Consider the following 72,089-nt stretch of genomic DNA (forward strand, 5'->3'; position numbering starts at 1 on the left):
ACAATTCCAGTGGCAAGATTACTTACCTCAAATAAAGCCCAAAAGTTAAGTCAAGCGAACAAACTCCTTTCTAGCTTTCCACAACTTTTGAATGAGATCCTAGAACGTGGACAAAAATCGATCTTAACCTTTAAGCACAAATTTTAAACATTAAACCATTCCCAAATTAACAGCACAACTTACCCAAAAGTGGTTTGACCAAGATCACCTCAAAGTTCTAACACCAAAATTTTGTTGGAATCAAACTCAAGTCTCGCGTCTAAATTCAAAACTTCTCCAAAACTTGAATCTAAAGCCCAAAGGGTAGTTTGTTCCAAATTGTCTTCAGTCTCTCAAATAAATGTCTCAATCTAGGCAATTCAATAATAATGGTTAGAACCTCAAACAAATTCCAGCAACAACATTTTAATTCAATCCTTCCAAGGCTTAATATACTTACCAAAATGTTGCTTCGTCCAAAATTAGTTTCAAACTCAAATCCGTTTGCGAACCCAATTTAATCCTGCGCAATGCCTGACAACACACTTCAACCTTAAAATTCCTTCAATGCTTGAATCTATGGCCCAAACATAATGGGTGTTAACAATTTTAGCCAAAACCAACTAAGTAACCAAAATCTTCAAGAAAATTCTAAAAGACTCATATCTTACCCAAAACTTCACCACAAGCAAAAATCCGACAAACGGTAGCGAAAGGAGGCAGTGACCAACGGAGATCGGCGGCTGGGCTGGCGGCGTGCGAACGGTTAGCAGCGGAACTAGATGGATCGAGCGGCGTGAGGGCGAAGCAAGCGGTGGCGACTCAGATGGCTCCTCCGACTAGTGAGATTGGTGCGGCACGTGGCGGTCAAAAGCTGGAGTGGCGGTGGCGCAGGCGACTGGCTTGGCTCGTGCGGTTTACGGCCTTAGACGGCTGGTAGAGGCAGTTTGAACTGACAGTCTTCGACGACTCGGACTGGCAGCGGCGAAACTCTCATGGCTAGAGGCGGCGAGCTGAAGGGCGCGTGAATGGTAGGAAAAAAATTGGGGGAAAGGGTTTCGGTGTGCGTGAGGAAGAAGACAAGTTCCCTTTTTATTTTATAAAATAATAATAATAATAATAATAATAATAATAACTAAAAAGGAAATAGTATAATTATATTTAAATCATTTCCTTATTCCATTTTATACTATTTAATTCCTTTCCTTTTCAAAAGAAAATTAATTCTTGCCATTAATTTTCAAATTGAATTTCAAAATTGAATAATTTTCACGGCAACACTTAAATTCCCACACTTATACTTGAAGTCCAAAATTCCAAAAAAAAACCCGCCAACTAATGAAAATTACTGAAATTTCAAATAATAAAGTTGCTGAAATTACATTATTACTAAAAAAATGTGTGGGGTGTTACATTATAAATATAATATGATAAGTTAGTTATTATATTTATTTATAATTAAAACAATTATGAGATAATTATCGGTAGTTTTTTCTTTAACCGTGCATGAAAGTGGGAGGTTATATTCAGTTTTCATAACTGAAGGATAAAATGAAAAATGTTTTTCATTTTGTAAATTATCACTTCATTAAGTACACTGCTAATCGTTTAGCTCACGAGAGACTACACGACAGCCTTAAAGTGTTTGTCTAAACGATCGTGTACACACACCATTCTCTAAACTACTGTGTAGCTTTTTACTAAACGATCGTGTGGCAAACGAGATTCACTAAACGATTGTGTAAACGATCAAACATTTTTTTCTAAACGATCGTGTACCTGCTGAGATTTACTAAACGATCAAGCACCACAGTCTATATGATAGACAATATACTCTTCCACTTGCTTGATCGTATAGTGTGATCGTAGTTTCCTCTAACCCTCTACCAAATTCATAACAGAACCCACATCTCCTAGATTTTCATTCCGAGAATACCAAGGTTACTGAGTGGTGGTGTCCGAGAGGTTACTTGTTCGTGGAGAAGTTTGTTCACGATTGACCTGACGATTGGGTGGACAATCGTAGACACAACGAGAGGTAGCTGGTCCAAGTTCTTAATGAGAGTGAGAAATCTGTGAAAGAAGAGTTCTTCAAAGGTAAGTCTCTCACTCCTTTTGTATTTAATTTCTAAAGCATGTTGTAATTTGTTATAAGATGCATAACTAGTTTGTATGTTTGTGAATGCTTGTAATTCTGTCACAATGAATTTGGATTGATCGTACTTCCGCTCATGGGTTCTCTTTAATAAGAGATCCTTCAAATAACCTATAAATTCATCATTTTAAGCACATGAGTGGTATAGAATTTGGGGATTTATGTACTAAAACTCTACTCTTTTCAAGAGTGTTTAGGATCCGAGACTAGCGTTGCTGTAACCACCCCTGGCCCAAGCAAAGATAATTTATTTTCAACGATCCAAGACTTGTACCACAAACGCAGTAAAGTGGTAAGATTGGGGCCAAATCCATAGAGAGAATGTTGAATCAACATAGGACAGTTTATGAATTCCACTTAAAAGGGGGTTTTATGATTTTTTGTTTTTGTTTTATAAAATAAATTTACAAACAAATAGAGAAAAATGAGAGTTAGCACAAAAAAGGGTTGAATCAAATTGAGGGGAAAATCTTGGGATTAGTTTGTATGCTTTTTATTTTCTATCATCAGGCACTAGTTAATTTTTTTAATTATATGAACCCCTCAACCTATTAGAGATTCTAATAGCACTAATTCAGTTTAAAACTTTTCCTTCTTAGTGACATACAAGTTAAAACTGAAAAGCATTAAGAAAGGGTTCAATTGTTGAGACATACTATAAGTTGGAAAGCCATATCTTATAGCATGATTTATTTGGGAAACATTATACTTGGGCATATATGAGCTTGGTCAGAAAAAGTCTAGACCCTAAACATGCGATCCTAATATGTACAACTTAATCAATCAATAATGCATATGCTAGAATGATTTTGCATACAAGAATTTCAACAAATTAATTTGTCAGAAAAATTCATCGAAACTCTATTAATAATAAAATGAATCCACCCAAAGGGTTCACAACAATTGAATAAATTAAACTAGTAACCTTCAAGAATCAAGACATACAAACTATCCCAAGAAAATTACCTAGCCTTTAAAAGGTATATTGGAATTACAATGATCGAAAGAGAATCGAGGCTGACTATGGCGACAATTGCTCAGCAATTTGACTTCAGTGGCTCCCAAAACTGAAATAATCTCTTAGATTTTACTCTACTCGGAGTTGTATTTCAGTATGAACGAGGTGTCTTAAAGGCTGACCCCGAGCATGTTATTTGTAGATTTCGTGCAGTGTCACAATATTGTGGCACAAATGGAGAGTGTCAAGGAGGCGTTGCAACGGTCCCTCGAATGCTTGGTTGCGCCGCACATGGCACCAAATTCTCATCAATCGTAGCAGCATCGCAATGCTCTGAAGGAGCATTGCAACGCTAACTGTTCTATCTTTAGGCATTAGAGTGAAGCGTCAGGATGCGTTGCAACAGTGGCGATGATCCAACTCTGAGCATCGTGATGCTTGGGCCAGCATTGCAACGCTGCCCTGTACCTGATGTTACTGCCTTACAGTGTCGAATGAGCGTTGGACTTAGGCTTATGAAGAGCGTTGCAACACTAGAACAGAGTAAAATTGTCATTTTGTATCTCAGCTCAATTTGGTGCATTTGAATCCCGGTTTTTCTTTCCTTTTTGCTTGATTCATCATCCTTGCAACATACTTGCTCCATTGGGTTAATTATCCTACAAAACTGAAGGAAATCGATAATGAGGATTTCCATGAACAATGGAAAGATCATTCCAAATTATAATCATGTATGAATATTACAATTATAGTCGTAGAACAAAACAAATGGTTATGCATTCATTACAGAAATTACAGAATGAAAATACAAAGAATCAAAGAGAAACTCTACGCACGTTGGTAGACTCATTGCCAATGCTTCTTGATCACGACTACTCGAACACAGCAACCTCGAACACTCGAACAACACAACCGCTGCACAACACGCACATTGCACCCTCGAACTCAGTGATCACCTCGGTCACGAACACCCCAACAGCACGAACAACCTTCATAGAACCTCGACGATATCAAGTTGAGTATGACACCACCAAGAAGGCTACCTTGGTATTCTCGGAGTGAGAATCCAGAGGGTGGGCTCTGTGTGGACTTAGTTGGAGGCAGAAGACGGAGGATTCAACAATCATATAAACGATTGAGCAAGTGGGAGATGGCTGAAACCTATCGTATAGGTTGATGCCCAATCGTTTAGCAAAAGCTAAGCAATCATCTAGCAAAAGCTAAGCGATCGTTTAGCTCATCGCTTAGCTGTGTGTCTGTCACCTACAAACACTACACAATTGTTTACCTTTGTCATGCTGTCACTTAGTAAATTGTATTTACTTGACAACTTCCGTGAGATTCTTTTTCCGAGAGAGAAAATCTCAAAATCAATTGTTCAAAATTTACTAAAATTAGGAAAACAATTTTTTCTTTTATCTCACGGTTACCATGAAACCACCAATAACCTCCCACTCAATTGGTTATTAAAGAAAAAGATTTAATTATCCAATAATTAATATTATTATAAATATAAATGATAACCAACTTATCATACTATATTTACATCATATAGTTTTAATATTTCATCTCATGAAACATATAAACCATAACTCTTTTTCTATTCCATGGTACTTAATGTAAATCTCATTTACATTAATCCTTCACTTGATGTATCTCATACACCATACCGATCATATCATATATAATCGACTTACCTCTTGTCAATTTGAACATTCCAAATCAACACCAAGAACTGATCCTCAACTGAATCCATTGAGCTACCAAGGGGACCTTATGGACCTGTAGTTCGAAGCTCCAACAGTACGTGAATAACTAACTAAACTCTTTAGTCACGGGACCCATCATTCGTTAACAGCCAGGCACTCCACTAAAGATCAACAACTGAACTCTCCTTACCACAGATATATTATGTGTCCATCTTAACCAATCAACAGTGCGACAACTCTTCACAGATCGCTCGTAAGTACAACTAGGCCAATAACCGTTATGCCCCTGTAGTTACATCTAACTCCTTAAGTTCCACTAATCCCTCTAATGAACATAGGTCATAATCCTACTATGACTGAGTCCTCTCTTCCAAAGAGAAGTTGTGACCACTATGTTCAAGCCCCAGAATCAGCCCTTAAGGGAGCAATCTTTCTACTTATCCCTGCTTCGGGAAAGGAGTGAATTTCATCTTATGGATTGAGTTCCCAACTCCCAGATCAGACAAGTCCCTAAAAAGGTAGGCATGTTGAGTTGGCAATCTAGCCACTCTCACCCATACTAATCAAAGAACCGCCCTTAAAGGCAGAAGTTCCCAAAACACTCAGGATTGAGGTGTGTCACCTATGGTCGTTTAGGTGAGATGTAAGTCTCTAGCATCAACGACGTTATATACAGAGTCTAGTCATCTCATAATCCGGTCTTATACAAACTCTTTATATAGAACACTGATAACTTGTAGAAATACAAGTTATTTATGCCACCTTATCTAGATATTGTGGCCAAAAGTTAGTAATTATGCACCAATTGTATGAAAATTAGCCTAGTACTGCAATAATTATAAAGGTTTACGATTACCCCACTAACATCAAAAAGATGGAAGACAAGTCGAACTTTACTCTGTTTTGCAGAAGATCAAGTCACCGCTTGCACTCAAGGCTCACGAGAGACTAATCAACGTATCTCTGTCACATTGCGGCCGTCAATCAACAATGAAGATACGATTATAGCAATGACGGCGTAATGCGATAGTCGATCCAAGAGCTGTGCTTTAACTACATGCGGTAATAAAAACAAACATCGCATGCGAACCTATGATCGAAAGATGCAGCTGAGCAATGCAAGAGCTGAGGATTGAGACACGTGTACAACTAATGGTTGTGCAGAATTGACGGTCTGATTTCATAACAGAAGGAATAATATCCCTCCATCTTCAAAATTACCATAACCATGAGTGGGGACTACAAGGCCAGAGTCAAAGATCTACACCTATATATTCCCCATTGATTTCAGAGAAAAGACATGCTACTTGATACGGGGCTAAGTGCTGCTAGATTGTAGGGAAAAGTTTGAGCTGAGTGCTTAAGAGAAGAAATCCAGGAAGAAGACGAGATAAGGCCGAGAGGTGAATCTCAGATCCCACCTGCCATACACCCGATCGGAAGCTCTGTGCAAAGATCCCTACTACTGGTAGAGCAAGCCTAAGAGGGAAGCTCTTCCTACCATCAAATCCATCCTATCCGGTAAGAAGATCTCCATCGAATCAGTGCCAAGACATTGGCACTTGTTTGTATCTGTTCTATCTCCCTTTCATTATATATTTCATGTTTTCTTTATCTATTCATTCACACACCATGTATCAAACGCTTAGTAGAAATATTAAATGTTTTAATAAATTCCATTTACCATTTTCTGTCTATTTTCGTTCACCCATCCAACACTTTCTTCATGATGTCTCTTAACCCCCTGATGAGCAATATGAATCACTAAGAACTTAATCTGTATTAAAGATATAAAATATGTTTAGGTAAAGCATGCTAGACAGCATCTTCACCTGTGAGAGCAGAAGTGAAGGTGTCATTTTGATCCATCAAGAAAAGGTCAGAAGAATGCATTAACTAAAGTGAGTAGTACTTCCAAACATGGAAGCAACCTTGCATTCATTATGTTAGTCTCTGTTTCACCACAAACATGTGGGAGCACGACCGATCATTGAGAGGTGTACACCAAGAGAAGAGCGGGACAGTATTTGTACTTTCAATCTAATTAAGAACTTGTGTTGTTTGTATTATTTGTCCTTCTCTTTCTATCCGATTCATAAGACTTATCGCTGCATCCCATGTCTTTGCATAACTTTCACAGCCAGCCTTAATCCCAACATCTTATACATGAAGCTTGTATCTTGTATCATCTAGCTTAGGTTTACTGTATTTTTATGTTTTTATCGCATCTTTACTGCTTTCCTTTATTTTATTGCAATTTATATACTTATACAAACTCATTTTTAAAGATTGAAAACTTGGTCGCATATATCATGAGCATACCACAATAACCTAAACCAGTCCCCGTGTTCGACCTCGGATCACACTGAGAAACTTGCGGTGGAATTACACTTGGTTCCATCGTAAGGAAACTCGTGACAATGCATGGCATACTACATGAACATCCATAATTAACGCATAACTAGAAGTAGTATCGCATCATTGTGAGCAATTTATATCATCAATCCAAACTCGTTACAAGTTTATGGCGCCGTTGTCGGGGACTTGGTTAACGGTTTATTGTTTGAATATTTTTATGTTATGTGCAGGACAGATCTCTTTGTACTGACTGTTCAACGTAGAGAGCAGTCTGATAGCTTATGAGTGCTAGAGTGATCTGGTAATTCTAAGTGGACCTAGAGATCAAGTGCATTCTTTGCACAGATTCATCAGGGCTGAATTAATTGGTGAAGAAATATGGTTGATGAGAATATGGCACTTGCTGGAAACCAGAGGGGAGATTTGCCAGTGCAAGATCCTGTTTTTCTTACTGCTGACCAGAACATCCCTATGAGGGAATATGCAGCGCCAGATTTCTATAATTTTTCACCAAGGATTTCAAGACTAGTAGTTGAGGGGAATGCAAGCTTTGAAATAAAACCTATCATGGTTCAAATGATTCAGAATGTGGGACAATTCGGAGGATTACAAGGAGAAGACCCACACGCACATTTGACTAATTTTGCAGACATGTGCAGCACATTCTCCATGCCTAGTGTAACTCAAGAAAGTCTTAAACTGTATCTATTCCCATACACATTGCGGGATGAAGTAAAGAGGTGGGCTCAAGCATTAGAGCCAGGCGAAATTCATGGATGGGAGCAGTTGGTTGATAGGTTCATGAACAGATTCTTCCCTCTATCTGTCAACGCAATGAGGCGGAGGGAGGTTTTGAATTTCGAGCAAAAGGTTTATGAAACCCTGAGCACCGCTTGGGTGCGATTTCGGCAGCTAGTAAAAAACTATCCGCATATTGGAATTCCTGATAGTATTTTGATGGAAACCTTTTACAATGGCCTGGACCCATCAATGCAAGCAGTTGTCGACTCCTCTGCAGAGGGAGGATTAATGAATAAGTCATATACGGAAGCAAAGAACATATTGGATCGCATATCGCAACATTCTGACGAATGGATTGATACTGGGCTTGAGGTAAGATGTCTGGAGCCAGAAAAAGTAGAAAGAGCTGATGTGCCAATAGACACAATGAGCGCATTGGTCGAGCAAATGACCACGATGACATCGCTTCTCTAGACAGTGGCTAATCAACAGAGAACTCTTTCCCAAGGAACAACGCAAGTTAATATGGTGACTCATACGACCCCTATGGATTACACTCCATGGGAAGAGGTACATCCAGTAGGCGTCTACCCATGGAATCAACAACCCGTATATGCTATGTATGATGAAGCATTGGGCAACAACCACAACCCTGGTTGGGGGAGTCACCCAATTTTTGGTTTGGATGAGAATCTCAATCAAGAGGGCCATGGTTTCTATCAATTTAGTTATCAAAAGGATCGAGGCAACCCTTCGGTCTTCACTAATTCAGACTGCAACCCAAGTAATTCTCAAGGTACACCACACTGTGACCAACTATTCGCATATGATACCTTTTACAGTACCTCGTCTTTGGAGACATCATTAAAGCATTATATTGAAAAGAGCAAGGCAATGAGACAATCGCAAGAAAGAATTAGAAGATCAGATAGATCAACTTATAAGAGATTAAAGAAGAAAAAGCCTGGTACACAACATGGAAGCTCATCAGGGGTGTTGGGGGCAAGAGGTAAAGAACAATGCCATGCAGTGACATTGTGGAGTGGCAGAACGACAGCCCCCATTATGCCGAAGGTACCAGATGCGGTAATAACACTAGCAGATTTAACTATTGATGATGACCAGATACTGAATAACGGAACCGACCCCAGTTCAGAAGTAAGATTATCTACAAAAGATGAAGCCTCTCAAGACTTGAATTCTCAATCAACGGAACCTCCAACCAATGACACACAGCAAGCACAGGACCTCATCAAGCAGCAAAGTGAACAAGAAACACGGCGGGAACTTTCCCGTCCAGGCTGAAAAAGAAAGATGATAGCAAGTAGTTTCAGAGGTTTCTGGACGTTCTTCGCCAGCTACACATTAATATTCCCTTGATAGAAGTATTAGAGTAGATGCCGAGTTATGTGAAATTCCTCAAGGATATTCTCGCAAACAAGAGAAGGATTGGGGAAAATGAAACAGTTGCACTAACATATAAGTGTAGTGCTTTGTTTCAAAACAATCTCCCTACTAAAATGAAGGATCTTGGGACTTTTACATTGCCCTGCACCATAGAAGGGAAGATGGTCGGAAACGCGCTGTGTGATTTAGGGGAAAGCATAAATTTGATGCCTTTGTCAATTTTTAAGAAGCTGGACATCGGCAAAGCAAGGCCAACCACGATCACATTACAGCTAGCCGATAGATCAATAAAGCTTCCATAGGGCAAGATAGAAGATGTTATCGTGTAAGTGGACAAGTTTATCTTCTCAGTAAACTTTGTTATACTGGATTATGAGGCCAATAGAGAAATTCCTATCATCCTGGGATGCCCATTTCTTGCCACAGGGCGGGCGTTAATCGATGTGCAGAAAGGAGAGTTAACCATCCGGGTCGATGATCAAGAAGTAAAATTCAACGTACTCAATGCGTTGAAGTACCAGGAGATATAGAGAACTACCAATATATCGAAGAGTAGCAGGGAGAATAGTGGCACGAACCCCTGAAGGAAATGGAGGAGAAGGACTTTGGAATCGACGCAATGTTGAAGGAGGATTGCGCTGAAATTCATGCAGAGTCTAATTTTGAACCGCTCAAGTTATCTGAACGGACATCGCAGCGCATTAAGCCATCTTTAGAAGAGCCACCTGTGTTAGAGTTAAAGCCTTTGTTGGTGCACCTAAAGTATGCTTACTTAGGGAGTAACGAAACGTTACCAATTATTATTTCTGCATCATTGAGTAAGGAGAAAGAAGATGATCTCATACGAATCCTAAGAAATAATGCAAAAGCCTTAGATGGACCTTGGCAGACATTCGAGGAATCAGTCCCTCGTATTGCATGCACAAGATTCGTCTGGAAGAAGGAAAGAATGGATCAGTAGAAAGGCAACGCCGTTTGAACCCTGCCATGAAGGAGGTTGTAAAGAAGGAAATAGTAAAATGGCTAGACGTCGGTGTCATCTACTCGATATCTGATAGCAGTTGAGTGAGCCTAGTACAATGTGTGCCGAAGAAAAAGGGGATGGCAGTCATCACTAATGACAAGAATGAATTGGTTTCCACAAGGACAACTACGAGGTGGAGAATCTGCATGGATTGTTGCAAGCTGAATTTGGCCACTAAAAATGACCACTTCCCACTCCCATTCATTGATCAGATGTTAGATAGACTTGCTGGGAATGAATTTTTTTATTTTCTTGATGGCTATTCAGGGTATAACCAAATAGCAATTGCACCGGAGGACCAAGACAAGACAACCTTCACGTGCCTAGTTGGTACGTTCGCATTCCGACGCATGCCATTTGGACTCTGTAATGCACCAGGCACTTTCCAACGATGCATGATGGCAATATATTCAGATTACTTGGAGGAGTCAGTCGAGGTATTCATGGATGATTTCTCAGTCTTCGGCAGTAATTATGACTCCTATTTGACTAACCTCGAAAAAGTCTTAAAGAGATGCGTGGCAACAAATCTTGTTCTGAACTGGGTGAAATGCCACTTTATGGTGGAGGAAGGAATAGTTTTAGGTCACAAAATCTCCAAGGCAGGATTGGAAGTCGATCAGGCAAAAATCGACGCAATTTCCAAATTACCCCCACCTGTGAATGTAAAGACACTTAAGAGCTTTTTGGGACACGCGGGATTTTACAGAAGATTTATTCGCAACTTATCCCAGATCGCAAGACCCTTAAGTGCACTTCTAGAAGCTGACCGCGAATAAATTTTGATGACGACTGCACCAAAGCATTTAACACCTTCAAAGAGGCACTAATTTCTGCACCAATTTTGATTGCGCCCGATTGGACGCAACCATTTGCATTAATGTGTGATGCTAGTGGATATGCTGTGGGCACAGTTTTGAGTCAACATCGGGAAAAGGTGTTGCATCCTATTTATTATGCGAGCAAAACACTGAACGACGCGCAGGAGAACTATACGACCACAGAAAAAGAAATGCTCGCAATGGTATTTGCGCTAGAAAAGTTCCGACAATACTTAATCGAAACAAAGGTGGTGGTATATACAGATCATTCTGCGATTAAATATCTAATGACGAAGAAGGATGCAAAACCGAGGTTGATACGGTGGGTGTTGCTCCTGCAAGAGTTTGACCTAGAAATCAAAGACCGGAAGGGCACTGAGAACCAAGTCGCAGATCATTTGTCAAGATTGGAAAATTGCGAGGTTCAAAGGACAAAAAAAGATATTGAGGAAAGATTCCCCAATGAGCTGCTAATGGCAGTAAACATTAATGTTCCCTGGTATGCGGACATAGTAAACTTCTTAGTTTGCGGTCAACTACCGGATGATTATACATACCAGCAGAAGAAGAAGCTAAGACATAACGCCACATTTTATTTCTGGGATGATCCATTCCTCTATCGACAAGGACCTGATCATATAATACGTCGATGTGTTCCTGAGCATGAAGCCAAGCACATTTTAGAGCTCTGTCATGAGTCCCCATATGGAGGACATTTTGGGGGGTAAAGGACGGCTGCAAAAGTCTTGCAGTGCGGCTACTTTTGGTCAACACTATTTAAAGATGCCCATGCTCATGTTGTGCAATGCGACAGGTGTCAAAGGATGGGGAATATGTCTAAAAGAAATGAAATGCCATTGACGTCAATCTTAGAAGTTGAATTATTTGATGTTTGGGGAATTGACTTCATAGGCCCGTTTCCACAATCCGAAGGTCATCAATATATTCTGGTTACGGTTGTTTATGTATCGAAATGGGTTGAGGCCATCGATGTGTCAAGAATGATGCAGCCACTGTGGCGAAGTTTCTGAAGAAAAACATTTTTGCTCGATATGGGACGCCACAGGCCTTAGTCAGCGATGAGGGCTCTCAATTTATCAACTGCATAATTGCTAATCTGTTGACTAAATTCAACGTCAGCTATCGAGTTGCAACTGCTTATCACCCACAGACTAATAGGCAGGCAGAGATTTCTAACAGAAAGATCAAAACTATCTTGGAGAAGGTAGTTAATACTGCCAAGAGGGATTGGTCACCCAAGCTTGATGAAGCACTATGGGCTTACAGAACTGCCTACAAAACACCAATTGGCATGTCCCCGTACGCCCTAGTCTTCGGAAAAGCTTGTCATCTACCACTTGAGTTGGAACATAAGGCGATATGGGCATGCAAGAAGCTGAAGTTTGATTTAGCCAGTGGGGGAAAGTCTGAAAGTTGCAATTGAATCAGTTGGTCGAATGGCGAAGGGATGCCTATGAAAATGCTAAGATATATAAGAAGAAAACGAAGAAATGGCACGATGACCACATCAATGACCGAACATTCACCGAAGGTCAACAGGTATTGTTATTTAATGCATGTTTGCGACTGTTCCCAGGAAAGTTGAAGTCTCGTTGGTCGGGGCCATTCTGAATCAAGACAATCTTTCCTCACGGCATAGTGGAATTAACAACTTTAGACGGAAGCAACGCATTCAAAGTGAATGGTTAGCGAATCAAACCCTACTATGGAGGCGACTTCGATCGACGCATGGACACCATTTACTTGGGCAAGCCAGATTAAACCACTTGCAAGGAAAGCGATTGTGATAACTTTAAGAACTTCTTTCAATCGACCTTCCTATCTATGTTTACTTGCTTTCTTTACCGCTTTCTTTTACCGTTTTCTTACTTCTGTAATTAATGTGTAGTAGAATTAGTCTTTTATGTTTTGGAAATTTAATTTCGCATATGTTTCCATACTTTAAATGTAGTAGCACCGATCGTATAATTTTGTGAATGATGGGATGAATCACCGTAAGGTTCGACTTGCGTTTTTTATGAATTATGAAGAGAGGAAAATAAACTGGTATGTATGAGAGGATGGGTGTAGTAAGTGAAACCAAGAGAAGCTATGCATCTAATACACCCAAATGCATTACGGTGAGGGGTGTGTTGCGCACGTATATGTCCTTTGCCCAGCCTTAGTTAAATGCACTATGTTGAGGTATCCTCCAGAAATGTGTTTGGGTAAGGGGTGTGCTACGAGGATGTATGTGTGTTGCCCATCCTCGGCAAAAATGTATCTGTGTTTATTGGAAGCATGGTGTGAATTTTAAATCATCTTTCCGAGTCAAATTTGTAAGTTAATCAAATTCTTTGACTCTTGTACAGGCAATAGAAATTTTTTTGTAATGCGTTCATTTGTAATATATTTGTATACTTTGTTAATAGTCAGTACAATCAGAGTATATAGTCACTTTACTTTTTGTCTGTGCCTCATTCTTTATCTTCCTTTGTTAATTTTTGTGACATTCTTAATCTTTTATTTTTACGATCTTCATTGCGTTGCTATGATGTATTATATGTTTACACTTAGAAACATTTCCCATACTTAGTAAATTCTGACTAATACTTAGTTAACTCTTAGTTAGCAGTACTTTATCTTTTATCTTTCAAAGTTCTGCTCAAACCTTCTTTTTGAAATTTTCTTTTAAGTGTTTGTCTGGTCTACCCAAACAATGCAATGAGAACCTTGCTCATCTTTAAATTTGGGGGTAGGGAAGGTCTGAGCAGATAATATCAAGAATATGCAGTATTTAAGAAAATGTGTCCATTTACCATTTATAAATAAAAAATAATAATAATAAATAAATAAATATACATATAATATGTTATGCAAAACTCCAATGTCAGCGCAAAGGGAAAACATCAAAATTGTCCCAACCTGATAAGAGTTTAGTTGTGAAAGGAGCTTGCTCGTAGTTGGATGTTCGTAAGACACCCGTAGAAGCAAGCCAAAACGAAGGTGAGTTTCCAAGAATAACGTAGTATAAACAAAAAGAGAAAAATAAAAAGAGTGCAAGGGACAACTCCTCTGATTATCATGAGTTAAAGTTGAAACTGGCACACAACCGTAGTTGGATGTTCGCATGACACCCATGGAGACAAGCCAAAACGAAGAGTGTAACCAAGATCAACTGTCTCTAAGTGAATAAATGACGCAAAGTTTTGTTCACCGCATATAGATACATCAAGTTGTTTTAATAAAGAAGAGATAAACATTCTATTTTGAAAACTAGAAAAGTGTCTTTGAGCAGAATTTTGTTACATAGAAGAATAAAGTAGGGCTTGCTAAGAATTAACAAGGATAGAAGGAAAGTGCAATGTCAAGTAATGTGCCTAAGTGTAACATTCGAAGCAACCAATCATCGCAGAAATATAGGATAGGAATGGAGCATGATTGCCTTAATAGAAGATATGCTTGAGGACAAGCAAATATCTAAATTTGGGGGTGTGATAACTTGTAGAAATACAAGTTATTTAGGTGATAACTCTTCACAGATCGCTCCTAAGTACAGATAGGCCAATAACCGTTATGCCCCTGTAGTTACATCTAACTTCTTAAGTTCCACTAATCCCTCTAATGAACATAAGTCATGGTCCTACTATGACTGAGTTCTCTCTTCCAAAAAGAAGCTGTGGCCAGTATGTTCAAGCCCCGGAATCAGCCCTTAAGGGAGCATCTCTCTACTTATCCCTGCTTCAGGAAAGGAGTGAATTCCATCTTATGGATTGAGTTCCCAGCTCCTAGATCAGACAAGTCCCTAAAAAGGTAGGCATGTTGAGTTGGCAATCTGGTCACAAAGGATCGCCCTTAAAGGCAAAAGTTCCCAAAACACTCAGGATTGAGGTCGTGTCACATATGGTCGTTTAGGTGAGATGTAAGTCTCTAGCATCAACGACGTTATATACAGAGTTTAGTCATCTCGTGGTCCGGTATTATACAAACTCTTTGTATAGGACACCCCCACTTGTACGTCTCCACATGAATGGTCAGGATCTACCATCTGTAGTAGTTTACAACACTTGCAAACCACTACAAAGTGGGTCGTGTCCATAGTGTCACCAGGATCAGGTATTCCATCTTAATCCTTATACAAACCTATTTAGGTTATCACTTAAGGCATGATTCACTTGTATATCACATATACATGTTTAAGTTCACATAAGATAACCAAGGAGCTTTGTTTATTGGATATGAGTAAATGCCAAAATGAAATAACATTTATTTAATTCATCAAACAATGTGTATCTTTACAAACAACGAGATTTCGGGAGAATTAGGACACCAATCCCAATAAAAACAAGACAAATAAAGTACAAGAATTATCCAAATATAGGAAAGTTAAGGCCATAAACTTAGTTCTTTTTTAGAGCTAACAAAGAGCTATCATGTAGATGTCAGAAACTGTTTTTACGGTAACGAAGAACAACATCTTCTGCTTCCAACATTTAAAGTTTGCTCATTTGAATCGAAATGGACGTTTGAGGTAGGTGGACATAATATTGTTTTGAGTTGAAAAGACCATGCAACAACATCATATAGAAAAACATCTTAAAATTGTTGGAATGACTACTTCCAATAGACAGAAGATAACTACGATCAAACAAGTCGAACGACGTCGGACGTCGAAAACTAACCCGCAAAAGAGAAAACTGTTACAGGCTGAGTTGCGAAGATCATTCTCTTTAAGACGTTTCGCGGCTCTACCCTTTGTGCAAGCAATTCAACAATGCCCATGCCGTCCTTAAGATAAAATATCCTAGATAATACTGTCTCAAATGGAACTGCACTGGAACCAGTTGGAAAACTTGCACCCTTCAAGATTAATTTGCTCGGTAAATGTAAATGCAAAATGCAGAGGGGAGAAGTGGTTTTTTTTATGTGTCATCCTTCAGAAGCACTAAAGGCTAATTTATAGGCCATAGAAGTGAGTGAAGAAGGGGAAACGAGTGAAGGATCTCACAACGCGACAATAGTACGAACGTGGCAGACGATTACGCCAATATCAATGACTAAACAAACAAATGAGAAAATTTGTTTAAATAAATAAAATAAAATAATAAAAATGTAAAAAAGAATATTATTTTTAATAAAAAATAATTTCACACGCCACGCCCGACCGGACAGATGGCGGTGGTGCGCGTGTGGGATGACCACCATATCCACATTTGTCTATCTCCTTACCTCTCCAAAATATGGGTACCCCTTGGGGTCCAAACCCACAATTAAATGTGAGGGTATTTGAAGGGACTTCCCCTTGTTGATTTAAACATTGTGGGATTCTCATCTTCTATTATCCTTCAATTTAAAAATGAATTTTCACCAACACAAATGAATTAAGTAAAAACTTGCCCATAAAAGAAAACTAACAATTCTAAGAGACAAATTTTAAAAACACAACAAGCATATAGATTTACAAAGTAACTTTGCTATATCTGTTGACTTTAACCAATTTAATAAAATAAAAAAGTGCTCAAGATTCTGTCCCCAAGAAATGGAGAGTAAAACCCTAAATTACTTGGGGAAAAGAATCAAATAATAATCATGTTTCACAAGAATTTTAACATAGAAGAAACAGGCTAGTTTTGCCATAGATTATAACACAAAAATTCATAAATTTTTAATAAAGATGATGTAATTAAGAAAAGAATGCAAAGATAGTGTAGTTCTGAAAGTAATATTCCAAAATGTAGAGTTAGTAATTTATGGGTGTGGATCACAATTAAGCTATATCTTATACCATATTCATGAGTACAAAAATGAAATGTACCTGTGGATAACTTGTGAAAGTACAAATTATTGTAGCTCTTTATTTAGAATAATTTAGGAAATTCACTGGAAAATGTATTAATCGTTGAGTTTTACATCCTAAAACTCGTGGTTTGTAAATAATAAACTTGTTTTGTTGATCAATAAAGATATTGTTGAAGTATTGATTCAAGAAATTTATTATTGAATGTATGAATTGCTCATTTCATTTTAGAAATAATCGAAATCTAATAAACTAAAGATCCATGACTATTACATGAGTACTTGAACTTTATGTGGAGACATAAGAGTGGATCAAGTTCGAGTAAATAGTCAAAACGGTTTAAAGTATACGAATAAAGTTGGGTACTTTATTCTGGTAACACTATCGGATGCGGTCCACTTTGCTGATGTTACAATTGTTGTAAAGTATTACAAACGAAGTGATCCTAATTCATTTATGTAGAGACATGCGAGTGGGGGCATCCTATACAAAGAGCTTGTATAAGATCCATCCAAGAAATTAGTCACTCTTAATTTATAACGCTATTTATTGTTTAAGACTAACTATTTCTGAGTAATGATCAGGTAACTTGACCTTAATCTTGAGCTAACTATGAACTTCTATTTATTTGGGATTATCCTTAGATTTGCATGGGTGATGATTAGCTCAATAGCGTTGGCTTAATAAGCCTCCCATTTCAGGGGTAAGACTGGGTAGATAATTGGGAACATAGGGTGCAAGATGAAACTCATTTCTACCCACTTTTAGGGATAGTAGAAAGGTTAGTCTTGAACAAAGGACCCCACCTTCTCATTGGCCTGAGAGGAACTCGGTTTGCTGATTGGATCACCAACTAATTGTTCATTAGAGGATCAATGGAACTTAAGGAATAATTGGTAATCTCGGGGGTAAAGCAACTATTGACCCAACCGTTATTATGGATAACTTGTGAAGGGTTAACTTATTAATTAGGGTTATATCGAGTGGACACAATTAAATCTACAGTGAGGGGTGGGCTTTAGTGGAGTGACCCGGTAGTTAACGAATGTTGATTAGTTCGGTTTAAAGATTTTAGCCAATTAATCTCGGATCGTTGGAGCCTATGATCTATAGATCCATTAGGTTTCCTTACTAGCTCACAAACGAATTAAACCTTGGAATAGAATGATGAGTTAATTTGAAATGTTCGAATTTAGGGAATTAGTAATTATATGCGATATAATTACACGTTTAATTATTGAATTAAACGAGATTGGAGAATCAGATAATATTTAAATTTTATTTAAATATTAATTACATGAATAGAGATTCGTGGTTGTGGAATTGGAGTTTGATTAATTTAATATTTGATATTAAATTAATAGAATTATTTAAATTATTTAATTAATTATTAATTTTATTTGAAAAATTAATTATTGAATTAATTTTTGTAAATTAATAAAATTTCAGGTTAATTAAAGAATTAATTCTGAAATTGGGTGTTCATTTTGAAAAAGGAATTTCAAAATTAAAATTGTTTTAATTTTGAAAAATCAATTTTGGATAAATCCACTAAGTGGAATTATCCAATTTGCACTTAGACAACACAAATTCCACCAAGTCAATGAAGTAGGTGTTGCCTTGTTGGTAAGCAATGTGATTGCATGAATGAAAATAATAAAAACTAACCTATTTTGGAATGGCATGCAAAAAAAGGAATTTGGCTGAGATTCTATGTTGAAGAAGAGTTCTTCATCTTCGGTGAAAAACAATGTGTCTTCACCTTCAAAATTCCCTAGAATTTGCTCATTTTGATTCCCACAAATCAATCTAAGGTCTAAAGAGAATAGTAGGGAAGACCTTTTAGTAGTCTACACCTTGTTGCTGAGGAGATTGAAGCTGATTTTGAAGTTCAAAGTCTTCAAAGGTGAGTTATACTGAAACCTTCTTTTTCTGATATGAACATGCTTAATTTGATGCTAAAATTAATGAATTAGAGTGCTTAATGATCTTGAATTCTTCTACTGGTTATTTGCTAACTCCAACATTAACCTGAAATGAAAATCATGTAAATAAGTTAACTTTGTATTCAAGCATTTACAAAACCTAATATCCTAAAATTATAAAATCTAACATCTTTGAATACATGATTTTAATGAAAAAAAAAAAAAAAACTGAAGTTAACAAAGAAATAAAAGTTGCAACCACTGGACACATAAAAAGATCAGATCAACATCATCTTGCATGCAAAAGCAGACTCATGTGTTGAGCTGAAACATAAAGATGTAGGGATCGGATCCCGAGTAAAAGCGTGAGAACACCTTACATTTCAAAATTCGATTTTAGAGAAACAAAATACAGCAAACTAAAACAGAGTAGAAGAGGATAAACTTCATAATAAGCATGCATTATAAAGGAGAAGCAAAAGAGATGAACGATTCTTACTTTCGTAGATTCCCAAACTTCTCGAAATTCCTCTTTTCTTCGCACGAACGTCTTTTCAATGATCACTAACACCACCATAAGAATAACCTTGTTATTTTTTAGGATTCCAAGAGTTGGATGAGTGGTCTCCAACACTTGGAAGAGGAAAAGGTAGAGAGAGTGTGGAGAGAGTGTAGAGAAGAATTGTCTTAGAGGCTAGGGTATACTTTTGCACAAAAATGAATGCTTGCCCTAAATGGGCTAATATGATGAATTTGTATGGAGAAGGGTTAGTATTTCCTTTTTCACCCTTGATGCTAATTAACTAAATAACCCTTTATTTAATTAATTGGCACATTAATTAAATAACCATATATTAAATTTAATTTAATTTAATAAATAAATAATTGATTAATTATATACATCACATGTTTATATGCTTCCACCTCTCTGACATTATAAGTAATTAATTCTTCATGAATCTAATTCATATGAATTAAATATTTGAATCTCATTCAAATATTTCTCTATAACATAATTTGAATTATAGATCACACATAATTAATTATATATTAGTCACATTAATATACAATTTTTTCAATTGATTTGAACAATTCAAATCTTTCCTCAATAATATCCTTTAATGAGCTAACAAGAAGACCTGGTGGATATGAGATCTGGCTAAACTCATTAACCAAACTAATCAATATTCGTGTAACATCTCGAGTTTTTTTAATTCAAATTCTATATTTTCGTAAAATTTGAGGACATTTTGTTAATTTTGAAATTTGAATTTTAAAAGGAAAAGGAAAGAGTTTTAAATATATATATATATATATATATATATATATATATTTGTGTAGGGAAGGAAAGAATAAAATGAAATAGAATAAAATCAAATCAAATCAAAAGATTTGCTCTAATAAAATAAAATAAAACTAAATAAAATAAATTTTCTTTTCTTTCTTCCTTCTTTTTTTTTAGTTCTTCCCCCCTCCCCCCGATCTGCCCTAGCCGCCCCCACCCTTCGTCGCGTGTTCATCGCAGTTTTTGCCCAGCCAACACCGACCACCGTTCGTCGACCTCGAAGCACTGCATGTCCACCTTCAACCGGTCGCACTGCTGGATCCAACCCTCACGCTGCCGCTTCAGTCGTTGCCTTCAGCCGCTTCCAGTCGCTCGCCATCGATCGAAGTTCTTCATTCAGTCGTTCTTCGTCGAGCCCTGCTGTTTGTCCACCGTCAACGATCGAGGCTTGCCGCGCGCGAACCCACCGACAATCGTCACTTCCAGACGCGTCAGATTGCACTTTCCTGCAGCCAATCAGTCGTTCTAGCAGTTTTCTACCCGCGTCGTGGTTCTGATCGACCTCAGCCTCGGATTTCCCCGGGTTCTTGGATTCTTTTTGTTAGTGATTAGTTGTTGTAAGTGGAATTTGTTTGCCAATCAGAGTTCTATTTTGGGTGTTTTAGGTCATTTTGGAATGCCATTGTTATTGAATTAAGTTTTGGCCAAGAACTGATTTATCCATAAATTTTCAGGTTGGATTCCAGAATTTGGATTGGTTAGAGCCAACTGTCCGGTGAGATTAAGACTCTATTGATAAGTTTTCGTTGCTTTGTTTGCAGGGAGCGAGTTCAGTTTAAGCTTCAACTTTTGGGAGTTGTTCCAAGATTGTTTGAGGTAAGTAATTTTACTACTTGATCCGCCTTTGTGCCGGGCGATAAATTTACGATTTATTTTTGAGGATTTTAAGACTAGTCACAAGGATGATTTTGATTGTTCCGAAATTTAATGGACTCTTTAGAAAAGATATATGAGCATGTAATAATATGTCTGAAGTATGTTAATGTATGAGCATGATTTAGAATTTTATGAGATATATTAAAAGTACGATTTGGTATGACCCTAAATTATGAGTTAAGCTACACTACTACGAGAATGTCTTTAAAGTTAGGTGAAAGTTGGCACATTTTGTTGATGTGTTTATTTATGTGATTTATTATGAAAGTGTGTAAGCTATATGATGTATTATGGAATTTCACATGTTTGATTGTTTACATGAGTTAGTACATGAAAGTGATGTACTAGAGTGGATCCATTAATACTAGATTAATTACATGTTGAGGTTAATTAACATGACCTTGATCAGGAGATTTTAGAGGATCCATGATTATGTGAATGTTATGTGTAATATGAAGTTAGATGCAATTTCTTTTCCTTTCCAAACTATGTGACTGCATGAAAGTGATGCACATCCAAGGGCGTTAGTACAGGAAAGAAATGTTATTGGGGTGTACATAAGAGGTGCAGGCTCAGTGGGTTATGTGTATACAAAAGAGGTGTATACTCAGTGGGTTATGTGTGTATACGAAAGAAGTGTATACAAAACCAGGTGTACGAAAGAGGTACATACTCACTGAGTAAGGTGTATACGAAAGAGGTACATACTCACTGAGTAAGGTGTATACGAAAGAGGTGTATACTTAACTAGGTGTATGAAAGAGGTACACATTCAGTGAGTTATGTGTATACGAAAGAGGTGTATATGTAACCATGTGTATGGAAGAGGTACACATTAAGTGGGTTATGTGTATACGAAAGAGGTGTATGCATAACCATGCGTACGTAAGAAATTTTGTTTCCTTTGGGATTCATCAAAGGTTGTGAGTCCTACGGGACTTACTAGAGGTAGTGGGCATACTTAACTACAGTAGGATAGAAATAAGTTTTTCATGTATGTATGTGTCCCATGAGGACTAAAGCAGTTTATATGTTCCACTAGAGGTAGACATCTAGAGGGCATAGATGTCTAGCCTGATCCCAGTAATGGGGTTACTTACTGAGTATTTTTATACTCACCATTTCTCATGTTTATCTTTCAGGTAAGAGTAGGGACGCTCTGGCGAATGACAAGTGGAATCCGTGATCGAGACACTGGGACATGTTTTATGCTTCCGCTCATGGTGTTTAGATTTCTTTCATGTTTTTCCACTTCCAGTCTTCATGTTTGAAAACTTTTACAGTTTTCTAGACTCATTAAATTTCTAATTATGATTTATGGGTACCTTGTTATTTGACTTTTATTAAGTTTTAATGAAAATATTTTATTTGACTTTATTTATTTAGCATTTATTTCGCTATAAAAATGTATCATTTTAAATTCTATGCATGCATGTGTATAGTAACGACCTAGCTCGAGTCCTAGGGAGTTGGGTTGTTACAATTTGTTAATTATGGGTACACTCTACTAAAGAATCGCAGTTGCACCCTTTTCACTACAGATATATTTTTGTGTCCATAAATATAGATCAATAAAAACAAGTTAGTCATTCACAGGTATTCGTAACAACAACTAGGTCAAATTATCGTTTACCTCTTCTCGAGCTAGCAAGAGGGTAGAGCCTTTTGTTCAAGTCTCGGAGACACCACTTAAGGGAATACTCATTACCCTAAAGTTGGGAAGGAGTGAAATCCATTAGTAGACTTATTGAGTTAGCACACTGATGACTCTCATCCATACAAATCAAAGGATAATCCTTTGTGAACAGGAGTTCATAATACATTCAGGATTAAGACTAAGTCATCCTATTGAAATAGAAACCTAACTAGTCAACAATGTTACATTTAGTGGTTACTATTTTGTGGTTCGATCTTATGTAAACTCATTGCATAGGATACTTTCACTCCCATGTCACTTACACGAATGTGGTAAATCATTGCGTTTGTATTAAATACAAAGTGGGTCGTATCCATAGTGTCACTAGGATTATGTACCCAACTTTATCCCTATAATATAGACCCTTTAGATTGTATCTTGCACATTGATCTTTATATGTCTCCACATATAATTCAAGACTCATAAGACAACCTAGGATGTTAGTTTATTGGATTTAAGATTATTAAGATGTAAAATACAACACAATCAATAACATCGATAACTCTTTATTGATGAAGATAAATTAATTACATTTACTATCTACGAGTTTTAGGGCATAAAACCCAACAAACAAAAAACGATAGATGCATGTGTGGTGGAAGTCTAATCAAGATGCAAGTTGGTAGTTGATTTGACACAGTCGCAGTAGAATAAAAAAATCAGTGACATGACGAAGTCGACATAGCAGGGACATGAAATTAAATGCAAAGGTGTCATATAATCATTAGAAAGAAGCTAAGAACCTTCCATTTCACACCTATAAATAGCCCATTGATCTTCAATTCAAACGTTGGACTTTTTGTCTAAAGATTAACCAAAGCTCTGCCCAATTCTCTCATACATTGTCTTCAACCTCTCGAGCTTTTCTTTGAAGAATTATGAGTGAAAGCTCAGTTTTCTTCTTTGATAAGGAAGAGAGAACCACCAACCTCCATCATCACCGTGGTGAAGCAACCACCATTAGAGGAAAGGAGCAAGACATTACAAACGACGACTTGATGCCTTTAATTCTACATTTTACTCTATTTTTCTTTTTACTTTGAACTTGTATTGAGATTTTTTAGATTAAAAAGCTCTTTATTCTTAATATAAGCATGATTTCCTTCATTTCTCATCCATCCATGTTTTCATTTCTCTCCTTCATGAGCAACTAATTTCTTAATGGGTTGGGAAGAATGAACTAGCATCCTCATAAATTTTGTATAAGTTGAAATTCATCTTGTTTGATATGTGCTTAACCTATTCTTTGAATCCATCTGACAAATTGATTTAAGTAGAAATAGGTAACTACTCAAGAGAGCAAGTGGCTATGGAACTCTTAAACAATAAAAGAAAAAAGTTTTAGAGATAAAGTTAACTATCTTTTGTCGAAATAAACTTAAGCATGCATCCTAGAGATAGCATAGATGTGGCTTGAAACACTAAGGGTTGAGTCCATCATTTTATAAGTTAGGATACTTATGCAACATGAATGGATACTTATGCATTACTTAAAATAAATGTTAGTGAACCTTCTCAACCCTACTTCATCAACTGATTTTCAACCTCTTTAACACACACGACTTCATTTGTGTTGCATTTCTGTCACCACCATTACTATTTCCTTCATTCAATGCATCACCATCACACACTCACATTCAACGCATCACATCTCCACCTACATTTTTGTCATTCACCTTCATCCATTCTCACCATAACTTGTAATTAATTCATCAATTTAGTGTATAAAAATTTATCATCACATTCATCAGATCAACCTATGTCTATGCCCATTTCAATCTTTTAAGTTCAACATTTATTTTCAGTACAAAGTCCCTAAGTTCGACCTTGGTTCTCACCAAGACACCTTCATCAAGTTTATACTTGGGCTTAATTAAGAAAATTTGTAGGAAATAGAGCACATTTTTCTTTATCAATATTCAATCCACACCTGTTAGATGTGAATAACGAAATCATGTTACTTGACATGACACGATATATATGAGCACAAATGATGCAAAGATATGCCACCTAAGGTACCAGGTGAAGAACACAAGATCGTGTATACATGGAAAAATTTCTTTCTAGATCAAAGAACACCCTTGAAAGGAGGCCAAGATAGCAATGGAATGAGCAATTTTGCTCACATTTCGAGGGATGTGGCAAAAATGAACAATATTAATAGTGTTTCCAACAGAAAGAATATTTTCAATGAGGATCCCAATCTCAGCTAAAGAAATAACCTCTCTATTGAGGAGTTGAACAATCTCTAGCACATTAGACCCAACTTCAATGAAAGGATTGCTACCAAACCACTCACATTCAATTGCATGTAAGTCCTTCATTAGCGCTTAACTTCCAACAGACCGATATCTCTACCTTTTTCTTTAAATTTATAGCCTCCAAAACAAACTATGTTTATGAGATTCCACAAACTTCACAAAATAATCAATGTACTGTCCAACTCTTCCCTCGAACACACGACCCTCGAGTAATTCCAATATTTTAAAAACAACTCTAAATTTGTAAGAGTAATACTTGGGTGCATCCCATAGTGTACTCATTTTTGTACATCCCTTCCCACCACTTGCATAAAAAAATATTAAAATATTTTAAAAAATAAAAGTTATCCCATAACAAATTATGATTGAACAATTTGGTGTGACGTATAGAAATATGTATTATCTAGGATGCAGGTAAGTATTTTTCCATTTGTAATTATTTTTTAAAACTGAGTATATTGCTGAAATTTGTCCAAAATCCGAATTCGGATTCGGAGGTTAGGTTACCCGCTTCATCCGGTTTCTCTTCCTTCCATATTATGTTCAAAGTCCACCGCGAAAAAACTCGGATCGTCCATCCTGCGGATTTTCTCATATAAATTGCCAAAGCTTCAAAATTTCTCCTCCGCTTAGTCTCTTGCAGTGCCACTCATCATCGTAATCGTAACTCGTAAGCTCTTTGCTCTTGAAAATCTTGCTTCTTGATCCTAGATTCAATTTCCGTGGCTTAGTTCTGTTTATCAATTGTGGAACAAATTTGGGGAAGCCATTTCTTCATTTTCACAATTACTACTTTCTTAGGTCTGTGTAATTTGTCTCCAAATGCTGTCTAAGCTGGAGTGGTTAACCTTAAGCTTAACAGGATTTTCCCCCTTCTTCTATTGTGAATATTATCTACTTTTACGGAGGTTTTGATTAATGGGGGTTTTACATCGTAGGACGTATGTGGTTTACTTGGGCGCTCAGTACATGAGATCTTGAAGAAACAAAATGAGTATTGTACCCAAAGAAAACATTGAGGTCATTGCGCAATGTGTTGGGATCAATAACTTATCTCCAGATGTTGCATTGGCAGTTGCTCCTGATGTGGAATATCGTTTGCGGGAGATCATGCAGGTAATTTTCTTGTTTATGCTTAAACTAAAGTTTATGTTCGGCATAAGCAGACTATTTTTAGGTTTTATTTGTTTCGATCAAGGAGGGGAAACAAAATGTTGGTTTCAAGTGCCAATCCGAAGTGGGCTGCAACTGTGGAGATATGAATGTCAATGAAGTGTAATTTAGGCGTTGCTTAACAGGGATTTTGAGTTCATAAAAATCGGGGTTTACCTGCCTTATATCAAAGAGAAGAATTAGGTGACTAGTCTTTGAAACGGTTGGATGTTGGCATTCATGAATCCAGTGCTGGTCTAGGTAATGTGTGGCTAAACTGAATAAGAGGTCATGCATCTTTGTTCTAGTGTTGCTATCTTATGATATTCAAAAACTTATAAATATAGTGTGGCTTGTAGAATGATAAATGATGGAGGAGCTAAATATTTTTCTTACTTCAAATTTAGGAGGCCATCAAATGCATGCGTCACTCCAAGAGAACTACGTTGACAGCAGATGATGTTGATGGTGCACTAAACCTGAGAAATGTAGAGGTAAGTACAATGCTACTGCATATGGCTTCCATATTGCGTGTTTTAAATCCATATGCCTTTGATGGTAGTTCTTCTATATATGCATATATTCTTTTATTTCTTCTATCTTGATTTAGGACTTGGAGTGATGTAATGGTCTGTCTTTGTCAATTCTGACAAGTGATGCACCATTTAAGCCATAAGTTTCATTATGTAGGTGATTTAAACTGGGGTGAGATTATCGGGATATCTGTCTGTCGATCATGTCCTGTCTTTGATACCTAGTATGTCATATTGACATTGGCTATCATAATGATTGGATTCACTTGAAATATCCTTGAATTGGTGAGCACTCCTCGAGAACAATAAACTGGTCCCTAAGGACAAACTTTGGCGTGTTTGATTTACTAGATAAGAAAGGAATTTATTCTTGATTTGTTGGTATATCTTGAACGCTTCCATAATATTAAAAATATTTGTAAAGTTTATCTTCTATGATGTGTTAAATCATCAGATATTTAGATGTATGATTTTTATGCCTTTAAAGATCCTGGTGGAGCAACCCCACATACCCTGTTTTTCTTTTATCATTTTCTATTAATGATTCACTCTCCTTTTTGATGTTAATGTGCCAGCCAATATATGGCTTTGCCTCGGGAGGGCCCTTGCGATTTAAAAGAGCCATGGGACATAGGGATCTGTTTTACCTTGAGGACAAGGATCTGGAATTTAAAGACGTAAGAAAAATTTCGCCATTCAACATGTCCCATTTAGGCCAATGTTCATTGAATGCAAATTTTTGTTTTACTATAGGTTATTGATGCCCCGTTGCCAAAAGCTCCTCTTGATACAGCAGTTTTTTGCCATTGGCTAGCAATCGAAGGTGTACAGCCTGCAATACCAGAAAATGCTCCTGTAGAAGGTTTGTCTCAAATCTGACTAAAATGTCGATTGTTGTAACTCTCAAGACAGACAGATATTTATTCTGATACCCAAAAATATAAATGACAATTTCGCTTGCAGCACTGAATTTGCTAGCATGTAGCAGATATTTTTGTGTTTTTTGGTTTTGAAGAAGAAACATTTCATTATGAGTGATGAGTGTTTAAGGGCCTGAATGAAAACCAACTGTAGTTATTGAAATGAAGTGGCAAAAGGAAAAGAGGGGAGATGTATGTTTAGTTTTGCTTCATTTATTACAACTTTGTAAGGTCCAAGTTCAAATATAACCATATAAGTTTGTTGCTCTAAGAATTGACTTGAGGTTTTATGATCTTAAGACATTTTCTGCAAATGCTGTATCACTTGTGTGATCTTTGTGCAACCGTGCAAGACTTTTTGTTTTGTTGGTTATGAAGGATACTGCTAATGGTCAAAGCCTCCAATGTTTAGATTTGTTTTAATATTTCCAACAGGAAGAAAGAATTGGATGTAATCTTTCTGTATTTTTCCCGCAGTTGTTGCAACCCAAGTTATTTAGTAACCTCTATATTGTATCTTTCCTTTCTACAGTAATTTTACCACCTTCTGATGTCAGAAGTAGTGAACAAAAGGATGAACTTCCAGTTGACATCAAATTACCAGTTAAGCATATACTGTCCAAGGAGCTTCAGGTAAATGACTTCTTATTTGCTTATATTGTTCTATTAAAGTTTAATTGATATCTAACCTACATGTTTTCATTACATTATTTGCAGCTTTATTTTGACAAAATCACGGAGCTTGTTGTTAGTAGGTCCAATACAGACCTTTTTAAGAAGGCATTAGTTAGTTTAGCTACGGACTCAGGACTTCATCCATTGGTTCCTTATTTTACGTGCTATATAGCTGATGAGGTATAAAGTTTGAGCATACAAGATCTAGAGATTGTATGAGAAGTTCTTAAGATCTTTTATTAAAATTTACTGTTGTTGATTCTCCAATTATATCAGGTTGCTCGTGGACTGGGTGATTATTCCCTTCTTTTTGCTTTAATGCGTGTCGTTTGGAGTCTTCTTCAGAATCCTCACATCCACATAGAACCTTATGTGAGTTGAATTCAACAGATCTGTTTTATGATGTATAAGCTTCTTTTTCTGAAGGTTGAGTTGAGATTCATGAATGTCTAATTCCAGTAGTATTCTGAACTGGGGACAACTCGTTGATGTTCTATAGCAGCCAGATTACTATCATCATCTTGGGCTGCCTTGTCTTCCATGATTCTGGGCTTTAGCTCAGAGTAGTTGATATTAGAATATGAAGTAGAATAGAACTCATTCAATTTTAGATAATTGGTTGAGACGGAGATGCATATGTGACTTGTCTGCATTATAGAGATGCTAAGAAGGAATTCATATTTATAAGTTCATTTATGGATCCTGAAAGTTCGAGGGATTATTTCATGAGCAGGACATAACAATTATACTCCTTTTGTGATAAATTCAAAGTAAAACGGGTTTTTCTGCAAGGTTCTTTGGGGAGTGTCTTTAGCTTTTATATATAGTATTATTGTTTTATTATTTTTATTATTTTTATTTGTTTATTTATTTATTTTTAATTATTTATTATTATTTTTAATTTCCTCCCTCTACTTCTCTCATATCAATGAAAAGCTTCTTTCGTGTTTGAGAAAAGAAAAAGCTGGACTTATTATTTGCCTGCATCTAACATTTCACGTGAAGATAATATTTCAAGTTGATCACTAGAATAAGCTGATAAGTGTTCCCAATGTCAAATATTTGGCATTGTGAATAATTTTCCTCCTATTTTCTCTATCAAATACCAACTTAGGCTTCTGATCATTCTTGAACTTGTTCAAAGGATATTTAGTTTGCATTCTATTCTTACATTGTGAGCCAACCATGCTTGAAGTCAACAAAAAGGATAATATATATGGTTTTGCTTGGTGCTTTGTGTGGAAGGTATTCATTCTGTCTCTGAGACAGGCATATTTTCTTGTCAGCTACACCAAATGATGCCATCTGTTGTGACCTGCCTTGTTGCAAAAAGGTTAGGGAATAGGTTTACAGATAACCACTGGGAGCTAAGAGACTTCGCAGCAAAAGTGGTTGCTTTAATATGTAAAAGGTGAGATTTATTTTGTCAGGTTCTGTTTAATCAAATGCTCATCAGTTTTGACTATGGCCATAAGCAATTAGAGCCAACTTTTTACATGGTTATAGAACTGCATGCCGTACATGGAATATCAACTTGAATTAGTTATATATTCTAAATTTTTCATTTAAAAAAAAATGTAATTATCTATTCTATTGGTTTGCTTCTTATCAATCACTTGCAGTATTTGCAATTCTTCATTTCAATCTCCTCTTTAAATTAAATAGTTCGGCTGTATGTATACAGCAGATCAGTGTTTTAAAAGGCGCGGTCGGGTGTCACAGTCACACTTTCAAAAGCTTCACTTAGCGATTGTGCGGCACTTGTTTCCGCTCACAAACAAGTCAGCCAATTCGAATACGGAATGCGGATGGCACACCGGGTGCCTCTTGCAACCTCCAACCTTGTTTTAGAGAAAACGGTTTTAGAAAACGGGTTTGGAGAAAAGGTTTTCGCAAACAGTTTGAATTTAAGAATAGAGAAGAGAAAGATTGTAGTAGGCCAGAAAGCAGTAAGCAACAACAGCAGCTTTATAACATACTACTCCGGGTATGAGGAAGTGGCGGTTAGTCTTATCCCCATATAGTGCATTATGAAGTGAACAAAAACACATCTGCCACCTTTGCATATGGAAATGGGCGAGCGGTCACTTACTAAGAAAAGTACATATAAAACTAACTACCTAGCAAAAGGAAATACATAGAATGAAAGCATAGTAAATAGAAGTGGAGGTAGACATGCGGCCATGGGCAACACGCCCTGGACAAGCATGACTGTGACATTCTCTCCCACTCAATTGGTTGACGTCCCCGTCAACCGACTCTGCACGAACTCAACACACTATTGAGCAGTTGCCTTTGAGGCCTTCCACGTGCTCACAACGAACTTCTCTATCTTGGAGGCTTCTCCTCTTCTCCAGAAACTCTTCCCAGCTTGGTCCTTGGTCTTTCAGCTCTGTTGCTTCTTCCAGCAAGTCTCTCATGGGCTTCTTCTCCTGCCATTCTCTTCGTCGTGACATGCAAACGGGTCACCACCCTACATCCCTCCTTGGCATGGTTGGGATGATAGGGTTTTAGTCTACTAACGTGGATGACAGGATGAATCTCCATCCATGATGGTAACTGGACCCGATAAGAGGTTTTCTCAACCCTTTCGATGACTTCCACCGGTCCTCTGAAGCTACTCATGAGGTGATGTTCTCTTTGCCTTTGACTTTGAAACTGTCCCAGGCACAAATTTACTTGAACCCAGTCTCTCGGTAGGAACTCTCGGTGTCTGGGCTTCCTTCCTCTCCTTCTCCTCCTTTTTGGAGTCGAGGACTTGTGTAAACTGTTCGACTCAACAACACGACACTGTTCCAAGACACGCAGAGTGTCTTGGGGGGCCCTCTCTTTTTCGGTTTCGACTGACTCGTGGGTAAAGTCCTTCAATAACTGGAGGGCCGAGATCATCCTTATCCCATTCAGCCGTTTGATCTCGGCATGCACAATGGTGGGCATAGATCCTGTGATCACTAAACACTTGGTGAGGGTATCGGTATTACCTTGTGCTTAAGCAAGAACTCCATTCCCAACACCACGTCAAAGTCATCCATCTTGATGATCACGAAATCGGCAGGGCCACTCCAATCCCCCAACTTTACAACTGTTCTCTTTGCCATTCCTATAATCAGCAAGGCCTCAGAGTTCACTACTTTCATTTTACCAGCGCCTCCTTCCCAACGGAGATTCAGTCGTCTGGCTTCTGTTTTGGACATAAAATTATGGGTGGCTCCCGAATCAACCATGGTACTTTTGGCCGATCTATGGTTGACCCATGCATCAACATACATCAGTCCGCCTCCTGGGGAACCCTTTGCTTCTCCTACATTCTTCTGGAGGACAGCTAAAAATCTCAGGGCCCCAACTTGTGGGGTTCTATCTTCCTCTGCTTGTACATTCTTGTCCTCTACCTGAACAGCTTTGCCTTTCCAGTCCGAAGCTAATAAGGCTTGGAAAGCATTAAAGGCTGCTCGTTCTGGACATTCGCTCATCTTGTGCTGTCCCGTGCATATATATCAGGATAAGGACCGATAAAAATTCTTCTGATTCTGCCCTTGTCACGTATTTCCAGTCGTCTGCCGAGGGGGTTTACTATCCTCACTAGTGTCTTTACTCCCCCACTGTTTCTCAATGGGCTCGAACCGTTGCTCTTTCTCCAGATTAAGGGACCTCGAGTGTTGCCTATCTCTTGGGATTCATCAATCAAGTCAAACAAACGTTCGGCCGCTACGTATGCAGTTGGGAGATCCTGTATTCTCTACTCATACAGTTTTGTTTTTGCCCACGGTTTCAGGCTTTCGACAAAACAGAAAACTGTCTTTTTCGGACATATCTCTTATGTCCAACATCAATCCAGCAAATTGTTTCACGTAGTCCCTAATAGTACTAGTATGATTCAATTCCTATAGCTTGCGTCTTGCCAAAATCTCAACATTTTCGAGGAAGAACTGAGAATGTAACTCTTGTTTCAGTCTCTCCCATGTGTCGATGGTGCATTGACCTTCTTGGACGTCCATGCAACGGGACCTCCACCATAACTTGGCATCCTCTGCTAGGTTCATCGTTGCTAGGGTGATCTTCGACTCTTCAGTCGATGTGTTCGTAGCCCTGAAGTACTGTTCCATGTCAAAGATAAAATTTTCTAGCGCTCTTGCGTCGCGAGTCCCACAAAAGGGCTTAGGCTCGGTTACTTTTACCCTGTTGAATTGGGCTGCACCCCCGACTGAGGCTTGATTTCTCACCGCTCTCATGGTGAGGTTAACTTTTGCACTAATGTCCGCAATCTTTGCCCAGATGACATCAATGGTGGCTCAAAAGTCTTTGGACAATTCAGTCGCCATCTGGATGATCGCTCTCTGCGAGCTGTTTAGTTCTTTGACATGCTCTTCTACCGGGGCAACAAAACCCAACAAACCATCCCTACGCTCGAGAGGCCCACTCATTGTAGCTTTTGCCTCTAGGGTCTCAACCCTTGTCAACAATTCCTTGACGGGCATCCCGTCTAAGCGGCTAGCCACCGCATCAATTTCATCGGCCTGGTCAGTGACTTCCTGTAACCGAGTCTCTAGGAACCGAACTTGATTAGGGACTTCTATTAAATAGAGAATTTTCTTTTCATTCTTGACCAATCGGTCAACTTGGGACTTGCCCAATTGCTTCGTAGCAGACATGATCAAAGCTTCTCAATTCCACGAGTCGACTTGGCTCTGATACAATCTATCACAGTTGCGCTTTCAAAAGCTTCACTTAGCGATTGTGCGACACTTGTTTCTGCTCACAAACAAGTCAGTCAATTCGAATACGGAATGCCGATGGCACACCGAGTACTTCTCGCAACCTCTACCCCCGTTTTAGAGAAAACGGTTTTAGAAAACGGATTTGGAGAAAAAGTTTTCGCAAACCGTTTGAATGTAAGAATAGAGAAGAGAAAGATTATTGTAGGCTAGAAAGCAATAAGCAACAATAACAGCTTTATAACATACTACTCTGGGTATGAGGAAGTAACGGTTAGTCTTATCCCCATATAGTGCATTATGAACAAACATCCGTCACCCTTGCATATGGAAATGGGTGAGCGGTCACTCACTAAGAAAAGTACATATAAAACTACCTAGCAAAAGAAAATACATAGAATGAAAGCATAGTAAATAGAGGTGGAGGCGGACATGCGGCCATGGGCAACACGTCCTGGACAAGCATGACCGTGACACCGGGCGCGCACCTAGACGCAAGGCGCAAGGCGCAACGCTGGAGGTGAGGCACGACGAAAGGCGCGCGCGCCTTCCGGTGCCTTCCATGAAGTGATGAGGCGCATTTAGGCACGCCTATGACTTTTTTTTTTTAATATTACTTAAATAGCATTTTAATATAATATATATATATATATTTATAATTTTTTAAACCTAATTGACATCATTATACTACCTACGTACGATTGACGGCTACACAAAAAATCAAATCTTATTGGTCTACTTGATTGTTTTTGTGTCGTTTCACTTAACTTGGTGTTGAATGACAATGAGTCAATGACTAATATTTAAATCTTATCTATCTCTCTCTCTCTTTTTTTTGGTATATTCTTCTTTAAGTCACATTTCTATCCATCTATGTTTTTTGTTGTGTAAATAAACATGTATATAGTATATATATATATATATATAGTGCGCCTCAAGAAAAAAAGCCCGCGCCTTTTTGTGCGCCTTGCACCTAGGCTCTAGAGGGCCATTATACCTTAGTGTGTCTTGGGCATTTTAAAACACCACATTCTATATGAATATTACTTTACAACACTCTGCAGACAATAGGTTTCTCTAACACTTAGTGGGAGCTTATTAAGGTATGATGGAGGAAGGCCTCTTCCATTCCCCTTTTGTGAGGTTTGATTGTGGCATTGTGCTTTTTATGCTAAGTTTGGGGAATATGGCTAGAGAGGATTTGGAGTGTTTTTGAGGGGTTGAAGGATCTCTCTTTGGGCATCTGTTACTTGCGCTTTTTGTAATCATCCTTTAGGCCTTTTGCTTTTAGATTGGACCCTTTATTTATAGCTAGTTTGGGGTTTGATGTCCCCTTTTATTGGGTTATCTTTCTGTATGCTCTTTTGTATTTTTCCATCTATTGTCAGTGGGATTAGGTTTTTTATCTTAAAATTATACTACTAATAAACATACTACTTAAACACCGTTCTTCAGAGCATGGTATAATTCTTTGTTGTCTGTAATATTCCTTCCAAGATGTTTTGCTCTTAGATCATTTTGGCAAGGTTGCAGTTTCAATGTTGCAGGTTTGGTCATGTTTACAACACTCTGCAGACAAAGCTCACAAAAACTCTTCTCAATGCATTTTTAGACCCAAAGCGGTCTCTGACTCAACATTATGGTGCAATTCAAGGATTAGCAGCCTTAGGGATGAATGTGGTATGCTTTTTCTTGCATGCTTCTTTAATTAGACTAGAGGGTTGGATGTTGGAGAAGGACGAAAAAGAAAACATGACTGCCTGGAAATAAACTAACGTGTTTGTCTCAAAAGTATGCAAAGCAATTCTATGAGAGAAAAGGGAAGTGATTAAGTTTATAGTTTGCCTCTGTTTGTTATTTGAGATGAACAAGCCAAATCAGGTTGAACTTAAAAGATGATTAAGATTGGTGTGCTGATTTTATCACATTTGAATTTGTAACTTGATGAATTCATCCTTCTTGTTCCCAGCCAAACGTTTGGTTTTCTAACCTCATTTCAAGCTTGATATCATCAAACTCAAAATATCTAGCTTGATATTTCTTTTTTTCTCACCAACACTATAAGAGAATCTGATCTGTTGGCCTGCAGACTTTTTTTTTAAAAAAGAAAAAAAAAATTAAAACACCCTTTAGTTTCTCACGACTATATAGAACTGTATACCAGAAAAGCCTTTGACCTTTATATTCATTCCGTTACTTTGAAAAGAAATGTTCTGAAGTAAGATAATGATGTTCACTCATCTTTCAAGTGCAATTAGTAAAAATATGAAAAGTGAAAAGGTCTTTTGACTTCATAGTTAATTTGTCATTGGTATGTTTCAGTAATCCATGCAGGGTCTCAGTTTATAGTATTAATATTTAATAGGTTCATCTCCTTATACTACCAAATCTCGAGCCATATCTGGGACTTCTGGAAACTGAGATGTTTCTTGCAAATCAAAAGAATGAGATGAAGAGATATGAAGCCTGGCGCGTTTATGGAGCCTTGCTAGTGAGTTCTTCTGTTAGGATCTTGTATAACTTTCTTAGTTTCTTACCAGAATATTCTGTAGAAGCTGATGTAATCTTGTAATGACATAAAATGTTTTACAGCGAGCGGTCGGTCAATGCATATATGAACGTGTCAAGATTTTTCCTCCTTTGCCTAGTATGCCTGCAAGTTCTGTTTTGCAGACAAATGCAAGAGTTATTACCACCGCATTCCCAAGTAAGATCTTGTAACTTTCTTTGAATCGAACAACTGAGATACAAAAGTCTATCAAGTTTTGTTTGCTTTTCTCCAAGCTGGAAATTTTTATTCCTTGAATGACGAAGATTTTTGGCTCCTTCTCTATTGAATTTCTGGTTCTGAGTTTTATGTAATGAATAGCAAATGTAAATATTTGGCATACAGAAACGTCCCCATTAGTATGTCGTGAATTATATGAATAGCGAGCCTGCTGTTCTAAAATGTAAATATTTGATATGTCCTAATTGTTGCATGCTGACATATTCTCTTTGTAAATTACTAAATCCCTCAACTCCAAAAAGTTTTGGAATCTTATAGTTCTTGATGGAAGTTTGTATTTTCCTTGAAGTTGACGTGCTAAAACTCATCTTTTTTTTGACGCATGTATAAAATATTAGACAAACGCAAGGCAAATGCAGACTACTTAGAAGGGCAGCCTCCCCTCAAGAAGATGGTAACTGATGGCCCAATGGGTGTCATTCTAACAAAGTCATCGGCATTGCACATGGAAGGAACAGTCGTTCCGGCTGCCTCTAGCAATTCCAATCTGGTTTCTTCTACATCTTTTCGACAGATGCAAAATGAAATCATGTCAGGCGGCACTAGTAGAAAGGGCAAGCATGATGATCAAATTCTTAAAAGATCAGCCATCCTATCTCAAGTTTGGAAGGAGGATCTTAATTCTGGAAAGTTGTTAACATCTATGTTAGATTTGTTTGGTGAAAGTATGTTCTGCTTCATTCCTGCTCCTGAATTGTCCCTGTTCTTATAATAACTAAATTGTCCCTGTTCTTATAATAACTATCATCCATTTTCAAGTAGAAAATACGGGAACCGTAGAATTATACATAAGTTAATGGCTACTATTCTTTTGAATCTAGAGGAAATTTTTATGCACTGACAAAGAAAAACAACATATCTTATTTCAGTTAACAAAAACCTCACTCTTCTGAATTGTTTCTTGAACTTACAAATACAGCCAGTTAAAGGTAACTTTACTTAAGCGGCCATTATTGCAGTTTCACGCTCAACAGCCTTCATCAAGAAGCTGCCCTCTTCAAGCACCATCTGAACGGGTAAGAAACCAATCCCATTAGCCATAGCTAGCATCATCCTTTTAGTCTCGGTCTTAAATTCATCCAGATCAACCGTTCCTTCTGAGTCACGATCGAACTGCAAAAACAGAGAACTATAGACAGAAGAAAGCTCTTCTGGATCAAGCTTCTCATCCTTTCCGAAATCGGTCTCAAACACCCTGAGGCTTTGCAACTCCTCCAGCATCTCATTATAGGAAAGGTGACCATCATGGTTAGTGTCGAGGTGATCGAATCGGTCTCTTATGTAGGCATTAAAAGCTGCCTCATCTTCAACAAAGTTGACAATGGTGGTACTATCCAATATTTCCACACTCATTTTACCTATTTTGAGTTGGGGTTCTAATGAGCAGAAGGATGGGGTCAGGTTTTCATATAAATAGGTCTCAGGAGGCTTCACTTCTCTTTGTGGCCATTTGTTTTTGTCACTGTTCAAGGTTCTTGGGGCAAATCTTGATTTAATGGATGTGAAAAAGGATGTTCGAATGGAGTTTAAAACAACACATTTTAATAACGAATCATAGTCAACACGAAGAGAGGTCGGTGAAATAGAGCCTTAAGAATCTAATAGGTCTAATAGTTTGGTTCCCAAAGACATAATTTTATTGCATGTTTGAGAATAATTTTAAAATGCTTAAAATCACTTTTGTCATATTCAAAATTATTTTAAAACATGTATTTAAACATTTAAAAATTAGTTTAATATTTGATTTCTCACTTTTAAACGTAAATTTGATATAATTAGAATTGATGTTGGAGGATTAAAAATATATTTTGAAGTAATTTTGAACATGATGACAAAAGTGATATTAAAATCACTTCTAAACATATTTTTAACGATAGTATTGCTGAAAAAGGGAGAAACATATAATTCATTTTTTTAAGAATAAACAGAAGTTTTTATTTTTATTTATTTTTTATTTTTTTAGTTTAAATACTATTTCAGTTCCTATATGTTTGGTTTTGGTTCATTTTTGTCCTCATACTTTCAAATTATTCATTTTGGTTCTTATACTTTTAACTTTTATTCTTTTGGTCCCTATATCTAAAGATGTTTATTTTAGTTATTATACTTTTAACTTTGGTTTATTTTAGTCATTGTACTTTTATAAAGTTGTCATTTGGTTTCTTCATTTTCATTTTTAGAGGATAAAAATGGTTTTTTTTAATTTTATTTATTAAGTTCAATGACCAAAATAAACATTTTTAAAGTATAGGGACCAGAATAGACTAAAGTTGAAAGTATAAAGATTAAAACGAATATTTAAAAAGTAGAGAGACAAAAATGAATAAAAACAAAAAATACAAAGGCCAAAATAGTATTTAAACTTTTCTTCTTTTTTTTTTTTTGAATAAAGTAGAAAGTTACTCTAAATTGAATACGTTATGAATTTATTCCTTACTAGTTACTGTATTAGTACTTGAGAAAATATGCTGTTGAAATGTTTTATTGACAAAATTAGGGCAAGGAATATTATGACTAAGATGTGGGAGAAAAATCTCTTCGTTTTACCGTAGGAATAAGTAGAAAATAGCTGAAAAATAAGAATATAACAAAAATAAAAAATCACGAGAATTTACTTTTAGGGGCTTTCACTTTGACTCGTTTTCGACTCGATATCTATAGAAAAAAGAAAGAAAGAAAGAAAGAAATCATAAAAATTTACAACCAGTGGCTTTCACTTCGACACGTACTCGACTTAGTATCCAATGAAGAAAGAAGAAAAGGAAGGCTATTACGACTAGTAAAATTATTATAGTTACACCAAATTCTCTCTCAGTCTCTTCTAAGAATACCCACACTCATATGTCTCGACATGAATGATCAGGATCAGATCCTTTGTAGTACTTTACAACAATTGTAACAACTACAAAGTGAGTCGTATTCGTAGTGTTACCAAGATTACTTTATTGTTAGCTCTCAAAAGTGCTAATAATATGTCTTTAATCCTACCATTAATGAATAATTCTTATGCCTAAATTGTCTCATTTGTAGGTAAGTCGATCTTGAAGAGCAAACGAGTCGTTTGAATTTAGTCCCTATAGTTTATAATTAAAATTTAGAATTTATCCCTATAGTTTGATAAAACCCTCATAAAATTCCCTACGGCAGGGACTAATTTATGAGAATTTTATCAAACCATAAGAACTATTTATTAAGTTTTATCAAAAATTTGAAACTTAATAAAAAACAAATTTTTATCCATATGTGAGATTCTTACTTTTCTGATATTCACCAAAAAGGCCAATCATGTCGTTTTAGTTTTTCTTATGGACATTATTTTTAGATTAAAATATAATTTTTTTTAGTATAACAATTACCGAGTGAAGGATTGAACCTTCGATCTCTTGAATCGAAACACATGCTAATACCATTAAGTCAAACTCATTTTAGTAGGTTGAAATATAATTTTGGTATACTTTCAAATGTTTAAATTTAGTCATTATATTTTTAATAAGTCTTGAAATTACCTACCATTAATTTACTGTTAATTTTTGCTAAAAAAATTAGTCCTATTGTGTCACCTTTTAGAAACTTGAGAAATATGGAAATTTGTTATAAATAACTCCTTTAAGTTTTCACTATTCAAAACTAGCGTTCTTTTTAAAATCTCGTCAGAATAATTTTTCTTGGTACATCTCGCCTCACATTATCTATTGAGATTTAGTTAAAAATTTAACTTTTTCTAACTTATTGATTGTTTAAGGTCTTCTTGCTACATCTTGGCCGATTACATATCAAGAATATGCTAATTATTTTTAAATATTTTGTAGTCTTCCTAAATTTTATACCAAATCTTATATATTTTCAAAATTTCTACCAATTAAGTTATTTTTACCAAACATTATATCAACTTTTCAAATCTTTAGCCCAATTTATGTTTCCACAATTACATGAATTTCCAAACTTTCAAATGAATTCCCCAATTGTTTAAGTGGATCTCAAGTGATTGCATTTTGATTTTTAAATTTTGGGAAAGATTAAATTTGTAAAAAAAAAGGGTAAGATATGGAAAATATATAAAATTTTGGTATTAATCTCGGGCAAAATAACACTGTGAATCTATATATTTGGGGTTTTATGGGTGAAGTTTTGAATAGATAACACCAAGATTCTATTATTTCTCATATCTTACCTTTTTTCTATCTTTTTTTTTAATAAAAAAATTCGTCTTTCTCAAATTTTAAATATCATACGTCAATCATTTAAAAAACATTTGGATAATTTGGAAATTTATATAATTATGAAAATAGGAATTGGCTAAAGATTTGAAAAGCTGCGTAAATATTTGATGTAATATTTGGTAAAGATAAATGAATTTGTAGAAAATTTGAAAATATATAAGATTCAATATAAGATTTGGAAGATTGTATAATACTTGAAAAAAGTAACCGAATCTCAGTGTATAATCTACCCAAGATGTACATTGCCCAAAACAATTCATAAATTAGAAATAGTGATTTTTTAAAACAAAATTTGGTGGCCGATTACAGGCAAGATCGAGAAAAACTATTCTAGAGAGTTTTAAAAAGGGATGCTAGTTTTGAAATGTGAAAACTTGATGATGCTATTTCTGACAATTTTTAGAGAAACATATATATGTATATTATCTATTTTCTTGAATAGAAATTATTATTATTAGTTTTTTCAAATTTAGTTCGGATACCATTTTAAAGATTTATCGAAGAATAGAGATTAAAAATAGACTAAATTAAAAAAATGAAGACCATTTTCTCAAAAATAAATAAATAAATAAATGCAAGACCATAGTGATATTTTAACATTACTTTTATTAGTAGATCTCTCAGAGGCCATTGATAGAGATGTCCACGAGACGGGGATGGGGAAGCTCTCTCTGTCTCCGTTCCCGTCCCCCTATTCCATTCAATGTCCCCACAAATTTTCTTCGGGGAACGTGGCGGGAAAAATTTCTCCGCTATCATTTTTTTCTAACATTTTTTATTTCAATTAAATATATATTTTTAACAATTTCTTAAACATATCTAATACAACTTTCATTTAAATAAAATATTATCAATTTTAGTAATAAAAACATTAATACACATTCAATTTAAAAAAATATAATTAAAATGCTAAATTCTCGTAATTTTTATAAATTAAAATTTAAAAATTAGAACCTCCTATCTTAAATATTACAATATCTAAAGAACTAAAGTAATAAAGTCTTAAACTTAAATAATTTAAACCTCCATAATTATCTTAACAAAGTCTACGATTTTATATATATATATATATATATATATATATATATATATATATATATATATATATATTATAAATTTATAATTTATATACAAAAGTTGGGGCGGGGCAGGGAAACGGTTCAAGGTCGGGGTATATGTTCCCAGCCTCGAATTGCAAACGGGAAAAAGAAAATTCTCCACTCTCAAATTCCTCCCCCATTCCTCGTGTATTCGGAGATTTCCCGTCCTGTTGTGGGTGGGTTCCCACGAGCCTTGACCTATGGGGTTCTTGGAATCTCTAGCCATAGATAACTATTTTTAGTTGTTTGATAACTAATTCTTTATTTTTTCTTTTTTTAAAAATGTTTTTGAACTTGTGAGTAAAAAATAGTTTTCAAAAACAAAATTCTAAATCTTATTTTTTTTCTTCTACCATTAATTTTCTTCTTCCTTAGGTATCTCTCTAGAAAATTCCTTTCTTTCTAACTTTCCCCCCATTTTTTTTCTCTTTAAAAAAAGGATATTTATAATGCATAGTAGAATAAGAGAAAAAATTTCAAAATATATTACATTTTAAAAATATTTGCAAATATGGATGAGTTGACTAGTCAATCTTTGATTTTTTTTTTTTAATTTTTAATTTTGCTCTCCCTTGTCTTATTTTGTTGTACAACTTTTTTTTAGTCTTTTTATTTTATTTTTCTTCTTTGATTTTTGCTTCTTCCCTCCCTATTTTCATTTTTTTATTTTATTTTCTTTCTTAGTTTTTGCTTCTTTTTTTTTTTTTTTTAATTTTTTCCTTTATTTTTTTATTTTCTTTCATTTCCTTCTTTTTTTTTTATTTTTTTTTATTTTCTTTCTTCAGCAATTACTTATTCCTTTTTTTAATTTTTATTTTCTTCCATTTCTCCGATTTTTGCTTCTTCCCTTATTTTTTTTTATTATTTTATTTTCTTGTATTTCTCCGATTTTTTGCTTCTTCTCTTTCTCTTTCTCTTTCTTTTTTAGTTTTTCTTTCATTTTTCCAATTTTTGCTTCCTTTTTTCTATTTAATTTTCTTTCTTTTTCTTCCGTTTTTGCTTCTTCTTTTTCTCTTATTTTTAAAATTTTTCTTTCCTTTATTTGAATTTTTTCTTCTTCCCTTTTTTTTCACAAGAATTATGAGGCTGAGTTCTATACGCATGACTTGAAATATTCAATTCATAAGTGACTTAACACCAACAAGCCAATCATCAAGTTTGATTTTTATAACAAATAATAAATATAAATAACAAATGAAAGTCTATCAGTGATAGCCACTAATATTTTCTATCATTGATAGCTTAATCTTTGATTATATTTTCGTAGTTAATAGCCACTTGTAGAAATCTATCATTGATAGCCAACTTAGTGAATTTAATTAATAAAGTTGAATCTCGAACTAAAATGTAAGAGAATACCTAGAAGTTATCACTAATAGAATGTTTATCAGTGATAGAAGCTATCATCGAAAAGAAAAGAGACTTATAAATGTTTGGGAAGGACAAGAAAGGGGAAAAAAGGTGTTCAGTGGTTATGATTGATAGAAGCTACTACTAATAGCATGTTACCAATGATAGGAGCTTATACTAATAGCATATTATTGATGATAGAAGTTATCCGATAACACGTTATCGGTGATAGAAGCTACCACTAATAGTACGTTATCAATGATAGAGAACTATCACTGATAGCATGATATCAGTGAGATCGTTGATAGCATCTTATTAGTGATGTTATCAGTGAAAGAAGCTATCACTGATAACCACAATATGAGTAATGTTAGTGATATCAGTGATAAAACTTAAGTGATATCTATATATCGAGTTTCTTTTAAAGGTGATAACCAATTATAGAAATCTATCATTAATAACCTTAAGTGTTAATATCTCAAGATTGATTCTAATTGATGAAAGTCTATCAGTGATAATGACTGATAGCTGCTATCAGTGATAGTCATGATAAAAGATTATTAGTGATAACTACTATGGTAATCAAAGTTGTTGGTCTTCTTTCAAAGTTGATCACTATTTATAAATCTATCGTTGATAGCCACTGATAGCTTTAAGTAGTAATATTTCAACGTTGATTCCAATGGATGAAAGTGAATCAATGATAGCTAATAATGTTTGATAGCAAATTAAAAGTTTATATTTCAAGATTGTATTAATTTTTCTAAAATTGAAAGCTATCGCTGATAGCAACTATCATTGATAGCAATTGATAGAAGCTATCAACGATAGCAGCTGATAGAACCTATCAGTGGTCATCACTGATAGCTGCTATCAGTGATAGCAGCTGATAGCAATTATCAGTGGTTATTACTAATAGCTATCAGTGATAGCTTTTAATTTGAGAAAACCGGGAAGAAGTGAAAAAAATGGTGGCTAGACATGAGTTTTTTAGTCTTTTACTATTTTTTGATCTATTTATGTAATTATTTTATCCTTATACTACATATTCTATTATTGTGGGCTTAAATTCTATTTATGCAACTAGCCCTTAAAAAAATAAACGTATCTTTTTTCTCCCTAAAATTTTGTATTACTTTTAGTTCTATTTCGATTCTAATATATTTCTATCACTTTTTTCACTCAAATTTGATATATATATTTTCTAAACCTTTTCTTCTAAAAACTTTTCACTATAACTTTTCTCTCTTTATGATTTATTAGTCTGAACAAATATATCCCTAAATTTTCTTCTTTAAATTTCTCCCCTTAATTTTTTTAATTACTTTCTCCAAAATTTTCATCACTCGTAACTTTTATTCCACTCTTTTCTAATGCATCTCTCCAACTTTTCTCTCTAATTTTGTAAATATTTTTTTTTTCCAAATCGTTTTCTCTAAAATTTCTCCTATTAACACATCTCTGTAAAATTTATTTCCCTTTCTAATTTATCTTTTTTTTCCCCCTAATAATCTTTTACTCTCTAACTTTACTTTCAAAATTCTCTGTTCTCTAATATTTCTCTGTAATTTTTATTTCTCTTTCCGTTATCAGTATTCTCTATCTAACGTATATCTTGCTTTTTACTTCTTTCTCTAAGATGCCTTTTTCTATGTAGAATTTATCTCTTTTATTTTAACTAATATTTAATTTATTGATCTAATGCATCTATTGCTCTTTAATATTTCTTTATTTTTCTCTAAGAAATATTCTCTTGAACTTCAATTGTTCTCTCTCTAAAACTTTTTCTTTATCTCTGTGATTATTCTATATAACTTTTTTTTTTCAATAATTTACCTATATCTTTGCATCTCTAACTCTTTTAAAAAACAAAAAACTAGAAATAATTTTGAAAAATAAAAAATAAAAAATATTTACCAAACAAGTATTATTTTTGTTTTCTAAAACAGAAAACTAAAAAACTAAAAGCCGAAAACCAAAAAGCTACCGAACGATATCTTAGTGTGTTTGCCCATTCTATTGCCATATAGGCATTTTATTAGGGAGGATCTTATACTTTTGCCCTCTCTCTTCACACATAGTTTCTCTTTGTATTCTTATTTTAAGTAGTAATTTGGTCTCTTCTAATTAATGTTCTTTTCTTACCATAACGAGCATAGTTCTACAAGAAAAAAGGATTCTTCCAATGCCTAAAACGATTGTCAGGAGATACACTATCGGAAAAGAGGATCTCCCCCGATTATGTAAGGGCGGCGTCGGGAGTGCTCAATAACTCTCGACGCGTCTCAAGCAGGCATTGGGAGATGGGAACAGAAGACCATTCTTCATGAAGGAACTCTCGACCCCTCCCATGCCTGTTAGGAAATATAAAAGAACTCTCGATGAATTATTTTATTCGTCAGAAGTTAGGTAGGAACTCTCGATGGTTACAGTAGCCTGTTGGGAGTTCCTTTATAAAACCCTTAAATCGTTTCAGATCTGCTAATTTCTTCCCTTCTTTTAACTCTAGCACACATCGAAGGCAAACATAAAAAACATAAATCGAAGGTCTGTTGTCCGTCAGTACTCATTGTCTGTCGTTCATTAGCTACTCCGTCGTTTGTCGTCCGTCTCTCTTGGTGAGTTAAACTTTGACTACACTTTTAAATTGAAGGAATCGTCCGTCTCTCTTGGGTAGGCTATAATTTGTTTAAAATTTGAGTAATTTTATGTTAGGTAAGAAGAATTGATTAATTTTATGTTAACTTTTAAAAAGAAGAATTGACCATAATCTATTTATAATCTTATTTATTCTTATTTGTTCCATTTCCATTTCTTATTTGCTCATAGTGCATTTATAATTAACCATAGTCTATTTATAATGTTAGCTCTTATTTGTTCCATTTTCATAGTCTGTTCGGAAACATTTTGATCGCGAATTTCCTAATTTAGCTTTAGATCCCCAAAATGTTCGTTTAGAATTAGCTTCAGATGGGTTTAATCTGTTTGAGAATATGAGTACTTTGTAAAATATATGGCATGTGGTGCTAATCCCTTATAATTTGCCATATTGGAAATACATGAAGGAGACAAACTTCTTGATATCTTTGCTCATACCTGGTCCAAAATCTCTTGGAAAGGAAATTGATGTTTATTTACAGCCGTTAAATGAAGATTTGAAAGAATTATGAATTATTGGTGTGCGAACTTATGATTGTGTTACCGATGAATTTTTTCAACTATATGCGACCTTATTGTGGACTATTAATGACTTCCCTGCACACGATGACTTATCTGGGTGGAGTACAAAAGATTATCGAGCATGACCATATGCAAAGAAGATAAATTGTCTTTCGAGATAAGAGGGAAAATAGCATTCATGGGACATCAAGGTTATCTTTCAGAGAATCATAGTTAGAATTGAAGTAGGCAACATGATGGAAAAGTTAAACGCAGATTGCCTCCAGTCGTAATGAATAGAGAAGAGATCTTACAAAAAATAAATATGTTGAACTCTCGTGTCTTAGCAAACATCCATCAAAGCAAGATAAGAAATGAAAACAAATTCTAAACTGAACTAAGAAAAGTATTTTTTTTTCAACTTCCATATTGATCTAGACTATTATTACGAAATAAATTGGATGTAATGCATATTGGAAAAAATATATGCAAAAACTTGGTAGGCACATTGTTAAATATTGATGAAAAAATGAAGGATACAACAAACATTCGGTTAGACCTACAATATTTGAAGATAAGAAAGGACTTACACTTGATACAGTCGATAACAAATTTGTAAAGCCGCATGCAGCGTACACTTTAACTAATAGTGAACGGATTGCGTTTTGTAAGTTTTTAAAATCAGTAAAATTTCCTTTTGGATTTGTGTTTAATATATCACGATGTGTGAATGATAAAGATGGAAAAATATTAGGGTGAAAACACAACGACTACCATGTTTTGTTTTGCTTCATAGATTGCTCCCTATTGGTATTCGAGCATACCTACCGAAGAATATGTCCACTGCTATTGTTGAATATTCTTTTGCAATTTATATGCAAAAATAATATGTGTAAGTGATTTAAACCGGCTACAAGCAGACATCATAATCATACTTTGTAAGTTGGAGAAAATATTTCTGCTTGCCTTCTTCGATGTAACGGTACACCTTGTTGTTCATCTACCATATGAAACCAAAGCGGTGGGTCTAGTTAGTTAGAGTTGGGTGTATCCTACTGAAAGAAGTTTACGAATATTAAAACAATTTATACGAAACAAAGAATGACTTAATGTGTTGGGATTGATGTTCTAATTATCCTGGAGTCTCGTTGTTTGTAATTATACGCATTGTTTATGAATAAAATAATTGTTATTTTATTCTGGCATTTACTCATATCCAATAAACAAAACTCCATGATAATCTTATGTAAACTTAAGCATGTATATGAGATATACAAGTGGATCATGCCTTAAGTGATAACCTAAATAGGTCTGTAGTATAAGGATTAAGGAAGGATTCTTGATCCTTGTGACACTACGGATACGACCCACTTTGTAAGGATTTGCAAGTATTATAAACTACTATAGATGGTAGATCCTGACCATTCATGTGGAGACATGCGAGCGAGGGTATCCTATACAAAGAGTTTGTATAAGACCAGACCACGAGATGACTAGACTCTATATATAACACCATTGATACTGGAGACTTACATCTCACCTAAACGACCATAGATGACACAATCTCAATCCTGAGTGTTTTGGAAACTCCTGCCTTTGAGGGCGGTCCTTTGATTTGTGTGGGTGAGAGTGGCTAGATTACCAACTCAATATGCCTACTTTTTTGGGGACTTGTCTGATTTGGGAGCTGGGAACTCAATACACAAGATGAAATTCACTCCTTCCCCGAAGTAGGGGTAAGTAGATAGATTGCTCCCTTAAGGGATGATTCCAGGGCTTGAACATAGTGGCCACTATTGGGATTGGTGTCCTAATTCTCTCGGAGTCTCGTTGTTTTGTAAAGATACACATTGTTTAATGAATAAAATAAGTGTTATTTAATTTTGGCATTTACTCATATCCAATAAATAAAGCTCTTTGGTTATCTTATGTGAACTTAAGCATGTATATGTGATATACAAGTGGATCATGTCTTAAGTTATAACCTAAATAGGTCTGTAATATAAGGATTAAGGTGGGATACTTGTTCCTGGTGACACTACGGATACGACTGATGACATGCAGAAATGCATGTCGTCTTAGGTCTTTTACTTAGAATTATGAAGGTTGTTAAACAGAATATGCCGCAATTATGCTAGAAATTCACGAGAAAGTGAGCTTGCGTCGATCAGCATGATGAATCTCGGCTAACCCGTTATTATGTGTTATTATGCGTTTAATGTTCTATTTTTGTAGCTAAAATAGGAAGTGGACGCAAACGCGAAAACTGGACCACTGCATAGACGACCGCATGCGGAGAAACTCTCCATTGCAAAGGCGAACACGTCGATCAACGGATGGATGTTGCGGTAATCAGCCGTATGCGTCCATCGCATGGGAGTTGCGCTCGTCAAGCGATTGCGGTCATCGTGTAGAGTTGCGGTATTAAGTGAATGCGGTCATTGAATGATTGCGGCTACGCGATAACGCATATTAATGGGATCAATACAATGTTGGTGGAATGAATGCATCAACGCATCTATCTCGAGAAAATCATAAGCTAATGCTGACATTTCACCTACCACGCCGTTAGCTGCAGGTTTAAAAAAGGACTAACGCGCCGAATGTCAGACTCATAGCAGTCCATTAATGCTGTCAGCGATCCAAGCTCTATAAATAAAAGCCGATGAACAGAAATTCAACTGGTCCAGGGATTACCGCTGCAACCCAGGGTTTTCCTTGCGATCTAGACAGAATACGTGAGAAGACGCTTGAGAGTTCTTCACCTCCTTCATCCATTCCGAATGACGACTAGAGCCTTCGACCGGAGCTAAATCTCGGGAGAGTCAGCTCTACCACCCATCCATGGCACCACCGGCAGCCTTGACGCACATCTGCTGGAAGTAAGTCTTTGCTTCCAGCCGGTCATTTCATTTTCCTTTCTTTTCTTATATTGTATTATATGACATTTTGTGATTAAGGAATCAATACAATTTATTTTCAATGCATTTATGTGTTCCTTCGATTCCATCTCCATCTTCTTTGCTTAGCATCTTTACTTTCATTGCAACACTTAGTGAGATTGCTTGGGTATTGCATACTTAGTCATGTGGATTAAGGATATAAAACATGTAACAACCTACCGAGAGGTGTGCATTGCGTGAGTGTGAGAGTAACATTATTTGCTTAGTGTGAAGCTGTGGCAATGCCTGTCTATAGGCTAACGCATTGCTTGTCTATGAGTAAAGTCAGCAACAACCAACTGCCCGGGAGGGTAAGTGGTTGGTCGCATTAAACAATGTACGCATTGTTCACTAGGGATAGGAATAATCTTAGGTCAGCAAAGTTCATGCGGTTACCTTGTTTTATGAGCGCTTCATTCATCATTTAGGCATACTTGGGAGAGTAGTCTAAAACCCAAATCCAAGACTCGGAAGAGCGGATTGGAACGCATAGGCAAGAATGAGGAACTTAAGGATAAACTCTGTTTGCTATTACACAACGTATGCGCCCTACAGATAGGATATTGCATGCAACCAGGAAGTAGGATAAGGTGTTATGTGGCAACCATGTTCATGCGACGAGAGCTAGTGAACGGGTTATGGAGGTCTAGGCAAGCATAAGCTTCTTGGCAATATCGTAGATACATCGCATACGTCCTAGAGTTAGGTTCACATGTATGTAGCATGATTGCATGGCTTACGTTGACTAAGGTTGCCCTTGCGGTCACTCTTAAGGGTTGCAATGAAATCATCTCCGCATTTTATCTATTTTCCCATTCATTTATTTATGTCAAGAGTTGTCGTGTCTTTACTTCTCATGCATATTCTCATTGTGTTGTCTGTTAGATAGGAGTAGGAGTAGGATTAACTTAGCAACCTCCCTTCCATTCTTTTATTTAAACCACCGCATGCACATTACCGCATTCATTTTGCTACAAGTCCCCGTGTTTAACCTCGGATCACCCGAGAAACTTGTGTTCTCTTTATACTTGCCGTGAGCACAAGAAAACTTATGACAGGACGCATGGTCATCGCATACATTCGTTAATGCATTATCATTCCAATGCATGACCATCGACGCATGACTATCAACGCATATCTTAAGAACATGCATCGCATATTGCGTCCAAGGGATTTTAGTTGTTGAATAATTTGACTTCTAATTTTCCATCATTAACGACCCGCTTTGTAGAGGTTTGTAAGTGTTGTAAACTCCTACAGATGGTAGATCCTGACCATTCATGTGGAGACGTACGAGCGGGAGTGTTCTATACAAAGAGTTTGTATAAGACTTGGACCACGAGATGACTAGACTCTGTATATAATGTCGTTGATACTAGAGAATTGGATCTCACCTAAACAACCATAGGTGACACGACCTCAATCCTAAGTGTTTTGGAAACTCCTACCTTTGAGGGCGGTCTTTTGATTAGTATGGGTGAGAGTGGCCAGATTGCCAACTCAACATGCATACCTTTTTGGAAGTTGTCTGATCTGGGGGCTGGGAACTTAATCCACAAGATGGAATTCACTCCTTTCCTGAAGCAGAGATAAGTAGAGAGATTGCTCCCGTAAGGGTTGATTCCGAGACTTGAACATAGTGGTCACAACTTCTCTTTAGAAGAGAAGACTCAGTCATAGTAGGACTATGACTTATGTTCATAAGAGAGATCAGTGGTACTTAAGGAGACAAATGTAGCTATAGTGGCATAACGGTTATTGGCCCAGTTGTACTTACGAACGATCTGTGAAGGGTTGACGCACTGCTGATTGGTTAAGATAGACATATAATATATCTGTGGTAAAGAGAGTTTAGCTGTCGGTCTTTCGTGGAGTACCTGGCAGTTAACGAATGGTAGATCCCGTGACTAAAGAGTTTAGTCAATTATTCACGTACCGTTGGAGCTTCGAGCTATAGGTCCATGAGGTCCCCTTGGTAGCTAAATGGATTCAGTTGAGGATCAGTTATTGGTGTTGATTTGAAATGTTCAAATTGACAAGAGGTATTTTGATTATATATGATATAATCGATATGATGTATAGGATACATCTAGTGGAGGATTGATGTAAATCAGATTTACATTAAGTACCATGGAATAGAAAAAGAACTATGGTTTATATATTTCATGAGATGAAATATTAAAACTATAGGTTATAAATATAGTATGATAAGTTGGTTATCATTTATATTTATAATAATATTAATTATTCGATAATTAATTATTTTTCCTTAATAACCAAAGTAATGGGTGGTTATTGAATTCATGGTAACCGTGAGTTTAAAAGGAAAACGGTTTTCCTAATTTTTAGATGATTTACAAACTGCTGAAAAGTTTTCATAAAAAGCTTTTTGAGTTTTCTCTCTCGTGCAAAAGAAACTCATGTAGTCGTCAAGTAAATACGAATTTACTAAATGACGACTAGGGCGAGCTAAACGATCGCTTGCCCTAAGGAAACGATCGTGTAGAGTTTGTAGGTGACAGACAGAGCTAAACGATCGCATAGATTTATCTAAATGATTGAGCATCGATCTATATGATAGGTCTCTGCCATCTCACACTTACCCAGTCATGTACACGATTGGTGTTTCCTCCTTTGTTTGCCTCAATCCAAGTTCAAACAGAGCCCACCTTTGGATTCTCACACCGAGAATACCAAGGTCGCCTTGTTGGTGGTGTCTTCTTGTTGGTGGTGTCTTACTCAACTTGACATCGTCGAGGTTCTGTGGAGGCCTTTCGTGCTATTGCTAAGGAGTTCATGGCCGAGGCAATCGTTGAGGCCGAGTGTGAAGAGTTTGTGCTGTGTTGCGGTCGTGTAGATTGAGCAATTGAGCTTGCTATTGTTCGAGCGGTCGTGCGCAACGGAGCGTGGAGACGCATCTTTAAATGTTCGTAGAGTTTCTCTCTTTGTTCATTTGAGTTTTTCATGTTGTAATTTCTGTATGAATTGTATAACCGCTTGTTTGAAGTTGACTGTAAATGTAATGTTCATTCATGATTATGATTTGGAATAATCATTTTTTCGCTGCTCATGGAAATCTCGAATTCGATTTCCTTCAATAGTTTCTCTTTGGAAGAGAGGACTCAGTCATAGTAGGACTATGACTTATGTTCATTAGAGGGATCAGTGGTACTTAAGGAGTTAGATGTAACTACAGGGACATAACAGTTATTTGTCGAGCTATAGTTACGAGCAATCTGTGAAGAGTTGTCACACTGTTGATTGGTTAAGATTGACATGTATTATATCTGTAGTAAGGAGAGTTCAGCTGTTGGTCTTTAGTGGAGTGCCTGGCAGTTAACGGATGGTGGATCCCGTGACTAAAGAGTTTAGTAAGTTATTCACGTACCATTGGAGCTTCGAGCTATAAGTCCATAGGGTCGCCTTGGTAGCTCAATGGATTCAAGCTAAGGATTAGTTATTGGTGTTGATTTGAAATGTTCAAATTGACAAGAGATAATTCGATTATATATGATATGATCGGTATGATGTATAACATACATCTAATGGAGGATTAATGTAAATAAGGTTTACATTAAGAGCCATGGAATAGAAAAAGAGCTATGGTTTGTATGTTTCATGAGATGAAATATTAAAACTATAGGTTATAAATATAGTATGAAAAGTTGGTTATCATTTATATTTATAATGATATTAATTATTGAATAATTATCTCTTTTTCTCTAATAACTAATTGAGTGAGAGGTTATTGGTGGTTTCATGGTGAGCGTGAGATGAAAGGAAAAATATTTTCGTAATTTTAGTAAGATTTACAAAGTTGTTAATTTGAGATTTCTAATCTCGAAAATTACTCATGGATAGTTGTCAAGTAAATCAGATTTACTAAACGACAACTTGGAGTTAGCTAGACGATCGTGGAGTATTTTTACACGATAGACACTCAGCTAGATGATGAGCTAGACGATCGCATATCTTTTGCTAGACGATCGCATAGCTTTTACTAAATGATTGGGCATAGACCTATACTATAGGCTATTTCATCTCCCACTTGCTTAATCGTTTACACGATTGTTCTTCCTCCGATTTTCTGCCTCTAACCAAGTCCACACAGAGCCCACCCTCTGGATTCTCACACCGAGAATATTGAGGTAAGCTTTTTGGTGGTGTCATACTCAACTCAACATAGTCGAGGTTCTGTGGAGGCCATTGGCGGTGTTTGGGGTGTTCGTGACCTTGGCGATCACTTAGTTTGAGTTCGTTGTGATCGTGCAGTGTTGTGGTCGTGTTAGACGAATGTTCGTGTGTTGCTATGTTTGAGCATTCATGATCAAGGAACTTGAAGATGAGTATTCAAAGGTTTGTTAATTCCTTCCCTTGATCATGTAGTAAAGTATGCTATAATTTTTGTTTTATGCATAACTGTATGTTTTCGTTTATGATTGTAATTGTAATATTCATATACGATTGAAATTTGGAAAGATCCTTCCGCTGCTCATGGAAATCTTTGTCCTATTTCCTTCATAATGAATTATCAGGTTCTAAAATTGTGCGAGAGGGAAGATCTCTTTGATGATTTCTTTTCACTTGCAATGAGGCCTTCGTCTGAGGTATGCTCTTATAGTAGATGTATTGTTAATGGGGTACGATTTCACATTGTAGAGTGTGGTAATTGTCGAGCTACACAAAATAGTAGAGTCTTGGTGGTCGGGGAGATTAGTGGGAATGGAAGTATTGATAACAACTTTTATGGTGTCTTAGACGAAGTATTAGATTTCCAATATACAAACAGAAGACGTGTTTTTATCTTCAAGTATAGATAGTTTGACACAAATAACAACAAAAGTAATAGGACACACATGGATTTAGGATACAAATCAATCAACACATCTCACTTTTAGTATGTTGATGAGCCTTTCATTTTTGCTATCCAAGCAAAACAAGTATTTTACCTCAACGACATAAAATATGGTAGCAATTGAAAACTTGTTCAAGTAGTCCAAAATAAACGAATATGAGATGTACCAGAAGTGGAGGATGTTGAAAATGAATAATTGGATTTATGAAAAATTGTTGATGAATTTTGAGTGGATGAATCCATTGAGAAGGTTACTTCATGTAGAGTCGATGTTGATCTTATAGTTTTAGAACGACTAATTATTCGGCATGCTGATGATGACTTCACAAACGATGATGAAGAGCAATTATCTCCCCATAATACTTTAAGTGTTGACAAATAATTTGATTTAGATGATGATGATGACTAATCACGTATCTACTCACTTCTTTTTCTCTGTTTACACATATTTAATATTGATTTTATATTATTTTGTCTTTTTTTTGTGTTTGTATAGATATGATGTCAACCCCTAATAGGCAATATGAGACAAAGGAAGATTCCAGGAGATAGAGACATGTCCTCTCATAGGATCTTTTGTGGATGACACTTCAGGTTAGTATTCATACACATCTTCTGTTGATTGGAATATATATTAAACTCTTTTAATTTTTAATCCTTAGATAGTAGCTCTCCATCCACCTGGAGGAAACGTGAGCATTTTTGAAACATGAAGTTAGAAAAATATATAAAAAAATATGGGATAATTCCAATCGTGATCAAAGAAAGGGAGAAGAAGTCGATTTGTCAACATTTTGTACAATTTAGTAATACGATTGGTGTCGTTGTCAGATATGCATTTCCGGTACGATGTCGTACTTTGCTAATGTTCCAAACAAAATTGTAGAATTGACTAAGAGTCAATTGTTGGTAAGTTTATAAGTTTGTTCTTTTAGGTTGTCATAAACATCATATATACTAATTATTCCTTAATTCTTTTGTAGCCTCATTTCGTGCTTGATTTATCTGACCAAACACTTAATAATTTTATCGAACATCAAATGTAAAACTCGTTCAAAAAATTTAGAGCAGATATACACAAACATTACAGGAAATGTAGCAACCCTCAGCAAGCATGTACCAACTTGCCTAGTTGGCTTAAGAATAGATCAAAAGATTGGCATTTTTTGTGTGTCCCTTTTCAAAGTGAACAATTTCATGTTATAATGATTAAGGACTTCTATCATTTACTTTATTTATTATTATGGAATATCTTTGTAATTTTTTTTGTTTGAATGTAATAAATCTTAGAGACGAATAGGAAGAATAAAGAGAACTATCATTCGACCACGTAGGTGGATCATAGTCGTTCCTGCAAATTCAATCTGAGCTGCAGGAAAAAAAAGGTCAAGAAGTAGGACTGTTGAAGTTGATGCCCTAAATCTCGTAGGGTTCTATAGTTTGTAATTGTATTGTATAAACTTTTTATTTGTTTAATAAAATATGAGATATTTTATTTGACATTTAGTAGAATTAAACCCACAAACTAATAAACTAACATCCAAGATTTTCATCTATATTTTAAACATGTATGTAGAGACATGCAGGTGGATCATGTCTAAGTGATAATCTAAATGGTCTGTAGTGGATGGATAAGACTGGATACCTTATCCTAGTTACACTATGAGTATGACCTGCTTTGTAGGTGTTACAATTGTTGTAAAGTGCTACAAATGATTTGATCCTGATCATTTATGGAGACATGTGAGTAGGAGTATTTTATACAAAGAAGTTTGTATAAGATCGAACCATGAAATGTCTAGTCTCATTATATAACACTATTCATAATAGAGATTTACATTTCACCAGGATGACCATAGGTGACATGACTTGAATCTTGAGTGAGTTGTGAACTCCTGCCTATGAAGGCGGTCTTTTGATTTGTATGAGTGAAAGTGGTCAGATCGCCGACTTAACAAGCTTACCATTTCGGGGATTCGTCTGATTGGGGAGTTGGGAACACAACTACACAAGATGGAATTTATTCTTCCCCAACGTTGAGTAAAGAAGATAAATTACTCTCTTAAGGGCTGATTCTGGGACTTGAACAATGTGGCGCTACACCCTCTCCTAGCTCGAGGGTGGTTTGGTCATAGTTGAACTATGGTTTATTTTTCAATTAAGGGATCAGTGGTACTTAAGGAGTTAGATGTAACTATAGGGACAAAACGGTAATTTTGGCCTAGCTGTACTTACGAGCAATTTGTGAAGGGTCATCACACTGTTGATTGGTTATATCCAATGGATAGGAATATATCTATATTGCGAAGAGTGCAGCTGTCGGTCTTTAGTGGAGTGCCCAACAGTTAATGGATGTTGAATAATTAATTGAACTTTTAATTAATTATTCAAGTACCATTGGAGCTTCAAGCTATAGGTCCATGAGGTCCCCTCCATAGCTCAACAGGGATTAAATGAGAATCAATTTTGGATTCATTTTAATTTTTTAAATTAATTGAAGGAATTAATTATATGTGATATAATTAATTTAATTTAATTATATATGATATAGTTAAATAATGTTTATGATATATTATAATATAAAATTTATTTGAGAGGAAATAAATATTTGAATATGATTTAAATATTAATTATATGAATTTGATTAATATAATTAAATTTAATGTAAATGAGATTTACATTAAATACCATTGATGAGAAGTAAAACTATATATATATATATATATATATAATATTTTTATTTAAATTAAAATTAAATTAATTTTAATTTTTGAATTAGTGGGAGAGAAATAACATCCCTCCCCTTAACTCACTATGTGTGAGGGGATTGGTTATGGGATGTGTGTCTTCTTCACAAAATTGAATGGTCAAAGAAATAAAAGAACGATCTCTTTGCAAGAAATCTCCAGAAAAGTTTAGACCTACCTTATCTCTTTCCCTCTCTAAAATCACAAGGCCTACAAACTCTTGTGATTCTCATCCTAATAGAGAATACAAAAGGTTCTGATTGGTGGTGGCCAATTAAGGTTTCAAGTACATTACAATTCGTGACTTTTTAGAGAAGAGAATTACGTGAAGAAGATTGTTCTTCAAGGGTGAGTTCTCCTTATCTCTTTTTTTTCTTCCTTTCCCCCCCATAATTAGCATGTTATAAAATTTTATTTTAATGCATAATGTGTCCGTTTTGTTTCTGTAAAATTCACGTTCTGTAAAAATTGGGATTTGAGACCGATTCTCGCTTCCGCTCCCAACCTCCACTAGTTCCTTTAAGGACGTGTTGACCTATTTAAAGAAATACATTCTAAAGGTGGCAAGTTCATGAATTGGGAAGTCGATTATGCACATGTAATCAATTTTCTTTTCTTTTATTTTATTTTTCATTTGTAAGTTTAGTCACTCGTACTTACACAATTAATTAATATGTGCAAAAACAAATGTTAAAATTACAATCCAACCCCACTTCAAAAGGTTCCCAACCACTAATAGGGGACGAAATTTGTGAGACGGTTTTGGGTAGACAACCCATTCATGTAAAAGGCCTTGGTTGGGGCCCTAAACCTAAGTTAAGAAGGGGTAGCAACTCAGTGGGATTGTCATATACTCAAGGAATGGAAAGTAGAGAAGTGAGGGAATTGAAAGCCAATGTTGAACAGTCTCAATTGAATATTAAGAAACTTGAAGACATTAAAAAATAAATGAGAGAGGATCATGCAAAACAAATGGAAGAAATGAAAAAATGATTGAAGATATGATATGATCATAGAGAGAAGGACCATCAAATTAGGCATGATTACTTCATTATCTAATTATCTAATATGTTGTTATCCTGTAATCATGTTAGCAAAGTAATTATGTCTTACTAGTAGCTTTATGATAATGAATTGTTGACTATCCTGCAGTTATAAAACAACTGAATTTTGATGTGTTTTCTGGAGTTTTTGTGTGTTCTTAGATGTTTATAAAATTTGAATGTTGTATGGGGTGGGTTGAGATTAGTTATACTTGTTTTGGAAACTCAACTTGAAATTTTTTGTTTGTTTGTGAAAGTTTATGAATTTTGAATGTTGTGTGAGATGGGTTGAGATTAGTTATCTTTATTTTGGAGTTCAACTTATGATTTTTGTGTGTTTGTGGAGGTTTCAGGTTGAGAATATGTAGTCTTAAAAGTGTGTTGATTTTCTTTGTTTTGTAGGATTACAAGATTCATCTTAGGACTTTTGTTTGAGAGTTCTTTCTTCTATATATTTCTCAAAACATATTTCTTTTATAGACTATTTTGCCAACTTTTCTCGCGTTTGTGTAATAAAGAATCCTATTGACTTTGTTTGTTTGTTTTGTTCATTATGTAAATATTTTTTATTTTCTTATTAATTTTATACATTTTAGGATTTCTAGATCAAATTAAAAAAAAATGACTATCTCTCGACGAAAAATGTCGGGAGTTCTTAGATCTCTCAAGGGTTGGTAAGCTGTCGAGAGTTCAAATTCAGAAACTCAATTTCTGAATTGAACACCCGAAGGTTGGTAAGAACTCTCGATGATGTCTATACATGTGTCTGGAGTTCCAAACTCCCGATATTATATAGACATCGACGGGAGTTATATTAACTCTTGACAGTATATGTTGCTGCGTCGAGAAATGTTCTCCTAACGAATATATTCTAACCAAACTCTTAATGACTAGTTTGTCGTCGGAATTGGGTCTCCTTATGCATTTTTTACTATTTTTCAGCAATTCTAAGTGTCGGAAAAGGAGTGTTTTCTACCATGGTTTGAATATGCGGTTCGAATCTTTCTATCCTTACTATATTACAAATTATTGTTATTTTCTTTTTAGAAGGATGTTTGTAAGGTCTCATAAATTATTGCCCTTACTTTTATGAGTTCATGTACGTATTGGATTGCGTTGTTCATAAAAGTTCTAAAAATGTTTTTGCCAATTTAAGAATATATCATGGATCAAAATTGTACAAATTCTTCCATATGTTGTTGAAGGTTAAAAAAAAAAAAACGTTTTTAACTCGTCTAGCGATTTAATTATATAATCTAAAAATGAAAAAGATAAATAAAGGGAACAAAGGATTATTGAAAAGACTATTCCATTTTACTACCCAAAACCCTTTTAAAAGTGAAGCATATTCCATCAATGTGATTCCACAAATTTGTAGGCAACAATGCTGAAACGTGTTTAATTTTATTACTCCATTTTAAAATTTTAAAAATTGAATAAATTATCAAAAAATTATTCTAAATGACAAAATGGTTAAAAATATTTACAAGGGTTTCTTATACATTTATCATAATTGATTTATTAAATTAGGCCCACAACACACAACTTTTGGTTTTGCAAAAAAATCAAAACCCAAGCCCATCCCATATTTGAAAATGAAAAATTACAAACCTGCCCTCACGTTGTGCTTCACTGATACACTTGATTAGTTTGATACACTTGGTGTACTCCATACACGTGATGTAATATTGGTACACTTATTATGCTTCACTGATCACTTGATAGATTTAATACATTTGATAAGTTTGATACACTTGATGCACTGTTGACAAGCTTATTGTGTTTCACTGATACACTCGACGAATTTAATACGCTTGGTACACATGATATGTTTGATATACTTGATGTACTACTGATACACTTTGTATACTTCACTGATACACTCGATTGATTAAATACACTTGATATACTTGAAGTCCTGCCGATACACTTGATACACTATTGATGTATACTTGTATACTTGATTGATATACTTTAATAATGCGATATAATGATATACTTCATTAATATATTATCGATATCCATGATAATGATACAGTGAGTTATACCGTTGATATACTTAATAATGCACTAGTTTATACAATTAATAGATATATTAAGTTTAGATTTTTTTTTAAAAAAAAAAAAAGAAAAAAAGAAAAAAAAGACGTAGTGAATCCCCCACATCTGTCCTTTTCCTCTCTCGTACCATCTGCTGCCGTTCAACATTCTGCTTCTCGCCAACTTCCTTCGTCGACCGTCGCAACCCCACTGCATGTCCGATTGCTAGTAGTCGTTGTGTGAATCGTCGCTAGTGACATCTCCTCATTAGTTTCTCTCTCCATCCTTCTTTCTCTATCATCAGTTTTCATCATCATTCAAATCGTTGAAAACTAGAAAAATCAAAGGTTGGATGAAGTTCGATTTGAACGATTTCTGATTTCGATTTCGTCCTTGTGAATAAGGGAGAAGGGAGAAGAACGGAAAAGGGAGAAAACAAAGGAACAAAGAGAGAAAATGGGGAGAAGAAAGGGGTAGTTTTGGAATAACGAAAAAATTAAATAGAAAATATCTCAAAGATATTATGGGGATCGGAGATTTGCCATATTTGCAAAATTTGAAAAGTGTGAGCCATAATTACTAAACCTCAGTCTTTTGTTGCTACCAAATACAATTTTTCTATTTACAAATAGGGTAAAAAAACCTTTTTGGTCCCTAGATTTTAGGTGTAGTTTCTATTTGGTCCCTAAGTTTTCAAATGTTACATATTTGGTCCTTAAATTTTGAGTTTTGTTTCAACTTAGTCCCTAAGTTATTTCAAAATGTTATAATTTTACCCTTGAGATATGGGTTTCATTTCAATTTAGTCCTTATATTTCAAGATTTTACATTTTTAACCGCACTTTTTTAGTAAAGACTCGCTTTCAATCATTGACGTCGATTTCTATTAATTAATTAAAATAATTACGTGGTGAAATTTTGAATTTAATTTTAAAAGTGATAAAAAGTAGTGAAACTCAATTAATTATAATTCTTTTAATTTTTACATAAATTAATACTAAAGACGGAAAATGAGTATTTAGTGAATAGTCGAGTTTAAAAGTGTAAATTTTAAAATATAGGGACCAAATTGAACTAAAACTCAAATGTTAAGGTAAAAATTGCAACATTTTGAAACTTAGGGACTATATGAAACCAAACTCAAAACTTAAGTATTAAATGTGTAACATTTTGTAGAGATTAAATAGAAACTATATCCAAAACCTAGGGACCAAAAAGGTATTTATAAATAATAACAAAATATCACCATTTATTTTTGATTGATTGCGATAGACTACTATTTGTGTCTATTATGACACAGATAGATAGAGATAGATAGTCACAGATAGTCATAGATAGTAATCTTGAACTCGCTCCCCACTTGAGAATGAATGGTAAAAACTATTCGATGACGTTGGAGTTGAGTTGTATAGCTTCTCATAAGTTATGACCGGACCCTTTTACGTAGATTTGATAAAGCTCTAAATTATTTCTTAAAAAAAAATTATATAACGCTAATATAAATGAATAGTATGTTTTATTCATTTTAGAAATATAACGTGTCTCCTAGAGAAAATTCTCTCCCCACAACCCATTCACATATATCAAATGACAATAAATTACAAGCTTATACGAGTTGAACACCTTTGACTTCAAAGTCTTATACATGGTATTAAATTTTCGTTCAACCTATCCACATATCCATCGATATTTCCACATTTCTATAAATTCAATATCGACACAAGAGGTGAATCAATATTTCCATTATATCATAGAAAAAATCCATGAAACACAAGAAATAAGCATCAAAATGCTACTAATTTAAATATAATATAAATAGTAGATATGTTATGTTTATTTACTAATTTAAATTTATTTTTTGAATCTTTTATTTTCATAATTTTTTTTAGAGATATCCACTAAAATAGAGATTTTATTGATATTGCCATCAAAATTTTATAAAAATTAGACCTCGATATTTTCATTGACATTGACATTATTTTAAACCTCGAGTCTTTAGTGCAAGTTTTTATATACCAGTTGAGCTATACTCTTTGTGGCCATGTAGGTATGCATCTATATATAATTTGGAGAAAGTTAAAATTTTATTCATTTAGTTTTAAAAGTTAGAATTACATCCTTATAGTTTGATAAAAGTAAGAACCTTATCCATAGGTCCTTATGATTGAATGAATTCTATTACTTTTAAATTAATAGAGACTAAATTTTAACTTTCTTTAAATCATAGCTACCAAATTTATAATTTATCTATAAATATATTGTTAGGTAGTCTATGCATATAAGAAGTTGGGTCCTACTTTGTAGACTAACTTATATCATATGTCTAACATCGAAAAATTCATGAAAGGTAATGGATTCCCAAGCACTATAAAAGAAGTTGTGTTTCAAAACTTTTCGGTTAGAAACAGTTTAAGCTTGAATGTGATAACTCTAGTTAAATTTTCTTTTGTATTATCGAGTTTGGGAGTAGAGAAAAGGATGCGAAAGACATAAAAGCTTTGAAAGAGTGTTTTTGTACTTGAGATTGGAGAGATAATTCTGTATGTGATTGTAACAATTTGTCACATAGTAGATTTTCTTTATAGGCCATGATTTTTCTATGATTTTAGAGCTTTTCCCTTAAATTCTTGTGTTTTCTAGTTTTGAATTCTTTTTTAATTTATCAACTATTATTTTCTACTTATTCTTGTGATAGCAGTGAAAGTTTTTTTTTCTTTCAATAGTGGGATGCCCATGTGGTAGATCCAAAATTTTAGGTAGGTTGGGTGCCCAAGTTAATATAAATATAATTTTAGATGCATCGATATAATATTCAAATCATATAATATCATCAAAACAAGCATAATTAACTGATTTACGGACAATTAAAGATCCAAAATTTCATGTTAGGGGCACAACTTCATATAAGGTTAAAATTTTAGCTCATTAACATCTCAATTTGTGTCATATATAGTTCTTGAGCTTAAAAAATATATACTAGATGAATGACATCTCGATTGTGTGTTTAATATGTAGTACTAGACATTTTTTTTTAAAAAATAATGCATCCATTGGGCTACAAGATCGAAATTTTAAAGTTCAATTAGAAAAAAAAATTATTTAATACATCGGTCAATTTTTAAATATTTTTTAATATTTTATGAGATTTTTAAATACTAAAATATTTTTAAGGGACTTATTAGAGTTAAAATTGAAAGTTTAGATATTTATTAGTCATAATTTCAAAAATTAAGGATTAAACTCGTACTAACTTGAATGTAATTTCAAAATAATGGTAAAGTAAATAATAAAGCAAACAAAGTATATGTAAAAATGGTGCTTATATGCCTTAATTTTCAAAAAGTAACAATAAATAACTAGGGCCCGATTTAGTAACCATTTTGTTTTCGGTTTTTAGTTTTTTAAAACTAAGCCTATTTCCTTCCCATTACTTACAATAATTTGTATCTTTCTTAAATACAATGGTTGAATTCTTAGTCATATTTCAAAAACAAAAATAAGATTCTATTCAAACTCTGGTCACTTAGGTATTTAAGTTCAGCCACCTGACCACTGAAGCAAGCTCTTTTTTGGTGTCTTAGGGAGCACACAATATATTTTCGTAATATAAATAATATATATATTTATATATTTAATAGACAATATTTATATGTAAAGTAAGTATGAAAATGAAACTCAAAACACATGAAATGGAACTATGGGCCAACATACACAATTATTGGTATGCTTGGATAGGTGTGTTGATTGATGATATAATAGTTGAGTTACATAAACATGTTAATTTAAGGACGTCTTCTAGATTTATCATAACAAGTTTAACAAATTAAGCCTGAAACACATAAGTTTTAGTTTGGTAAAAAAGTCAAAAGCCAAGCCCAACCACATTTGAAAATATAAAATTACCTTTTTGCCCTCCCACTTCAACTTCTACCCCTGTATTTTTCGTTTCAATTTCCACTGCCCTACATTTTAGGTTTCACCTTTTCACCTTATTTTCTTCTCTTTTCAACTTCACCTTTCAATTTCCTCACTCACCATTCAACTTCCTTTACTCAAGTAATCGTCAATCACTGTTCACCATTCGGTCACCATTCATCGTTTGTTCATTTTCCAGTCAACATTTCTTTTCCCTTACAGAAACTTTCATTTTCCAGTTGTCCATTCATCTTCCTCAATTATTAGTGTATCATTTCGTCTTCTTCCCCCATCACTTTGTTGATTGCCACCATCTGTTCATCTTCCTGTCAACATTTCTTTCCCCTTACTCAACATTTCTTCTCCCTTACTCAACATTTCTTCCAATCGTCCGTTCATCTTCTTTACCCACCACTATGTTTATATATATATATCAATCAAAATGGTAAGGTATTCCATACTTTTTGCCATTGATTGATTTTTTTTTTAATTTCCTAAATTTTCTATTATTTTTTTCTCAATTATTATTTTTTTTTGTCTTTTAGCTTGTTGACGCTAATCTTTTGTTTTCTTGTTGAATATAAACAAAACAGGGCAAAGATTCAAAAAATCAAAACAACAAAGAAGAAGATAAACTTTGAAAGAGGTGAAAGTTAAAAAACTAGAAAAAACAAAAAAACAAAAAAAAAAAACGAAGACACTATCAGATAATAAGATAAGTACTGTACCAATACACTCAATCTACTTGATACATTTTATATGTTTGATACACGTGATGTGATGATGATACACTTGCTATGCTTTACTGATACACTCGATGAATTTAATACACTTGATATCCTATTGATATACTTAATATACTTTACTGATACACTTGATGTTGAAGGAAATCTGAATAGTTTGATACACTTAATAGTTTGATATACTTGATGTTGAAGGAAATTTGAATCTAAGATTTCCATGAGCAGCGGAACAAGACTATTCCAAATTACAATCATGAATGAACATATATTTACAGTCGACTTGAATACAAACGATTATGCAATCTATACAGAGAAATTACAACATGAATAACTACAAATGCAGTAAGAGAAAACTCTACACACATTTGCAGATGCGTCTCCACGCTCCGTTGCACGACCGCTCGAACAACAGCAGCCACAAGCGCTCGATCTACATGACTGCAACACCACATGAACACAGCACAAACACTTCACGCTCGTCCTCAACGATCTCCTCGATCACGAACTCTTCTGCAATACGAACGACCTCCACAGCACCACGAACGGCCTCTAGAAAACCTCAACCTTGTCGAGTTGAGTCTGACACCACCAACAAGGCGACCTTGGTATTCTCGGTGTGAGAATCTAGAGGGTAGGCTCTGTTCAGACTTGGTATGAGGCAGATGAATGGAGGAAACAACAATCGCGTACACGACTAGGCAAGTGGAAGATGGCGAAGAACTATCGTATAGGTCAATGCCCAATCGTTTAGATAAAGCTATGTGATCATCTAGCAAAATTTATGCGATCGTTTAGCTCGTTCTGTCACCTACAGACATATACGATCGTTTATCTTGGGCCAACGATCTTCTAGCAAAGCTATGCGATCGTTTAGTAAATACTGCACGTTTTAGCTTGCACCTGTACGATCGTTTAGCTCGCCCAACCGCCGTTTAGTAAATCCGAATTTACTTAACGACTACGTGAGTTCTTTTGCGCGAGAGAAAAACTCAAAATCCTTTTCAATCTTTTGTAAAAACTTCTTTTGAAAATAGGAAACCACTTTCCTTTTAAACTCATTGTTACCATGATCCAATAACCACCCACTACTTTGGTTATTTAAAAGAAAAAGTATTAATTATCTAATAATTAATATTATTATAAATATAAATGATAACAAACTTATCATACTATATTTATAACCTATAGTTTTAATATTTCATCTCATGAAACATATAAATCATAGTTCTTTTTCTATTCCATGGTACTTAATGTAAATCTCATTTACATCAATTCTCCACTAGATGTATCTCATACATCATACTGATTATATTATATATAATCAAAATACCTCTTGTCAATTTGAACATTTCAAATCAACACCAAGAACTGATCCTCAACATGAATCCAAGCTAACAAGGGGACCTCATGGACCTGTAGCTCCGAAGCTCCAACGGTACGTGAATAACTAGCTAAACTCTTTAGTCACGGGATCCACCATCCGTTAATTGCCAGGCACTCCACTAAAGATCGACAGCTGAACTCTCCTTATTACAGATATATTATGTGTCTATCTTAACCAATCAGCAGTGCGACAACCCTTCACAGATCGCTCGTTAGTACAGCTAGGCCAATAACCGTTATGCCCCTATAGTTACATATGTCTCTTTAAGTACCACTGATCCGTCTAATGAACATAAGTCATAGTCCTACTATGACTGAGTCTTCTCTTCCAAAGAGAAGCTGTGGTCACTATGTTCAAGCCCCGGAATCAGCCCTTAAGGGAGCAATGTCTCTACTTATCCCTGCTTCGGGAAAGAAGTGAATTCCATACTATGGATTGAGTTCCCAGCTCCCAGATCAGACAAGTCCCCAAAAAGGTAGGCATGTTGAGTTGGCATCTGGCCACTCTCACCCATACTAATCAAAAGACCGCTCTCAAAGCAGAAGTTCCCAAAACACTCAGGATTGAGGTCGTGTCACTTATGGTCATTTAGGTAAGATGCAAGTCTCTAGTATCAATGGCGTTATATACAGAGTCTAATCATCTCGTGGTCTAGGTCTTATACAAACTCTTTATATAGGACACCACCGCTCCACGTCTCCACATGAATGGTCAGGATCTACCATCTATAGTAGTTTACAACACTTGCAAACCTCTACAAAGCGGGTCATATCTGTAATGTCATCAGGATCAGGTATCCCACCTTAATCCTTATACTACAGACCTATTTAGGTTATCACTTAAGACATGATCCACTTGTATATCACATATACATGCTTAAGTTCACATAAGATAACCAAGGAGCTTTGTTTATTGGATATGAGTAAATGCCAGAATTAAATAACACTTATTTTATTCATTGAACAATATGTATCTTTACAAAACAACGAGACTCTGGGAGAATTAGGACACCAATCCCAACAGATGTAATGTTGATACACTTGGTATGCTTCACTAATACACTTGATATCCTATTGATGTACTTAATATACTTCACTGATACACTTGATATCCTATTGATACACTCAATATACTTCACTGTTACATTTGATACATTTTATATATTTGACATACTTGATATACTACTGATATATTTGAATACTTTGTTGATACAGTTGATATACATTTTTGTATGCTTCATACACTTAAAATACTGTTCATACCCTTCGTATACTTCATTGATACACTTAATTGATTTGGTATACTATATTTGATTGTACGGATACACTTAATACACTTAACGGATACACTTCACTTGATGGATTTCATATACTTGATGAACTTGATACTATTGTTATATTTGATACACTTGATACATTTTATAAATTTGATACACTTGATTGATAATGCATTTGTTTGTATTCATGATAAACTTGATTGATTCAATTGTTTTCAATTTACTTAAATAGAATAATGTTATATCGAACCTTGGAAATAAGGTTCATTACTATGCGAAGTTGCAAATATTAGAATCGATTGTTGAAAAATTGATTGAAAAACAAATTGAAATGCTTAGAAAGGAACCATTCAGGCACCTTCTTGATATTCAAATCAAAAAAGTGTCTTGGATAACTATTAGTTCACCTGATTAGAATATTTTCTGATAAATCCACTTATGAGACTTTGATTTTCAATCTAGAGGGCAATATTGTTAAACTTGGACTGATAGATTTTTTTAATAATTGAATAGTGATTTGAGAACTACCTTTTTTTAGTGGTATTAAAACTTTAGATAGGAACCAAGTTAATGCAACCTTACTATAGGATTACTTGATTATTTTAGATTGTTTCATCTACTGTAAACAACTCCACAATTTAGTAGATTGAAAATACCTAAAAATAATAGACGATGAAGAAACTTTGCTAAACTTTCTATGGGGTAGACTGTACTTTAATTTAACTATTAAATATGTGGGAAGAGCTGCACAAGACAAAACCACAAATTTCTCATTGCAAGGATTTCTGCATATTTTAGCTTGTTGGGCCTTAGAAATAATTCCAAAACTGTTTGAAAGTCCAAATGAGATGGCCACAAAAATTGGACATGGAAGTCCAAGAATTTTAAATTGGAAATCAAACAAGCAACCTGATTGCATATGCCTGTAGGAGAATTACTTCAAGTCAAGTGATGTAAGTTCTTTTTCTTCTGTGATTTAATCGTTTTTATACTTCATTTGAGGTATCTCACTTAGTTTATAAACTTGATTTACTTCATATGAAGTATATCAGTATTATCTAGTTATTTAATGAACTTTTGTTTTAAAAATGTAGGTTATAGTTATTTCTCTCACCCCAACTAATAATGAAATAACCTCTCTGGACTATCAATACTTCCTAAATGACACACCAAATGAAGTTTAAAAAGAGCAACGTGAAGAAAAAAAAAGAGATGAGAATGTAGAAGGTGATAAAGAAAATGAAAGTATAAATGATGGGACAAAAAAATCACTGAGAGAAGAAATTCAAGAAGTGAAAGAGGAGTTGGATAGCTTGAAGAAAAATGTAGAAAAGGGAACACATGAAATATTAGGATTCTTAAATAACATTGTTAACATAATAAATGAAATAATACCAATGGAAAAGCGATCACAAGAATCCTACCATAAAAATAATGCTCCTACAGTAAGTCTGCAACGTCTTGAGGAAAGAATGAATATTCATAATCTGCATGATGGATAGGTAAAGTTCTTATTGTTCAAGGTATAACATGATGGAGTTGACAATCAACAAATGGAAGCTATTACAGATCTACGCACTTGAACTACAACAATTTAAAGGAATAACATGCATTTTCAATGGAAAATCAGAAATAGGGTTTATGAAATACAACCTTTGTAGAATCCACAAATTTTCTTGATTCATTTCTAATTTCTTCTTTAATCTTAGCAATAGACCACCGCCAAAGTCTTATAAGATATCGACCTATTTTAACTATTAAAACAAGTTGTTATTAGTTAATCCTAAGTGAGCATGCTGCTTATCTTTGTTATAAATTTTAAATGTCTAACTCATTTTATAACACTTTATAAAACTATAGACATGCTATAACATTCATCAAATATTCCATATTTCAATATAATAATTATATTAAAAACATGAAACTCTAGATCATGCATACTATATATTATAACATGTTATAACATACTTTCAATGCATGAGACATGCTTCCTATGGTGGAATTTTAAATCTATATGGCATACTTTATGTACATACAAGATTTAATTTAATTAAACATACATTCATAATGCATAAATAATTAAGCACTCACTAAAATGGATTGATTTAGGCATCTTAAACAAGAAAACAAGCTAATTGTTACAATAATAAATTAAAACAGCTTCACAAAACCTTTGGACAACTCAAATCGAACCAAATCAGAACCGCCTAAACCAAACCTCAAAGGCTTCAAGAATGGTTGAACCAGTAAAAACACGTTGAACCGAACCTCCAAAGGGTTGAACCGGTCAAATCAGTGTAGTTGAATTGTTGGTTGTCTGGCGCGTGCGCAAACTGGGCTGGGATGAACAGTGTCACAATGCTTCATCCCATTATTGCAATGCAACGAGATTTGTTCTTAAAAACTGGGTTGGCTGAAGAACATCGTTACAACACTGTGAGGGTAGCGTTGCAATGCTGTATCACAAAAGCTTCAAATTCTAAATTCTGCAACTGAGCTTGCTTCGCAGTTCCTTCAATTACAACCTAATTGCAGCTCTAGGGACTCTAATAAATTAACACTCTTAATCACACATTAAGACCCTTAAACAAAGAGCCAATTACAACAAATACTTACAAATTGAACATAAAGTAAGATGCCAAAGCCATAAAAAAAAACCATTTCAGCAACCATTTCATGCAACTCATGAAAAACACCCACCATACACAAATCAATGTAAATTGAGTGCTTAAAACTTGTTCTGATACCAATTCAAAAAAAAAAAAAAAAAAAAAAACAAAATTTCAAAAATTAAACAAAATTTTATTATTTTGAAATTAAAAAATTCAAATAATTTAATAACAATGTCTTAATTTTTTTTCATTTCATAAATTCAAAATCAAAATTTAGGTAATTTAATTTAATTTAATATCAAATATTAAATTAATAAAATACCTCGTCAAATATTTAAATCATGTTTAAATATTATCAACTCCCTAAAAATGTTTAATTCATTAATTAAACATTATTTATATCAACTATAAAGATCCAAATCCTAAATCAAGCTATAATATTCTAAATTCTCTCAACACGCTATTCTAAGGTTTAATCCTTCTACGAGCTAGTAGAGGGACCTAATGAACATACAAATCATGAGCTCCGACGATTTAAGATTAATTGGCTAAACTCTTTAAACCGCGATTCATACCACTATAGCTCAGTAGTTGCACTCTCCTTACTGTAAATATATTTCTGTCCACTTGATTTAACCATAATCAGTAAGTTGATCCTTTATAGGTCGTTTAGATCTACAACTAAGTCAAAATTATCGTTTTACCCTTGTAATACATTTTGCTCCTTAAGTCTCCACTGAACCTTTATTGAACAATTTGTTTATGGTCCTACCAATAAACCATATCCTTCTCTATCATGAAAGGGTGAGACCCCTTTCAAAACCAGGAATCAATACTTAAGGGAACAACCTATCTGCTAATCCTAAGATGGGTAAGAGTGAATTTCTTCTTATAGGACTATGTCCCCAGCTATCTATTCGGTCTTATCTCTAAAATGGGAGGTTTATTAAACGGTGACGTTGAACCATTCTCACCTATGCAGATTAAGGGATAATTCCAAATAAATAGGAGTTTGTAGTTAGCTCAGGTTTAAGATGAAGTTACTTTAGGTCATCAAATTGAAATAGTTAGTTTTAACAGTAAATGGTCATTACAAAGAAAAAGTGGCTATTTCGTGGTCCCGTCTTGTGAAAACATCTTTTGCATAGGATGCCCTCACTCACGTGTCTCTACATGAACGATTTTGGGATGACATTGTTTGTATCAATATACAAAGAGGGCCGCATCCATAGTATCCCAAGAATATGGTACCCAATCTCATCCATATACTAGTAGACCTTTTTGGCTATATATTAAAAATTGATCATCTTTTATGTCTCTACATAAAGTTTAAGTATTCATATTATAGCCATGGGTTAGTTTATTGGATTTATAAAAGAATATAATTCAATAACACCTTTATTGATAGAAATTTCAATAATAACTTTATTTTGAATAGAATATGTTTAATATTTACAAACTGCGAGTTTAGGACATTTCTAACAAACTCCCACTTGGACTATAAACTCCAGTAGGTGTTAAAATATATACATAAATATACAATGTTAAGTATGAATGGAAACCATCGAAGGTTTCACAGTGGAAGCCGGATCGTTCCCAATTTTAATTTTTCCACATAACTTTTAAATTACAGAATTAAACTAGAGATTATGCATTATCAATCTAAACTTTACAACATGCTATTAATTTGAAAAAAAATGAAAGAAGAATCTGCTTATTCTTGAAGCCAAAAAATCTTCTTGAAATCTCTTGATCTCCAAAATATGAAATCCATCGGGTCACTCCACTAAAGTCCAGTAGTTGCACTCCCCTCACTGTAGATATGTCCACTTGATATAACCATAATCAGTAAGTCGACTATTCACTGGTTGTTCGTAATAACGGATGGGTAAAAAAAAATGTTCTACCCTCGAGATTACATCTTATTCCTTAAGTCCCTCCGATCCTCTATTGAACAATTGTTTTGTGATCTAATCACTAAACCAAGTCCATCTTGGCCAATGAGAGGATTGTTGGGATTGGTGCCCTAATTTTCCCAGAGTCTCCTTGTTTTGTAAAGATCCACATTGTTCAATGAATAAAATAAGTGTTATTTAATTCTGACATTTACTCATATCCAATAAACAAAGCTCCTTGGTTATCTTATGTGAACTTAAGCATGTATATGTGATATACAAGTGAATCATGCCTTAAGTGAAAACCTAAATCGGTCTTTAGTATAAGGATTAAGGTGGGATACCTGATCCTGGTGACACTATGGATACAACCCGCTTTGTAGAGGTTTGCAAGTATTGTAAACTACTACAGATGGTAGATCCTGCCATTCATGTGGAGACGTGGAACAAGGGTGTCCTATACAAAGAGTTTGTATAAGACCTGGACCACGAGATGACTAGACTTTGTATATAACACCGTTGATACTAGAGACTTGCATCTCACCTAAACGACCATTGGTGACACGACCTCAATCCTGAGTATTTTATGAACTCTTGCCTTTAAGGGCGGTTTTTTATTAGTATAGGTGAGAGTGGCCAGATTGCCAACTCAACATGCCTACCTTTTTGGGGACTTGTCTGATCTGGGAGCTGGGAACTCAATCCACAAGATGGAATTCACTTCTTTCCCGAAGCAGGGATAAGTAGAGAGATTGCTCCCTTAAGGGCTGATTTCGGGGCTTGAACATAGTGGCCACAGCTTCTCTTTGGAAGAGAAGACTTAGTCATAGTAGAACTATGATTTATGTTCATTAGAGGAATCAGTGGTACTTAAGGAGACAGATGTAACTACCGGGGCATAACGATTATTGCCCCAGCTATACTTACGAGCAATATGTGAAGGGTTGTCGCACTGCTGATTGGTTAAGATGGACAC

General features: G+C 35.0%; 3 protein-coding genes and 1 long non-coding RNA gene across 8 annotated transcripts; 3 read left to right on the forward strand and 1 right to left on the reverse strand.

Moving 5' to 3' along the window:
* The first annotated feature begins 9,297 nt into the window (after nt 1–9,297).
* LOC150036261 (uncharacterized) lies at nt 9,298–9,609 on the forward strand. The gene has a single exon (XM_090313615.1). It carries the CDS (start codon nt 9,298–9,300, stop codon nt 9,607–9,609), a length of 312 nt encoding a protein of 103 aa, XP_090169741.1.
* A 10,605-nt stretch (nt 9,610–20,214) lies between these two features.
* Nucleotides 20,215–22,472, forward strand: LOC120078015 (uncharacterized). 3 transcript variants are annotated; one of them, XR_016529695.1, is made up of 3 exons: nt 20,215–20,776; nt 20,981–21,035; nt 22,238–22,472. It is a non-coding gene; the product is annotated as an uncharacterized LOC120078015 (long non-coding RNA). The 3 variants fall into 3 exon arrangements; XR_016529696.1 differs by having other exon boundaries at nt 20,255–20,893; XR_016529697.1 differs by having other exon boundaries at nt 20,278–20,776; nt 20,894–21,035.
* Nucleotides 22,473–25,472: 3,000 nt separating this feature from the next.
* On the forward strand, nt 25,473–37,217 carry LOC120077918 (transcription initiation factor TFIID subunit 6-like). 3 transcript variants are annotated; one of them, XM_090313858.1, is made up of 14 exons: nt 25,540–25,722; nt 25,991–26,168; nt 26,254–26,465; nt 26,612–26,698; nt 27,313–27,414; nt 27,491–27,599; nt 28,190–28,290; nt 28,375–28,512; nt 28,609–28,704; nt 29,619–29,743; nt 34,592–34,724; nt 35,410–35,535; nt 35,637–35,751; nt 36,171–37,217. In XM_090313858.1, the coding sequence occupies exons 4-14, from the start codon at nt 26,627–26,629 to the stop codon at nt 36,542–36,544; spliced, it is 1,491 nt and encodes a 496-aa protein (XP_090169984.1). In that variant the 5' UTR covers nt 25,540–25,722; nt 25,991–26,168; nt 26,254–26,465; nt 26,612–26,626; the 3' UTR covers nt 36,545–37,217. The 3 variants fall into 3 exon arrangements, with proteins under 3 accessions (XP_038887949.1, XP_090169984.1, XP_090169985.1); XM_090313859.1 differs by having other exon boundaries at nt 26,351–26,465; XM_039032021.2 differs by lacking the exon at nt 26,254–26,465 and having other exon boundaries at nt 25,473–25,722.
* Nucleotides 36,660–37,343, reverse strand: LOC120077919 (uncharacterized). Its single transcript, XM_039032024.2, has one exon. The coding sequence runs from the start codon at nt 37,183–37,185 to the stop codon at nt 36,772–36,774; it is 414 nt and encodes a 137-aa protein (XP_038887952.2). The 5' UTR covers nt 37,186–37,343; the 3' UTR covers nt 36,660–36,771.
* Between the last annotated feature and the right edge of the window lie 34,746 nt (nt 37,344–72,089).

The sequence above is a fragment of the Benincasa hispida genome, chromosome 5 (genome assembly GCF_027475165.1).
Source record: "Benincasa hispida cultivar pf3 chromosome 5, pf3_genome.v1.1, whole genome shotgun sequence".
NCBI lineage: Eukaryota > Viridiplantae > Streptophyta > Magnoliopsida > Cucurbitales > Cucurbitaceae > Benincasa > Benincasa hispida.

What these genes read in the sequence shown, in the direction of transcription:
- LOC150036261 (XM_090313615.1), top strand. Translation starts at nt 9,298, where the DNA reads ATGCCGAGTTATGTGAAATTCCTCAAGGATATTCTCGCAAACAAGAGA.
- LOC120077918 (XM_039032021.2), top strand. Translation starts at nt 26,043, where the DNA reads ATGAGTATTGTACCCAAAGAAAACATTGAGGTCATTGCGCAATGTGTT. An exon ending in AGAAAATGCTCCTGTAGAAG is followed by an intron (nt 27,600 to 28,189) that starts GTTTGTCTCAAA and finishes TCCTTTCTACAG; the next exon opens with TAATTTTACCACCTTCTGAT. An exon ending in ACATCCACATAGAACCTTAT is followed by an intron (nt 28,705 to 29,618) that starts GTGAGTTGAATT and finishes TTTTCTTGTCAG; the next exon opens with CTACACCAAATGATGCCATC.
- LOC120077919 (XM_039032024.2), bottom strand. Translation starts at nt 37,185, where the DNA reads ATGAGTGTGGAAATATTGGATAGTACCACCATTGTCAACTTTGTTGAA.